The 66,582-nt window shown below is 54.0% G+C and overlaps 5 protein-coding genes and 1 non-coding gene across 12 annotated transcripts in view; 3 read left to right on the forward strand and 3 right to left on the reverse strand.

Annotated features, from left to right (window-relative positions):
* The window catches only part of CHD3 (chromodomain helicase DNA binding protein 3), a 20,695-nt gene extending 10,344 nt beyond the window's left edge, over positions 1-10,351 (forward strand). Inside the window, 20 exon segments of the mRNA XM_025863890.2 lie at positions 347-464; positions 617-741; positions 946-1,177; positions 1,500-1,666; positions 2,116-2,293; positions 2,728-2,793; positions 3,249-3,334; positions 3,468-3,601; positions 4,133-4,277; positions 4,436-4,598; positions 4,712-4,833; positions 4,927-5,062; positions 5,177-5,278; positions 5,428-5,556; positions 6,126-6,234; positions 6,417-6,549; positions 6,867-7,062; positions 8,172-8,335; positions 8,577-8,703; positions 9,080-10,351. Coding sequence (XP_025719675.1) covers positions 347-464; positions 617-741; positions 946-1,177; positions 1,500-1,666; positions 2,116-2,293; positions 2,728-2,793; positions 3,249-3,334; positions 3,468-3,601; positions 4,133-4,277; positions 4,436-4,598; positions 4,712-4,833; positions 4,927-5,062; positions 5,177-5,278; positions 5,428-5,556; positions 6,126-6,234; positions 6,417-6,549; positions 6,867-7,062; positions 8,172-8,335; positions 8,577-8,703; positions 9,080-9,201 — 2,754 coding nt within the window. The 3' untranslated portion in view covers positions 9,202-10,351.
* LOC112817340 (small Cajal body-specific RNA 21) lies at positions 3,729-3,872 on the forward strand. The gene has a single exon (XR_003206377.2).
* Positions 10,352-10,928: 577 nt separating the features above from the next.
* On the reverse strand, positions 10,929-13,286 carry RNF227 (ring finger protein 227). 4 transcript variants are annotated; one of them, XR_012375016.1, is made up of 4 exons: positions 12,710-13,286; positions 12,452-12,576; positions 11,954-12,047; positions 10,929-11,581 (listed from the first exon to the last, which is right to left on the reverse strand). XR_012375016.1 is itself a non-coding variant. In XM_025863889.2 (3 exons), exons 1-2 carry the CDS (start codon positions 13,212-13,214, stop codon positions 12,521-12,523), a joined length of 561 nt encoding a protein of 186 aa, XP_025719674.1. In that variant the 5' UTR covers positions 13,215-13,285; the 3' UTR covers positions 10,929-12,047; positions 12,490-12,520. The 4 variants fall into 4 exon arrangements, 1 of the variants encoding a protein (XP_025719674.1); XR_012375015.1 differs by having other exon boundaries at positions 12,490-12,576; positions 12,710-13,285; XR_003206295.2 differs by having other exon boundaries at positions 10,929-12,047.
* A 4,805-nt stretch (positions 13,287-18,091) lies between these two features.
* KCNAB3 (potassium voltage-gated channel subfamily A regulatory beta subunit 3) lies at positions 18,092-25,009 on the reverse strand. 2 transcript variants are annotated; one of them, XM_025864287.2, is made up of 14 exons: positions 24,403-25,009; positions 23,042-23,085; positions 22,900-22,937; positions 22,608-22,687; positions 21,288-21,332; positions 21,164-21,208; positions 20,919-20,962; positions 20,639-20,725; positions 20,270-20,355; positions 19,985-20,105; positions 19,807-19,901; positions 19,604-19,727; positions 19,335-19,423; positions 18,092-19,085 (listed from the first exon to the last, which is right to left on the reverse strand). In XM_025864287.2, the coding sequence occupies exons 1-14, from the start codon at positions 24,642-24,644 to the stop codon at positions 19,008-19,010; spliced, it is 1,218 nt and encodes a 405-aa protein (XP_025720072.2). In that variant the 5' UTR covers positions 24,645-25,009; the 3' UTR covers positions 18,092-19,007. The 2 variants fall into 2 exon arrangements, with proteins under 2 accessions (XP_025720072.2, XP_073737603.1); XM_073881502.1 differs by having other exon boundaries at positions 22,873-22,937.
* Positions 25,010-26,030: 1,021 nt separating this feature from the next.
* On the reverse strand, positions 26,031-28,003 carry TRAPPC1 (trafficking protein particle complex subunit 1). The gene is made up of 5 exons (XM_025864369.2): positions 27,864-28,003; positions 27,654-27,752; positions 27,432-27,502; positions 26,729-26,867; positions 26,031-26,430 (listed from the first exon to the last, which is right to left on the reverse strand). The coding sequence occupies exons 2-5, from the start codon at positions 27,750-27,752 to the stop codon at positions 26,302-26,304; spliced, it is 438 nt and encodes a 145-aa protein (XP_025720154.1). The 5' UTR covers positions 27,864-28,003; the 3' UTR covers positions 26,031-26,301.
* Positions 28,004-28,147: 144 nt separating this feature from the next.
* On the forward strand, positions 28,148-52,499 carry CNTROB (centrobin, centriole duplication and spindle assembly protein). Of its 3 annotated transcripts, none has more exons than XM_025864199.2 (20): positions 28,148-29,227; positions 29,900-29,984; positions 30,202-30,283; positions 30,763-30,919; positions 31,820-31,936; positions 32,153-32,269; positions 32,618-32,716; positions 33,847-34,083; positions 34,427-34,573; positions 44,750-44,883; positions 45,286-45,411; positions 45,590-45,752; positions 46,478-46,736; positions 47,596-47,732; positions 47,953-48,016; positions 48,192-48,365; positions 48,509-48,641; positions 49,110-49,182; positions 49,392-50,480; positions 50,785-52,499. In XM_025864199.2, exons 1-19 carry the CDS (start codon positions 28,955-28,957, stop codon positions 49,515-49,517), a joined length of 2,703 nt encoding a protein of 900 aa, XP_025719984.2. In that variant the 5' UTR covers positions 28,148-28,954; the 3' UTR covers positions 49,518-50,480; positions 50,785-52,499. The 3 variants fall into 3 exon arrangements, with proteins under 3 accessions (XP_025719984.2, XP_073737764.1, XP_025719986.2); XM_073881663.1 differs by having other exon boundaries at positions 28,149-29,227; positions 49,404-50,480; XM_025864201.2 differs by having other exon boundaries at positions 29,102-29,227; positions 29,900-29,988.
* Positions 52,500-66,582: the final 14,083 nt, after the last annotated feature.

Below are 66,582 nucleotides of genomic sequence, written 5' to 3' on the forward strand. Positions count from 1 at the left end.
CACGGAGCTCTTGGGAGTCTGGTGGAAGCTGTGGGTCTGCTCTCCAGGAAACCACACAGTTAGACGATTCTGTACAGACTTTTCAGGGCGTTCGTAGATGTCCCTCAAACCTTCTCGTGGGTCTCAGAGGAGAACCTCTGCCTTAGGAGAAGGCATCCTCAGTCAAGCGAGTGTGACGAGAATGCGGGGCGAGGAGGGGCTGGGGTGGGGGAGCAGCACCAGGGAGTGGGCTCCAGGGCCAGCGTGACGGCTGAGGGGGACGGCGGCGGTAAAGGGGTGGTCAGGACGCGCCGGGCCCGGCCCGCTGCCTCGTCGTTCCAGACTCTGTCTTTCTGTCCCGCCGTAGATGACCAAGATGTTGGACCTGCTAGAGGACTTTTTAGACTACGAAGGTTACAAGTACGAGCGTATCGATGGAGGTATCACGGGCGCCCTGAGGCAGGAGGCCATCGATCGGTTCAACGGTGAGGAGGAGATGCCGTGGTCCCCGCTGGGCGTGCAAGGCCCGAGCCACCGGCACGGGAGGGTATCTGCCGCCTGGCTGCTGTGTTGGCGGCATGGTGGTCTAGGAGTTGGCCCCCTAGCACGCCTGCCGAATCTCGCTCTCCCCTCCTAGCTCCCGGGGCCCAGCAGTTCTGCTTCCTGCTGTCCACCCGAGCCGGGGGCCTGGGCATCAATCTGGCCACTGCCGACACGGTCATCATCTTCGATTCTGACTGGAACCCCCATAACGACATCCAGGTGAGAGCTCGCCTCTCGGAGCCCCCGCACCCGTTAGCAGGGAGACGTGGGCTCACGGCAGAGGGGGTCGTGTCCCGGGTAAGAGAGGAAGCTCTGCGGGGGTAGAAGAGCCTTTCTAGCCGGCAGCCTTTTCGCCAGCACGTGGGCCCCGTCTCCCCCACCACTCCCCCGGTCCATCCCCGCTTCTGCTTCCGGCCCCCACAGGCCTTCAGCCGCGCTCACCGCATCGGCCAGGCCAACAAGGTGATGATTTACCGGTTTGTGACTCGCGCGTCCGTGGAAGAGCGAATCACGCAAGTGGCCAAGAGGAAGATGATGCTGACGCACCTGGTGGTCCGGCCCGGGCTGGGCTCCAAGGCGGGCTCCATGTCCAAGCAGGAGCTGGATGACATCCTCAAATTCGGCACCGAGGAGCTGTTCAAGGACGAGAACGAGGGTGAGAACCTTCCCTGTGGCTTCCTGAAGGCAGGCCCCTGCTCTCCCGGGTGCGCGCGCCTGCGGGAGCCCCCGAAGAAAATCTCTCCGGTGCGGCCCGTGGGGAGGAAGGGGGGCCCTCTCTGCCAGTAGTCGGGGCCCACGTCCCCGCGCGGGGGGCGGGGAGCCGGAGCAGGTCCCCGCCGACTTCCCCGGGGAAGGGCCTTCTCCCGCAGCGCTCCCGTGAGAAGGGGGCGAAGTAGAAGGCTTTCCTCGGACCTTCCTCAAGCTCCAGCGGAGGCTCTGGTGGACACTGAGCCCCCTCTCGTTCCCGTCTGCTCCAGGGGAGAACAAAGAGGAAGACAGCAGCGTGATTCACTACGACAACGAGGCCATCGCGCGGCTGTTGGACCGGAACCAGGACGCGACGGAGGACACGGACGTACAGAACATGAACGAGTACCTCAGCTCCTTCAAGGTGGCCCAGTACGTGGTGCGGGAGGAAGACAAGGTGAGAGGCCGGGGGCCGGACGCGGGCTGTCCCAGGCCACCTCCGCAGGGCAGCGCCCGTGGCCCTGAAGGGGAAGCATCCCCCTTCGCTCTCGTTTTTCACCGGAGCTCTTACCGGGGCGCCCAGCGAAAGGCGACCCAGCTCCTCGGTCCGAGGGGTGAGGCCAGACTCTGGGGAGAACCTAGGCGGAGGGAGTACTGACAAGCAGGGTGCCAGTGCGTCAGGGCGGGAGGGACACAGAGGGTGCTAGGGGACAGGTTTCGGGAGAGCTGCACGGAGCAGAGCGGAGAAGCTCGCTGCTGGTGAGAGGCAAGGGAGACATGCGGCTTCCAGACGGGTTCACGCGGAGTTGGGGGGCCCGGGGCGGCAGGAGGGTAGGGACGTGGTCGCGGTGTGAGCGCCGGGCGGCGGCGAGGGAGGCTGCGAGCTTGCGTTGTGCTGCCCCGCAGATCGAGGAGATCGAGCGGGAGATCATCAAGCAGGAGGAGAACGTGGACCCCGACTACTGGGAGAAGCTCCTGAGGCACCACTACGAGCAGCAGCAGGAAGACCTGGCCCGCAATCTGGGCAAGGGCAAGCGGGTTCGCAAGCAGGTCAACTACAACGATGCTGCTCAGGAGGACCAGGGTGAGGACTGCCCCAGGGGGAGGGGCTGGGGAGGGAGGCGTGCTGAAGAGGAGCCTGGAGGCCCCGGGGGGGGGGGGGGGGGGGCGCATTTTGAGGGAGAGAGGGAGGCGTCGGAGTCAGGGCCTCCCCTGCTGGAGGCGCAGGGGGTTAGGAAGGGTCTGCGCGAGCTGCCCCGGGGGCCAGGTGGGCTTGCGGGCGGTCTCAGCCAGCTGGTGGCCGCAGGGGCCCGCAGGACCCCCAGGGTCCCCGCCTGGCGCGGGATGCGCAGGGGTGGGGAGGTGCCCGGGGACCAGGGGCGTGGCACGTGGACCCCGTTCAGGATATGTGGCCCGAGAGTCTGACAGCATCCGGGGGGCGGGGGGCCTCCAGGCAGAAAGGGCCCAGCGTGGGCTCATCCCGGGAGCCGTCCCTGATCCGGTGCCCTCTCCCTGCAGACAACCAGTCTGAATACTCAGTGGGATCAGAGGAGGAAGACGAAGACTTTGATGAGCGTCCAGAAGGTGGCACCTGTTTCCCTGATTTCCTACCGTAGCTTTTCCCAGCTCACCCCCTGGCGTCCTTTAAATCTCGCTTTTCTACAAACGAGTGCTTTTCCGTTGACTAAGTAAAGGTCGCGCATAAAAAGGTCAAAACGCTCGTAATTTCTGCACTGTTAAAATCGGGGGTATAGGATCGTAGAGGCTGAGGTGCCTAGAAGGAAAATCGAGGCAGGTTACCGTTTACGTTCTCACCGGTGGTCCGGCTGCTAGTTCTTTAATGGGACCTGTTTCTTCTAGACCTGCTCGGTGGGTAGGTCGAAAAGCACTCGAAAGAAAATTAGATGATGTGCCTCAGACGTGACCCAGGCCTTCCCTGGGTTCTGCGTCTCGGGGGCTGGGGTGTAGAGAAGGCCTGTGGGGTGGAGGAGGTGGGCCCCCCCCCACCCCCGCCAACCAGACCACCCACCCACACCCAGGGCGTCGACAGTCAAAGAGGCAGCTCCGGAACGAGAAGGATAAGCCGCTGCCTCCGCTGCTGGCTCGAGTTGGAGGCAACATTGAGGTGGGAGCTGGCCCCAGGTCCCCATGTGTCCCCTCGGGGGTGGGGCCTCGGGGCTGAGTCACTGAGGGGGGTCCCAGCAGTGAGACCCCCCCCCCGGATGTTGATGGCCCCCTACCTCCCCTCCGGCCCCCAGGTGCTAGGATTCAACACCCGGCAGCGGAAGGCCTTCCTCAACGCCGTGATGCGCTGGGGGATGCCGCCGCAGGACGCCTTCACCACTCAGTGGCTGGTGCGCGACCTGAGGGGCAAGACAGAGAAGGAGTTCAAGTGAGCGCGGGTGGTGCCCCTGACCCAGCTGGCTGGAAGGGTGGGAGCTCCGGGGTGTTCACGTCCTCCGCTCGGCCGCCACATGATGTGACCTTACTCAACTGACCACCACGCTCCCGGCCTTTTCCGGCTTGGTTTCCTGGGGCGTGGGCTCAGCCTGCTCCACCTCCCCTCAGCCAAGCCTAGAGCACAGAGGCCTGGCTCCCCACCCCACCATGGGAGAGGCGCCTGAGACAGGCGCCTGGCCCCGGGCTGGCCTCGCCTCACATTTACTAGCAGGGGAGCTGGTGGAAGGGATGACGAGCTGACTGATGGGGCCAAGGAAGGAAGGACCAAGGCCAAGGAGACCGGGGAGAGACGGGGGGCAGAGGTGGGAGGGGGGATGTGGAGGGCTGGTCATGGTGAGACGGGGGGGGGGGGGCCTCCGGGCAGTATAGGGTTTCGGGACTTCAGTAAGCCCTGTGCGCCCACTCACCACCTTGCCTCCCCGCCAAGAGCCCCCTAACCTGCATCCCACCCCACGCTTCTCAGGGCCTATGTGTCTCTGTTCATGCGCCACCTCTGTGAGCCTGGGGCGGATGGCTCGGAAACCTTTGCTGACGGTGTCCCTCGGGAGGGCCTGAGTCGCCAGCAAGTGCTGACCCGAATTGGAGTGATGTCTCTCGTCAAGAAGAAGGTAGCGGCCTGTCCCTCACGCAGAGTCGAGCTGGTCACATAGGCCCCGTCCCCCCTGTGCCTGGCATCCCCGAGTTCCGGACTCACACTGGCAGGAGAACTTCCTGCGTGTCCAGCGCCTGCAGCTGACCCGTCCCTACCGCTCCTTGCTCCTCTCAGGTACAGGAATTTGAGCACATCAATGGGCGCTGGTCGATGCCCGAGCTGATGCCCGACCCCAGTGCCGACTCTAAGCGCTCCTCCAGAGCCTCCTCTCCTACCAAAACGTCTCCCACCACCCCGGAGGCTTCTGCTACGAATAGTCCTTGTACTTCTAAGCCTGGTAACGGGGGTCAGGACGCGAGGAGAGGTGGGGATGGGGGGCCGGTGCCCCGCAAGCAGGGATCGGAGTCAGGGAGGGGGTGTCCGCCTCCTCACTCTGCCTCCCCCCTGCAGCTACTCCAGCTCCAAGTGAGAAAGGAGATGGTGTGAGGACACCTCTTGAAAAGGATGAAGCGGAAAACCAGGAGGAGAAGCCTGAGAAGAACAGCAAAACCGGGGAGAAGGCGGAGACCGAGGTACGTGGCTGCCGGGCTCCCGCAGAGGGGAGCGCGTGAAGGCCGGGCGCCTGGGATCTCTCTGCTTCATCCTGACTCCATCCTGCCTCCTAGGCCGATGTCCCTAGCCCAGCCCCATCGCTTGGGGAGCGGCTGGAGCCAAGGAAGATTCCTCTAGAGGAGGAGGTGCCAGGAGTCCCTGGAGAAATGGACCCTGAACCTGGGTACCGGGGGGACAGAGAGAAGTCAGGTGGGTGCATGGGCTTAGGGGTGACAAGGGGGCTTAGACTCTGGGGGCTCCCTCTTCCGGGGTCAGGGGATGAGGGTGACATCCTCCCTTCCTGTCCCCTACCCCCTCCCACAGCCACAGAGTCGACGCCAGGAGAGAGGGGGGAGGAGAAGCCGTTGGATGGACAGGAGCACAGGGAGAGGCCGGAGGGGGAAACAGGGGATTTGGGCAAGAGAGGTAATGGGTGGACACACGGGGGCCCCGGGTCCGAGGGAATCGGGGGGTGGAGTCCGGGGACGCCAACGCCTGGGTCCTGGGGGGTCCTTGCTCCCGGCCAGGCCAGTGCAGGACATGGGGGTGACCTCTGCCCCATCTGCCCCTAGCAGAAGACACGAGAGGGGAGCGGGAGCTGCGGCCGGGGCCTCCTCGGGACGAGCCGCGGCCCAACGGGCGGCGCGAGGAGAAGGCGGAGAAGCCGCGGTTCATGTTCAATATCGCAGACGGAGGCTTCACAGGTGGGGGGCCCCCTCACTAGGATATGCTCAGCCTCCCGGGCCTTCTCGTGGTGTGGTGCCTTTCGTGCCAAGTCGCTCCCAGCGGGGCGGGCATGCGTCCCCGCCCACGGTCCTCCTTGGCTGCGCTCCTAATTCCAGAGCTCTATTTATCTATTTATTTCTAAGATTTCATTTATTTATTTGACAGAGACGCACAGAGAGGGAACACAAGCAGGGGGAGCAGCAGAGGGAGAGGGAGAAGCAGGCTCCCCGCTGAGCAGGGAGCCCGATGCGGGGCTCGATCCCAGGACCCTGGGATCATGACCCGAGCCCAAGGCAGACGCTTAACGACTGAGCCCCCCAGGCGCCCCTCCAGAGCCCTCTTTAATTCCCCTTTATTCCTGGTCCGAACTTGAGCCTTGTTTGTAACTGCTTTTGCTCCTCACTGCGAACCTACCTTTCTCTCTTCCTCCTAAAGAGCCCTTGGTCCTCTCCCCGCTCTCGGGTCCCTCGTCTCTGCCCCATCTGTTGAGTTGGCCACGGTTCCCAAACTCCTGATGCCCCATCTCTCTCTCCGGCCCGCTTTTCAGAGCTTCACACGCTGTGGCAGAATGAGGAACGGGCAGCCATTTCCTCGGGGAAACTCAATGAGATCTGGCACCGAAGACATGACTATTGGCTTCTGGCCGGGATTGTCCTGTATCCTTAGATACAAATGCAAGAAAAAAGTGGTTTTCTCAACCTGGAGAGGGGACGAGTCCACACCCAGGGAAGTGGGGGGGTCGTACCCCACTCTGGGGAGATGGGGCCAAGAGGAAGTGTGTGTGGGTAACGCAGCGCCTCCCCGTTAAATTCCTTGACGGCCCCTTCCTGCGTTGCAGCCATGGCTACGCCCGGTGGCAGGACATCCAGAATGACGCTCAGTTTGCCATCATCAATGAGCCGTTTAAAACTGAAGCCAATAAGGGGAACTTTCTGGAGATGAAAAATAAGTTCCTGGCCCGGAGATTCAAGGTGGGGATCCGAGAGAGAAGGGACAGCATTGAAGAGGGGCTTGGGTCAGAGAGGGGACCAGGTGCGGTCGGGATGTGGGGAAGGCTGACGCCTTGAGGGTGACAGCGGTGCTTGAGGCCAAGAGCAGGGGGCGGCCTTGTGTCCGGGACTGGTGTGCGTCGGGGGCCGGGCCGGGCCCACCCTCGGTAGGGTGTGAGGCTGGGGTGCTCTGGGCGGGCAGGGAGCGCGGTGCGGGTCTCCAGCGCTGCCCCCGGCCCCCCATCCGCTAGCCCCGCTGCTGGCAGATGCCCACACTCCCCCTCCGCCCGGGCCCTCAGCTCCTGGAGCAGGCGCTGGTGATCGAGGAGCAGCTTCGGCGGGCGGCCTACCTGAACCTATCGCAGGAGCCGGCGCACCCCGCCATGGCCCTCCACGCCCGCTTCGCCGAGGCCGAGTGCCTGGCCGAGAGCCACCAGCACCTCTCCAAGGAGTCGCTGGCGGGGAACAAGCCGGCCAACGCCGTCCTGCACAAGGGTAAGGGCCGCGGCGGCCCCGCGCGGGGGAGGGCCCACAACGCTGCGTAAGTCTTCACCCCGCACCCCTCAAAATCTTCCCACCCCTCTGACCCCTTTACCCTGTGAACCACCCCCCTCTGACCTCTGCCCCTACCCCGACCCTCCCGGCCGCCCCGTGGTTTTTAGCCTCTTGGGTTTGTGCAAGCCGGCCCTCGTCTGTGCCTGAGAGCGTTCACACCGGCGCCCAGTAGAGGGCCCTGCCCCCCTTGCCCAGACTCCGTGAGACTGTGCCGCGTCCCCTCCACAGGGCGGAACTTCTTCGTTGACCCACACGCCTGCCATACTGCTAATAGCACCCTCTCCGGGGCCGTGGCCTGCGTATAGTCCCCCAGAATCCCTACCCCCGATCCCACGAATCCCGTCCGCCGCCCCCCCCTCCCCGTCTCGCTTGCCCCACCAGGCAGAGACTACCCACCCCCATCCCACCCCGTGACCCTGCCCCCTGAGACTTCCCTTTGACCGCCAACCCTTTCTCCCAAACCCTCTTCGCCTGATGATGATAGATTCGACTCCAGAGCCCTCTAACCATCTAATCCTGTCTGACTGGTGACTGATTCCTGGCCCCTTGGATCCCTGTTCGAATTCCCTGAGTCTGTGTTGCTGACCCTCTAACCTCCCTCCCCCTCACATAGGCAAACCTTGACTCCTGAAATCTGTGACACCACTTACCGCCTCCCACGTCTCCTATTTCCTCCCCACCATCCCCACCCCCAAAACGTCCCCCTTGGAGTATGGGATGTTCTGACAACCCTCCGCCCCGTGTCTCCCAATGTCCCCCCGCCTCCCGTGTGCTGTTCTCTCCTTCCATCTGTCCTCTGCCCATCTGGTCTCTGACTCTTCTTCCTCTTCTTCCTCCCCCTCCCCGAGTCACTTTTTCTGTCTCCTTCTGTCGTTTTCTTGGCCTCTGGTTCTTTGACATCTCCCTCCCTCTCTCCCTCCCTCTCTCTCTCTCTCTCTCTCTCTCTTTCTGACTGTGTCTGGTCCTCTGTCTCCTCGTCGTTTCCTGGCTCCATCTCTCCCTTTCCCTGTCTTTCTCTTGCCCTTCTTTCTCCGTGGCCCGGGCCCCAGTTCTGAACCAGCTGGAGGAGTTGCTGAGCGACATGAAGGCGGACGTGACCCGCCTGCCGGCCACGCTGTCCCGAATACCCCCCATCGCAGCCCGCCTGCAGATGTCCGAGCGCAGCATCCTCAGCCGGCTGGCCAGCAAGGGCACGGAGCCTCACCCCACACCGGTAACCCTCTTTCCCGCTAACTCCAGTTGTCCCTGCTGGCCCTTCTCCGGCCCCCACACACACGCTTCCGGCAGCTCTAGACGGTGTGGAGAAACGACTTGCTGGGACGCACTCCTCACCCTCGAGTCTCCCTGCCTGTATGTGACCCCCCCTTGGGCGTTCTGGAGCGTGGCCGCCGTTGCCCCTACAGCTGCTGTCACAGACTGTGGGGCCGCTCACGGGGGCTCGCTCTCTCTTCCAGGCCTTCCCTCCGGGGCCCTACGCTACGCCTCCGGGGTACGGGGCGGCCTTCAGCGCCGCCCCCGCCGGGGCCCTGGCCGCCGCAGGCGCCAACTACAGCCAGATGCCAGCAGGCTCCTTCGTCACAGGTCAGCTGGTGACGGCCCGCCCCTGCTCTTCCGAGCTTCGGCCCTGCCCACCGCCACCCCCACCCCCACCCCCCTTTACCAAGGGCATTAGTGGCTCTGGGGCCAGGTAGCTCTTTCCCCAGCCTCCCCGATCTGGGTTACCTCCGGGAAAGAGAATCGGGAGATCAGAAGGGGGGGTATGGTGAGAGTTGGCACAGGGGGGTCTGTCGCGGGCACCAGGGTCTCTCGGGGACAGGGGTTCGCCCCGCTCCCACCCCTGCTGCCCTGGGAACTGACTAGCAGCGGCAGGAGGTAACCTAGCAGTAACACGCTCCAGTCAGGAGGCCACGTTTGGGAGTGAGGCCGGGGTTCACTTCCTCACTCCCTTCCCAAACAGCCACCACCAACGGCCCTCCAGTGCTGGTGAAGAAGGAGAAGGAAATGGTGGGGGCACTGGTGTCAGACGGGCTGGATCGGAAGGAGCCCCGAGCCGGGGAGGTGATCTGTATAGACGACTGACCGGATCGCAGGCCTGCGCATCACCCAGGTCCCGTGCCCGAGGCCGACCCCCAGCTCAGGCTCTGGGACCGGCTGCCAATCCTCCACCTTCCCCACCCCTTGGGCCGCCTCTGGGCTAGGAGCCACTCTGCCCCTCTCTGCGACTCCTCTCTTCAGGAAGGGCCCTTTGTCTGTCTCCACTCCCGTGCACCTTTCCCACCGCGCTTTGAAGACCGTGCTGGCGAGAAGAGGTCTGGGTGGGAGGCGGTGAAGCAGGGTCTTCCAAGTATCTTCATCCCCCACCGAACGTACACAGCTTCCCAAGAAGTGGTTGGGGGGGCGGAAAGAGGTGGAGCCTCCCCTGTCTTCACTCCTGCAATACAAGCTCCATCCACAGAAGTGGGGGGATTAGCCTCACCTGGCCTTTAGGAACTGTGGTGGGGAGAAGAGCTTGCAAGAGAGGAGGGGGACTTCAGAGAGGGAGGAAGGGAAGAGGAGGGGGGGCTGCATGTTTCTTTCCCCTACCTCTCCCCAAAAGGAGGGTGGAGCAGTTACAAGGGAGGGAGTCGATTGCTGTTCAGCCTCAGAATAAAGGCGCCGCTCACTGGCTCAGTTACCTCCTGCGTACCGGCATCTTGTGTTGGGGGGGGTCTTCTCCTCTCCCTAGGGACCAGGGACCCCCCCCCACACACACACACAAAGAGAGTGATGGTTGGGCGATACTCCCTCAAGCCAAAGAGGAGCTCCCCAATCTGTTCTAGGGACCCGGGTCACCTAGAAAGGGTGGGAGAAAATGCTACAGGCCAGAAGTGGGGGAGCCCCCAGACCCGGGGCTCAGGTTCTTGGAGTACTTCTACCCTCCCTCCTGAAGGCCTAGATACGGACTGAATTTGAGTGGATCAGGCAGGGGGTGTAGTCGGGGGGCTGCCTTGCCTTTGGGACCAGAACAAAAAAGTGGAGGGCAGCCTGGGGAGACACGGGCATGTCCTCCTCCCCAGGAAGGGCCGGGGAGAGTGGCAGTTTGCATGGCGAACCCCCCACTTCCTCTTCGCTGCCCCTTCACTTTCTTGCTGCCCCTTTCCCAGGCTCTTCACACCCACTCCTGGGCTGTCCCAACCCCCTCTTCTGTATCAGGTGTATTGGTTGTACATATAAATTATACTTTCCTTTCTGTGTGCTCTGTTATTTTTGAGTGGGAGTTCTCTGGTGGGGGGGAGGGGTAAGGCAAGGGGTATTGCTTTCTGACGTTCCACGTCATCCATCTTTCTCTTTTTTAAACTCGTGACTTCCTATTTTTTTTCTTGGATCATCAACTAAAACTCCCAGGCTCTTTCTCCAGCCCCAACCCCCACATGAGGAACCCAGTGTAGAGACGGAGGGTGAGCCACAGGATACCCACACAGTCCTCAGGTTGAGATCAGAGACCCGGTAGGGCTTCCTGGACAGAGGTGAAGCGGGAGGGTGCCCGGCAGGATTCTGAACTGCCTCCCGTTCATCCGTTTTGGATCATCTTTCCCACCTTCAAGTTGCCTAGTTCCCCCCAAGAGTCAGCCGAGGTCAGTACAGCTCCGCAGGTGCAGTCCCGAGTAGGCAGCGGAGCTCCGCCCCCCCCCCCGCTTTTTTTAAAGTTGGAGGGGGGAGGGGAGTCATGCTTGCTGACGATTTGAACTGCTCAATACTTCCTTGACACGTCAGGGGTTGGGACCAGACGCTTCGTTGTTGAGGCGATCGTAACAAAAAAGAAAAGCTAAATCCAACAAACGTTTATTGAGTACACAGTACATGTTAACCACTACTGTTCAGCCTGGACACACAACACGCACAAGGCAGTCGCTGTTCTTGCCTCCCTCACACTCACAAAACACATCCTCTCGGAAAACAAAGGCATTCTGGAACAGCACCTGTGGGGGAGGGGGCTACACTCAGAGGAACACTGAGAAAGGCCTCCCGCAAGAGGAAACATTTAAGCTGAGACAAGCACAGGAAAATGCCAAAATACGGTCATAAAAACAGGTTTCTATTTCATAAATTCACATTTGTAACTCAGGGAAACGTCACATAATAATTAAACCACACAAAGATTGCTTCAGCAACAGAATGTCCCTTTACAACTTCCAACAAAATGTATATCCTTTGTACCAACTTTTCAATATTCCCCCCACGGAAGGTGACATCCTAGCAAGTCTGGGACCTCCATCAGTGCTGCTTCGACGTTTACGTGCCTACGGATCACCTGGGGTTCTTGCTAAAACTCAAGAGTCTGAAGTGGGATCCTGAGATTTTGTAATTCCAGTGATGCTGCGGCTCCTGACTGTAACCGTATCCTCAGGTAGTCACAGGATTTTAAAACAATCCACGGCATACACCAGGCGATGTCCAATTAGGGGGCACGAGTTTAAAACTGCATGAGAAGGGGCGCCTGAGTGCGTTAAGCTTCTGACTCTTGGTTTCAGCCTCTGGTCATGATGTCAGTCAGGATCATGAGAGCGAGCCCCAAGTCAGGCTCCGGGCTCAGCAGAGAGCCTGCCTGAGCTCCTCCTCCTCCCTCTCCCGTCCCTCCCAACCCCTCAAGTGCTCGCTCTTAAAAAAGTAATTCTAATTGTATGATACGCATCTTTTTTTCAGTAGGGACGGTGTTCTCCCTGTGATTGTAAAGATGACAAATAATATCAAAAGGATTAAAAAGCGATGCCTTTACCAAATGGCTTTGCTAGCCCTGAGGGCCCTAAGTAGGTGGCTCAGAAGAATGCCCTCTGGACCCTGTGATACCTGCCCTCACGGGGAGACTGTGAAAGGAAGTAAGGCACGGAGGCATCTCAGTAATTTTAGGAACACACTACCGGTCTGGGGAGACGGGCATACCAGCACTGGAAAAAAAAAGAAAAACACGTTTATTTTTCTCAGCTCTCTTAAGACGCCGCAGAAGTGACAGTAACGTGACACCAAAATCAGCCTCTTCCCTTCCGCTCTAGCTTTTAAAGAAATTTCAAACCACTGACACAGAATTGCTAGAATGGGCCCTATTGTTCCCACTGGCCAGAGCTGCCCTGGACAAAAGCCAAAGTCACAGCTAAGGACACACTCTCTGTCCTTCCCACGGGAATGCGGACCCGTCGCCACCATCCCGGGGCCTCTCCCCCGAGGACGCGAGGTTGGCCCAGGCGGTACACGGGGTGCGGGGGCCATTCGCTAGGGCGGCCCCTCCTGCCCTAGGCTCAACTCCCGCAGCAGCGCCAATCCCCGAACGGGTGCGGGGTGTCCTGGGCCTCACCCCTGCACTCCAGCGCGCCCCGAGAATGCAGCGCCCACCTTCCTTCCGCCGCGGCTTTGGCCTCCGCGGTCACAGCGTGCAGCGGCTCATGCGGGCCAGGTCCTTTATCTCCGGACAGTACAGCACTGGGCGAAACCGGGAGGATCAGTGTCAGCGGGAGGGTGCGGCCGGGCCGGGCCGGCGCCCCCGGGCCGCCCCCCCCCGCCACGATCCCGGGCACCCTTCCCCACCCCGCCGCCTCCCCCCGCGGCCCCTCACCGTTGCTAGGCAGCGGCCGCCGCCAGCGGTGCGCGGGCGCCAGCACCCGCTCCCACAGCCGCCGGAGCGCGCGCCAGCCCGCGCTCCTGGGTCCCGCCCCCTCCTCTCTCTCCTCTTCGTCGTCGGCATCGCCGCCTCCCGCCACCGGGCCGCCGGCCTCCTCCGGCTTGCGCTCGGCCCGCGCCCTCTCCTCCAGCCGCGACCACAAGTCCGGGTCCACGGAGACCTCCATGACCCCGCCGCGCGGGAGCGGCGTGAGCGCGCGGCAGAAGGGGCACGTGACGACGCGGCGCAGGCGCACCACGCGCGCGGCCGCCCCGCCGCCGTCGCCGCGCGCCGCCAGCTCGCGCAGGCACTTGGTGCAGAGCGTGTGGCCGCAGCGGGCGCGCGCCGTCCCGGGCAGGCGGCGGGGCGCGCGGCCCGCGAGGTTGAAGGGCCGGTAGCAGATGCTGCAGTCCAGCTCGCCCCGCTCCGGGACAGACGGCACCCTCACCAGGAGCTGCATGGTTCCCGCCGCGGACTCGGTGGATGCAACGGGCCGGCCCTCCTCGTGCCTGGCTCGGCTCCTGGGGCGGGCGCCGCGGCCTCTGGCCCCTTTTAATAGCGAGGGCCCGCCCCTCGAGGCGTCACGCCGCCGTCAGGCCGCTCCCCGCCGCGGCACGCGTGGGGGCGGTGGAGGCGCGAAGCCGGGGATGCCAGCGCCGGCCGGGCGGGGTGGGCGGCCCCGGGGCCGCGCGGCCGAGGCCGGTGGGAGGCGCGCCGCCGCTCGCGCTCTCCGCGCCTTCCTTCATCCCCCCTCCCCGAACACCGAGCTGGCGCTCCTTGCGTCTGTGTGCAAATCTCCAGGCCCGTGCAGCGCCCCAGCCCTCGGCCGCCCGCTGACCCGGGACTGCGCAGCCCGCCGGGGCTGTTGGTTTAATTGTGCACCCTCCGTTCACAGCCGCACCCAGACAGACCGCCTAAGCCGATGGCACTGCCCGTTCTGCCCAATCTTCAGTGGCCTTCTGGACACTGGCGCGGATGCAGCCCTTAACTCGCATTATTATACCCTCCCTCCCCGGGTTCTGGTAAGGCCAGCTTCCCAAACTCATTCTCAAACTGCTCACCTCCCAGCTGACATCTCAGCCTTATGGAGACCCCTAGATGCCAGGGCCATGGATGGCCCTCCTCCCAGGAATGCTGGGAATCCTTTTCTTCCGGAGTAGCCAGGCCTGGACACCCACACACCATGATGGTTTCAGCAAATCATGCCCAGCTTGAGCTCTGACTCAGGGGTCTGATTTGCCCCACAGGTAAACAGGACATAACACACAGCCCACGTGGTACCACCTCGTGGTACCACACCCACCTCCAGCTGCCTCCTCACCCTCCGCTCCTGGACCTGTCGCCCAGGTTCTGCGCAGACTCGACCACCAGATCCTAGCCTCCAGCACTCAGGAGTTGTGACACCCCGAGCAAGTTACCTAACCTCACGGGGCCGGTTGGTTTCCTCATTTATACAATGTGGGTAATATAGTACTGAATGAGCTTATATATGCAAGGGGTTTAGCATAGGGCCTGGCCCGCAGAAAACAGGCCGTGTTAGCTGCTTTTATCCTGTGCCCCCAGCCTATGTTCTGTTGACTTCCCAATACCCAACATTTGCAACACCCGTCTCTTTTGATCAATACAAGGTGGGCTTCTCTACTCACGTGGCGTTTGCTGGCTTTCACAGGCAATGTAGAGCTGGTTTTGTTTTTTAACTAGATTGCTACAACCCTTAAGGATAATCTTTAGTGAGGAGGTATACCGTTGTTCGGAAACAGATAGTTCAGAACTTCTGAGTTGTTTTGTCTTCACGGTCCCGTGGGGGAAGTTATCCACTTATGCCAACGATGCTGTCATAATTCAAAACTTTTTGGCAACTTCTCTTTGGAATGTTGCTCCGAGGTCTCCTCAAATCTTCTTTTATTTACTTACTTTAAGATTATTTATTTATTTATTTATTTGAGAGAGAGAATGAGCAGAGGGAGGGGCAGAGGGAGAGGGAGAAGCAGACTCCCCGCTGAGCAGGGAGCCTGACTCAGGGCTCAATCCCACGACCCTGAGACACTGAGACCATGAGACCGTGACACGAGCCGAAGGCAGACACTTAACGGACGGAGCCACCCAGGCGCCCTATCCTCACATCTTTTAATATCTTCGGTTGGTGATTACATCTTAAACTTTTAGGGTAGATATGATTATATAAATGCTTCCAAAGTGTTTGACAGCCAAAGCCTCTCTGAGCTCCAGACCTTCCTCTCTTGTTCGTCTTCAGGAACCCAAACTGATGATCTCCCTTGTCCCAAGTCTGCACCTCCTCCAGCGTTTCCCACCCCTTTCTTTCCTTCTTTTTTTTTTTTTTTTTTAAGATTTTATTTATTTACTTGACAGAGAGAGACACAGCGAGAGAGGGAACACCAGCAGGGGGAGTGGGAGAGGGAGAAGCAGGCTCCCCGCGGAGCAGGGAGCCCGATGCGGGGCTCCATCCCAGGACCCTGGGACCATGACCTGAGCCGAAGGCAGACACATAACAACTGAGCCCCCCAGGCGCCCCTCCCACCTCTTTCTTTACCCACCTCCAGAAACCAAAGCAGTCATCCTTGACCCCCTCTTCCCCCGCCATTGTTACCTTCCTTTACCAACTTCTCAGCAAGCCCTGTTCATTTTGCCTCCTAAATAAATGTCTCCCTGATCCACCTACTTTTCTCCATCTTCAGTACACCACCCCAGTCTAGGCTGCCACCATCTCTTGCTTAGACCCTGGTAGGAGCCTTTTCACCAGATCACCAGTGATCTTTCCAGATCTCAAGCCCAGCCACGTCCTACCACAACCATTTCCATTCCTGTTTAAAATCATTTAATGCGAGGGGCGCCTGGGTGGCTCAGTCGTTGGGTGTCTGCCTTCGGCTCAGGCCATGGTTCCAGGGTCCTGGGATCGAGCCCCGCATCAGGCTCCCTGCTCGGCGGGAAGCCTGCTTCTCTCTCTCCCATTCCCCCTGCTTGTGTTCCCTCTCTCGCTGTGTATCTCTCTGTCAAATAAATAAATAAAATCTTAAAAAAATAAAATCTTTTTTTAAATTTTTTGAAAGACTTTATTTATTTGAGACAGAGAGAATGAGAGATAGAGAGCACGAGAGGGAAGAGGGTCAGAGGGAGAAGCAGACTCCCCGCTGAGCAGGGAGCCCGATGCGGGACTCGATCCTGGGACTCCAGGATCGTGACCTGAGCCGAAGGCAGTCGCTTAACCAACTGAGCCACCCAGGCGCCCCCCCCAAAAATAAAATCTTTTAATGTGGTGATAGTTTAGTTTAGTAGCCCCGAATTCCTATGCCATGGGACTTTGCTGCTTCTCCCGTCAAAAATTGGGGTCTGTTTCCCTATTCCTGGAATCTGGGCTCACCTCGTGACTTCCTGTGACTAATAGAAAGTGGCAGAAGTGACATTGTGTGAGTTCTGGGGCACAGTCTGTCAGAGGCCTTGCAGCTTCTGCCTTCATCCCTTGGGATCCCTGCCCTGAGTCTATTATGTAAGGGAACTTACCAGGAGATGAGGCTACATGGAGAACTGAGGAGTCCCAGCCAATGGCCAAATGTAGCAGTGAGGCCGCTGATGCTCCCGCTCAGCTGACCTGCCCGCTCAGTCCAGCCACACGTGTGAGCCCAGGTGGAAAGAGCAGGGGAACCAGCCAAACCACAGAATAATGGGGGTAAAAATAAAATTTTAAAAAGTTGTTTCGAGCCACCAAATTTGGGGGGGGGGTTGTAACAACAGATATGGACGGTTTCCTATTGCCCTTAGGATAAAGATAATATTCCGAAGTGCCCGATAAGGTCTTGTGTGTTCTGAACTACTCATGTCTCCCATTCTGCTTCCATGCTCTCTTTGGACCCTCTAGCTTTGGAGAACTTGGGTGGCGCGCATGTTCCCTTCTGCACGCTTCCCCTAGCCCTCTTGCTTTCACCTTATTAACACCTGCTGATCCTTCACCGCAGAGTGCAGCCTCACCTTTCAGGTACCACTGTGGACTCTGGTAGCAGCCCGTGCTTGTCTCTGGACTTTGGACACCTGCAACTTGTGTTTGTTTGCTGGTTGTTTGTTTCTTTTTTTCATCCGGAAACTCCACAAAGGTTGTTCTGAGTCTGGTTTTGTTCACCACTGTATCCCCGTACCATAGTGGGACTCGATAAATAAATACTTGTTAAGTTAATGAATGAGGTGGGTGATAAATACGGTAAACGAGGTGTGGCAATGAACGAAGGTTTCTTACGAGGGCTTTACAAACAGCCTCTGAAGGTAATTCCTAAGAGGACTTTTTTCTTTTTAGCGTTTTGAGCAAGGGGGGAGACATTTCTATTAAAATAAAGGAGGAGTCTTCCAAAAGAACCATTTAAAGAGAATACTATTTTGAATTTATGAATTCGTGTATGTTTGTTGCAGACTAACTAACCACCGTTTAGTCATATATTTTACCTCCTTGTTTCCTCCGCAGTCTTGCAAAACGAGTGGGAGATGTTAGGAGTGGATGTAACTATTCATTAGTTGATCCGGGTTGGTTGCTAGCCAGCAAATGGCAGGCTGCTGGCTTTTCTCTTTTTGGAAATTGGTTTTTCGCTGCTTTCTCGGCTTCAGGATCGAGGAAGGGCGAGGATGAGTCGAAGGGAGATGGGGGGGTTGTATTTTAAGGAAGGCAGCGTGCATCCTCCCCTGTCTTGTGATCTTTAGAGGTTGTAACTTTCCATCCACTTTGTGTCTCAGGGAAATCAGAGTCCTTTGGGGGAAGGTTAGGGATCGTATCCGACATAATCACATTTGAGTCGGCTTTTCTGCTTCCCTTTTTTCCTTTATGATAACCCCTTTCCCTCCCCCCCCACCCCTGCATCATCTCCACCATAGGCCAGTTTTCATCTTACCTCTCCTTCCCCAAATCCCAACGCCTCAACCTCGCATCAGCCCCTCCCACGCAGCCACAACAAAACCACCCGGAGAGTGCCTTGGTCTACATGTGGGTATCAGGAAAAGGGAAATGAGAAGCACAGGAACGAGAACTGTGGCTAGTGTAACTTTAAGCAAAACAAAGGCAAGAGGGTCAGAGGGAGGAATAACAAAACTATGAAGCCAGATCTCTGGGCTCTGAGGGAATGCCGTGACGGAAGGAAGGAAGAAAACCGGGGACTGGGGTATCCGGGGACCTGGGTCCTCAGTGAGGGCGGTGACTGGCAGTGATTGGCAGCACGATGCCTTGGTCAGTGGAGAGAGAGCTAGCGCTGGAGTTTTCTAATGGCAGGGAGCTAGACGAGGGCCAGGTATCTGAGACTGAGGTCCTACCCTCCCAACCCCTGCAATTTCAGACACCGGGAGTGAGGATCAAGCTGAGATTTTATTTACAGTTCCCTGGGAGAAGTCTTACAGATGAGGGGCCGGCATTATTGCTTTAAGATTATTGCCAGGAGGAAGACTGCAGCCCTCCACTGCTAGGTAGGAAATCCTGCTCCAGGCTCAAAAGTCTATCCCCAGACATTTTCAGTCCAGCCCCAGGTCTCCACCATGACCTAAAGGCTGTCACCGTGTCCTGCAAAGCACAGCCCAGCTTTTCCCCAAGCCCGCCCCAATCGCTTTGCCAGCACACTTCCCTTTACCTGCGTCAGTGCTGTGTCACTGCATTCCCCGCCCCCCACCCCCTTCTCTGCAAGAACAAAGTATTGACACTTTTTAATTTAAGCGCCCCTCCACCTTCTGCTGGGAGGCAGGGTCCTCAAAGGGTACCGTTTACTTCCTGCCAGGACCAGCCTGGCTTCCTTTGTACAGAATAAGAGCCCCCGTGCCTTTGTCCCAGATGACGTCACTACTCCCTTATTAGGTTATTATCCCTTGATGACATCTCAAGGGCCACTTTTGAGGTAATGTGCAAGTTTCCTGTATCTGCCCTGTTTTTTGTTTTTGTTTTTTGTCTTCCTCTGGGCCTCGGCGATTAGGGGAAGAAGAGAAGGGAGGGAGCCCAAGGGGCAGAGGGGAGCCGGCCCGGTGGTTCATGCCCGGGATTAGCAAGAAGGCCTGGAGGAGCGAGCGCAGGGAGGCGGACGGCGCACTACTTTCCCTCTCGAGCCCCACTGCGGGGAATATGGCTTTGTTCATGCGCATCGCTACTCGAAGCCGGGACTCGTTAGGGGGCGGGGCCCCCCTGGCTGCGGCCGCGGCGTGGAGGGATCCGGGGCGGGAGGGAGGCGGCGGCGGCGGCGGCGGCGGCCCGGGTGTGGGTGCCTGCGCTCCCGACGGACTATTTCTTGGAAGGCGGCTTGTTCCCCAGAAGCCCGTCTATCTCCATCACCGTCTGCGGCGTCAGCTGGCTCAGCACCTGGAGGGGAAGGCGGTGGTGGAGGGGACAGTACGTGCTGGCTCGCCGAAGAAGGGCATGGGGTTCGGGGGCCAGGGAGGGGAGCAGCGCAGCGGGGCCAGGTGGCGGGAAAAGAGCCTCCCCCTGTCGCCCCGGGACCTCTCTGCGGAGTGAGCGGACTTTGTAGTGGCTGACCTCCCAAGCCCATTCCGGGTCGGACAGCTGGGGAAGGGGGCAGAGATGGGCTCTGCCTCTGAGTCCCCAGCTCACCTGCAGGGCTCCCAGATGTTCCAGCAGCTGCGCTGCACTTGACACCCCCAGCAAGACCGAGCTGACACCCTCGCTGCGGAGACACCACGCTGGGGCCAGAGGAGAGAAGAATGAGAACTGAGGGGAACACCCACAGTTCAGCACCCACACTTGAGGAGTGTCTCTGAGGAAGAGGGTCCTCCCTAGGGACAAACCAGTCTTGGGTTTGGGGGTGTCTGGGCAGGAGGTGAGCCCCACCCCCGCAGGGTCCAGGGCTGGCGGTGTCTCACCAATAGCAAGCTGCGCCACAGTGCAGCCCAGCTGGTGAGCCATGGGAAGAAGGTCCATGACTTTGGCTTGTGGCTGCTTCTTGCCACCCTCACTCTGCACTTTGTCCTTGAGCCACTGGTAGCCCTGGAGGCCAAGGAGAATCAGCACCACCCGGATCTGCCCAGATGGCCCAGTGCTGCCATCCTGAGCCCCCAGATCTCACCTTGATGGTGGCCCTGCAGGTCTCTGGGACTCGCCCCTCATACTTGCTAGTGATGAGGCCACAGGCCAGAGGGGACCAGGTGACCGAGCCAACACCTAAGGGCAAGAGGATTGGATGTGGGGATGGGGATCTAGGTGACGGACTGGCCAAGGGAAAGGTAGGGATGGGGGCTGCGAACCAATCTTGTGGTAGAGCTCTGGCAGCTGCATCTCCCCCTTCTCTCTCTGAAACAGATGGTGCTCGGCTTGCTCACACACTGGAGGAATCAGATTGAACTGTCTGGCCATGGAGTAGGCCTCCTGGGTTGGGGCGGGGAGAGACGGGGGGGGGGGGGGCGGAAATCAGAGCACTCTTCCCACTTTCTTCCACTCCCCCTCCTCCAGTAGAGTGGGTTTTGGGGTGGCCATGTGAAAAGGGGGGACCGGTCGTGGGACAGCGGGAGGAAGTGGGGTGGCACACTCACCATGATTTCTGCAGCTCCCCACCGGGATGTCCCCCAGTAGAGGGCCAGGCCCTGGTTAATGACATAGGTCATGGCTCGCACAATCTCTAGGCACACGGGAGAGAGAGAGAACCTCCCTGTCAGACCCCTGACATCCAGGGCTCTAGATCTGTGGGCCTCGGCCTGCCCCACCAAGAACCCCGGGCATCATCTCTGTGTAATCAGAGAGATTGGTATCTGCTCTTCACCTCCCCCCCCCCCCATCCAGGACCTGGGATCTGAGCCTCCACTGTGGAGGTTGGGAGGCCTCATGAGCAGGGACTGGCTTCCTGCTGAGATTTGAGGAAGTGCCGTTTTGAAGGATGGCCAGGGTGGGGGTGCTGCTTTTACCCTCCATGGGACTATTGGGGTCGGAGCGATTGGCGAAGACGATGTCCACGTATCCCAACTGGAGGCGCTCCAGGGATCCTTGCAAGCCTGGGGGAGGGGTGGGGGAGAGGAAGGTAAGTATTTCAGCTTCCCTTTGCTCAGGATTCAGACATTACCCCCTTGCCATGGCCGCCTAACTCCCAGCTCCCCTATGCAGAGCCTCCAACTCAAAGGTTCAGAGGACGTTCCCAACTCTTCTGGCTTCTCTACCCAGCCACTGTTCCCAGCCCCTAACTCTCACCCTCGATGATGTGTTTGCGGCTCAGGCCTCGCTCGGTTTCTGCCCTGCAGGAAAAGGGAAGTCAAAGATGAGGTGTGACAAAGACAGGGGAACAGGGCTGGCCTGGCGCCACGAGGGACTGGGATTGCACGGGTCCTCAGGGGCAGGCTGCAGACCCGGGGTGGCAGCCGTACCCACACCTCTCCCTCATGCACCTTCACACGCTCTCTGTAGCTCTCCCCAAATAGAGTGTGGCAGCCACTTACTGTCCTCCCCCAAAAATCTTGGTGGTGATGACATAGCTTGATCTCCTGGAAAAAAAGAGAGAGAAGCAAGAAAAGGGATTTGGGATGACCATTTCCCCAGCAACCCCTCCAAACACAGTCTCACCTCCATCCTTTGCTCTTGAGTATGTTGCCTAGGGTTCTTTCAGCCCTGGGAAGAAAGATGATGTCGGAAACACTGGCCCTTCCAAGGTGGATCAGTTCCTTCCCCTCCTCCCCACCTTTCCCTTCAACCCATTCCCTCTCTAGTAAAGCAGACCATAGACCAGGAGCCCATTAGGCTGTCAGCCTCATCCTGGACAAAATTAAGAAAGACTCCCAGAACTTGGGGTGTGATCATACACTTTTCATTCATCGGGCAAATATCAATTGTACATCAACTGCGTACCAAGCTTTGTTCAGGGTGTCAAAGGGATAGAATATGAGGGGACAGGGACAGACTAGTGAGGTTGGGAGGACACCCGTTGTCTGCTCTGGTTCCAACCATCTGCATAACCGTCCCCCTTCGTTGAGTCTCTGCAAAATCCCACCCATCTTCCAAAGCTTCACTTGGATTCTGCTTCATTTTATTGAAAATGTTCTCTGGTTGCCACAGTCTGTGGTCAGCCCTTCTTGTCACCTTCCTTAGCTCCTGCTGGCTCAATTCTTTGGCACTTAATTACGCGCTAACCTGTGACAGGTCTTAAATTGTTATGGCGGATGGTTACCGAAGTTTCCCTGTTCCTTTTCATATCTCCCTGTGTTTTCGGTTTAACCGCTTTGACCGTGAGCTGTGGGGGGGGGGGGGGCGTGTTGTCATCCTACGAGCAGTGTCTGCTCTGGGCTAGGCTCTGTGTAGGTACTTAGGTGACATGGACAAGTTCCGTGGAAGGAGGAGCCTCCCAGTTGAGCAGCAAACATGGCTATATAAACCCGTAATTGACAGATGGTGGGTCGGAGGGCGGTACAAAGTGCTTTGGGAGCTGAGGTGGGTGATGACCAACTTGGGGAGCTGGGCAAAGTCTTCTTGGAGGAGCTGACATTGGGCCAAGTCTTGAAGATGAGTGGGAGAGTTTGCCAGATGGGAGAAGAGGTGGGGGAAGGTCATCCTAGGTTTTGGCTAGGTTTGGGAAGACCCAGCGTGAAGCCATGGGTATGCGATCTGTGAAAATTCAGCCTTGTAATCCCCACATTGCGACACATAACTGATGCCCAGGATAGATTTGTTGGCTTTATTTTATTTGGACTGCCTAGAATGCCCTTTGGGCTCTACACTGAAGAGGGACTGATGTTGGGACTTCAATTCCCCTAGTGCGTCGGGGGCCCATTGGCTGAAAGGTTGGAACTTCGTGTTCACAGAGTTCCCGGGGTTCTCTAGAGGGAAAATAAGCCCCGATGTTCTCTTAGCCTTCCAGATGAAACTTGGTTCTTTCACCCCAGTCCTTACTTCCCCGCTGCGTAGACTTCAGCCGTGTCAAATAGGTTTACACCGTGCTCATAGGCCACTGTCAGCACGTCCTCTGCTGTCTAGGGAGGTGACAGAGATGAAGATCAAGCACTGGCCCCCAGCGACCTCCGTCTGCACTGCAGCCCCCCTGCACCTTGGCCCCGGCCCCACCCTCCAGCCTCAGGCCCGCCATTCCCCGTGCTTGTTGTCCAAACCCCTCGCCGTGTCTACTCCCCTCTTCTCTGGTTCCCTCACACCCCCTCACCCTGCTTCTAGGGCCCATCACGTATACCTCGTCCGAGATTTGAGAACCAAACGTGACCCAGGTGCCTGCGAGAGAGAAGCCAGGCATGTGACCACCATGGGGCGGGGGGGGGGGGGGGGCGGCAAGCCGCGAATGCCCCCTCCCTTAAGTCCTCTGCTTTCTAACTCACCTAGGCCAAGACAGGAGACCCGAAGGCCAGACTTTCCTAGGTTCCTGCAGGATACAGAAGCAGCAGGAAAGGGTGGAGCCTCCATTAAGGACAGAGATTATCAGCCCCCAGCTCCTCTCCTTCCAGAATCGGAAGCCCTCGGGTAGTTCAGTCCAAAGGAACTAGATCCAGTGGGCCTACTGAGTTGGGCAGTACTACGCCCCGAGCCTAAGTGACTCTGGAGACAACATCCAGAGCCTCTGTGGCTGGCTGCCTGGTTTGTGTTTCTCCTGGTGGGGTCTCATCTGTGTTTGAGTCATCGCTGGGATGCGTGGAGTTTGGGGTAGGGAGGAATGTGACAGGTCGATGGTGATGAGTTTGTGGAAACAGACCCGCAGATAAAGAATGCTCTACTGAAGGGCAGACACCGCGGTGGGAGTGGGTAAACCAAGTCAGGTTTAGGCACTCAGGCAGGCAGGGGTCCTTGGACAGGGGAGGCAGATGGGCCCTCAAAACGCAGGTAGGACACCTGAGTGGGGAGTATGACAGGAAAGGCCAGTTTTCCCTCTTCCCCCGTAGGCTCCCTCCACTTCTGTGGGCTTGTGGAGTCTGTCTCTGACCCAGAGAGCCCCCTCCTCCCGAAGTCTCCTCACCCAGGTAGTTGGCTCTGCTTCTCAATCAGGCGCAACACATGGAGAGATCAAATTTCTCAAGTGACAAGAGTCAGGTCCAATCAGTAACCTCGGCTCACTCCCAAGTAGGAGCCCCTCCCTCCCTCTCTTATGCAAGTTCTGAGAGCCCAGCACTTCTCTGAGAAAGTCGGTTACAATTCAGTCTACTTTCTCCACCAGGCCCCTGTCTGTCCCTCAGCATGGGGTTGAGAGATGTGGTCCATGCTTCCAAGAGCCCCACTCCCCTCCCCACCAAGAAAGGTTGCAGGGGACCTGGCCCTTGGGGCAGGTGAGGGCAGTATCTGGGTCAGGCATCCTGAGTTGGCCAGAGTGAGAAGCCGTTTCCTTCCCACCTGCCCCTCCCCCCCTTCCCAGGACACAGACCCAAGGACACTCCATCCCAGAGGGGGCCCCCAGCCTGGAGATCCGTGCATCCCTGTCCCCCCTGGGGATAAGGAGGGAAGCTCAGGAGCACCACCTGGCTCTGACCCGACCGGTCAACCTTGGTAAAGTTGATTTTCCCCTAGTCAGGGGTATGGACGGAGACAAAGAGAGGGACCAAGTAAGAGAGTACCCCGGTGATGGGAAGAAGAGATGGGATGAGCTAGGACCTTCTTAGCGAAGATTGAGGGGGTCCTGGCGGCATCCCAGGAAGCCTCAGGGGTCAGGAAAGGGGAGCCGATGGGGTGGGCTGCCTGGCCACCCCCATACCTGTATTTCATGCCAGTGCCTCTGCCGGTGCTCTCTCGGAGGGACCCAGCGGGCGCTGGGGGTCGGGGGACCAGTGCGGCCCGGGCCTTGGGGCCGGACCCTCCTTCCCTCGGAGGATTTCCATGCCCCCCGCCGACCGGCCCGCCATTACCGCCCCCGGGGCCCGGCCGGGGTCCACACAGACGGTCCTCACTGCTCCGGCTGCGAAGGTTCTGCTCGGTACACGCGATAGACACCTGCATGCCAACTGGCCAGGGCGGGAGAGGGGGCTTCGAGGGGGCGGGAGGAGTTGGGAACAGGGAAGCCCCGGCGCGGACGGCGGGGGTGGGGGGGGTGTAGTGGCGCGAGCCCTGGGAGAGCGGGAAGGCTGAGCAGGCTGCGGCGGGAGCCGCCAGGCAGGATCGGGCCCGCGGGGGCGGGCTGCTGGAGGTCGCGGGGTTTGCGGCGGGAGGGGAGAAATGCGGGGGGCGGCACGAGGGCAGATATTCGGAGACGGGGTCCCTGGCGCGGGGAGGAGGAGGGGGAAATGGGTGAGGGCAAAGGTCGAGGGCGGTCCTCGGAGGATAGGGACCTAGGGACGAGGGCTGGTGGTGAAAGAGAGATGCCACCTCAGCCCAAACCGCAGCGGGACAGCTAGGCTCCCAGCAGCGTCGGCAGCGGGCCCAGATCATCAACATGCAAGCACCGCCCCCTCATCTGCATAAAACCGCCCGCCTCCCAGCCAAACACGCCGCTCATCTGCATAAGCCCCGCCTCCGAAGGCTCCGCAGCTTGAATAGTCTGTGCGTTTGGAGAAGCCGGGAGGGCAGAACCTGGGAGGGTGATTATCATACCCCCTGGGACCCGCAGCACTTCGGCCTTCTTCCAGCAACGTGGTTTTCAATGGGGGATTATTTTGTCCCCTGGGGGGTCATGTGGCAAGGTCTGGCGACATTTTTGACTGTCACAACCGGGATTGGGGATGCAGATGTGCTATCAGCAGCTCGTGAGTGGCCGCCAGGACAAAATGCAGGACAGCTCCCCCTGCCCCCAAAATGTCATTGCAGACGGTCCCTAGTTATGGTTTGACTTACAATTTTTTTTTCATCTTTTTGATGGTGCAAAAGCAATAGACATTCAGTAGAAACCGTACTTTGAATTTTGTCCTGGTCTAGCAATATACTGTATGATACCTCCTGATGTTGGGCAGTGGCAGGGAGTCTCAGCCCCCAGTAAGCCCCTGGATCCGGAGTGTAAACCACCGATACACTTATTTTTTTTACTCTCAGTACAGTATTCACATGACATATTCAACACTTTATTATAAAATAGGCTTCGTGTTAGATGACTTTGCCCAACCATGGACTAATATAGTATTCTGAGCACATTTAAGGTAGGCTAGGCTAAGCTATGACGGTTGGTAGATCAGGTGAATTAAATGCATTTTCGACTTATATTTTCAACTCACGATGGGTTTATCTGGACGTAACCCCATTGTGAGTGGAGTAAGATCTGTCACTGTTGAGAAGCCAATGGACAAAGCCTCTTTACAGGCTCACGGGACGTGGCCACCCTGGTTCATGCCTTTGTGAGTGGGGTAGGACCCCGACGGACCACCCAAACTGACAAACTAACACGCTTAGGCTGCAGAGGGTGACAAAAAGTTTATTCTGTACTTTTGCAGCATCAGGTAGGGTATAAAACTGCAAACGGCCTGGTTTGGAGGTGTACAGATTCCTGGAGGCTTCCTTCCTCGGACAGGGAGGGCACCAGGGTGGGCTTTAGGCTGCTGCCCTGGGAGGGCTGCTGGGCAACAGGAGGGGGCAGAGGGGCATGCAGCGGGGGCCTTCATATGAAACAGGTTAGGAAGGGCCCCAGGCAGACAGGGATTCTGCTGAGGAGTGAGGTAGGGTGCTTCCTTCAGCCAGCCCGGGCAGAGAAGAAAGGCAGAGAGCGGACGTAGGAGTCCAGCCGGGAGCGGAAGAGCTCACTTTGCACAGTTTGGCCCAGTGGGCACAAGGGATTCTTCACCACCAGCTCCACATACAGCTATGGAGGGGAAGGGTGTTAGAGCCAGGCTTTGGACACTTCTTGTTTTCAACCCCAAACCTAGTGCGACCTCAGGGGTGTGCGAATGCACAAGGATCAAGGGCTGGGAGGCAAGCCTCCCTGAGGAGAAAGTGGTGGTGTTTCAGGACCTAAAGAGTCCTGAGAAAACTCCTGACTTCAACAGGGCTACGGTACAGTACAATTAGGGCAGGGAAGCTCAAGGAGTCTTGAGGCTCTAAGTGGCCATGGCTGTGGAGGAGCTTTTGGGGAGGGAAGGGTCCCGGGAGCTGGCACTGACCGCACTGTAGATATGATGCAGCACGTCTCGGATGGGTCCGACGCCCAAGTCGGTGTTCATGACAACCTTGATCCCAGTGGGCGTCTCGTAGTAATGGAGTTTGTAACGGCTAGTTTGGAAGGCCAGGAAGCCGTCCTTCCTGCAGAGATGAGGAGGACATTAAGGAATGGGAGCATAGGGGCACCTGGGTGGCTCAGTCGTTAAGCGTCTGCCTTCGGCTCACGTCATGATCCCCGGGTCCTGAGATCGAGCCCCGCATCGGGCTCCCTGCTCCATGGGAAGCCTGCTTCTCCCTCTCTCACTCCCCCTGCTTGTGTTCCCTCTCTCGCTGTGTCTCTCTCTCTGTTAAATAAATAAATTAAAATCTTAAAAAAGTAATGGGAGCATAATCTCTTCCATTGAGATACTTCTGATCCTGTCTAGGTCGACTCCCTAAACATCGTTCACAGGAGCCTGATTTAGTAAGACACCTCCCACCTCCACTCCTCAGTTTAGCCCCTGCACCCAACCTCTCCCCCTTCAGATCTTCCCCTTCGCCGCTCAGGCCAGCTCCAGCACTCTCCCTCCAGACTCAGCCTCTCTTTGTCTGTCTCCTTCCCCTCTGTTGGGGGCAATGTCTCTTCCACTCCACAAAGTCTCCCCCGCCCCCCAAATTCCCAAGGCCAGCCCTCCTTCCCTCGGCATCCCCTCTGACTCAGCGTACATGTCTAGCGGGGACATCTTGCTGACAAAGGAGCGGATAGAGAAGAGCATCCCGTACATCAGCTTGTACTCCTGGAGGGAGAGGGACAGAGTTAGCTCTTGGTTGTTGAAGGAGACGGGATAGGGGTGGGAACCAGACGGGGTTTGGCTAGGAAGGGCTGGGCTGGGACCATGTGCGTTTGAGATGCGAGGTCACCCGGACTGCGCGGGGCCCTCTCGTCACCTCTTCTTTGGGGATCCCCGCTTGCTTCTTGCGGTGCCACTCGCTGTAATGAAGGCACACTCCATTCCGGTCAAACAGGTACAGGTTGTGAACAGTCATCTGCAGGGCAGAGAGCGTTAAGCCTCGCTCCCCGACCGCCCACACTCCGGGGGCTCCAGTTCCCGGTCCCTGACTCCCCAAGCCCGGCAGGAACCCCTCCCCCGGACTCACCGGAACTGCTCCTGGTGCCCGTCACTAGATACTTCCGGTTTCCTCGGAGCCCCGCCCCACCGGCTCCTCAAACTGCGGCGGTGGGACAATAACTCCGCCCCCTGCCTCCCTCAGCCAGTCCGTGCCGCCGGCGCCGCGCACGCGCGTCTAGGGCTCCCGGGCTCCAGAAGCTGCCTGGGCGCCTGCGAGGGAGAGCGCTGGGCTGGTGACGTCATCCAGGCGAGCGAGGCGGGGCTGCGGACGGGGGGCGGGAGGCTGCCAACGGTTTTTGAGTGTGGGGAAGGCGGCGAGGGTGGGTGGGCACGGGTCCTTGGTCTCCCGGACCGGGGCTCGGGGGAGGGGGACAATCCCTGGGCCACACCTTGGCAAACTGAGCGGGGCGGAGGTCTGGCGGTGTGGCGAGGAGTTGCCAGGGGTGGTCCGGGTAGAGGATCTCGGGCTAGGCTGGAGGGCGGCCGACTTTGAGGGGGTGGCCGAGGGTTCACAGAGTTTCTCTTGGGATAGCACGGAGCGGGGGGGGGGGGGGATCCTGAGGAGCCTTGCGATGGCTTTCTTGCCAGGAGCGGTCGGAGGGGATACCCAGGAGGGTTGACGGTGGGTGGAACAGGTGCATGGCGACGGGCGTGAGGAGGTGGGGAGCGTGAGGGTCCTGAGACCCGGGCCCCGTGAGGGCCAAATAAGGCTGCTGGAGGGAAACCAGGCCGCTCTTGGATTGGGTACGATTCAGTTTGCAGGTTCTGGGTGCGAGAATTTAAAAGCCTGTGCCAGAAGTTGGTCTTCAGCACTCCAGGGAAACTGTCGCCCCTCGGTCTTCTGTCCCCACCCCCTCCTTGCTGTACCCTCCTTTTCCACCGGTCGCAGGCGCCGTGGAAGGAAATGCTTTTGCCCTCTCCCATGGCCTCTGGGACCACTGGAAACCTTTCCTCTAACCGGAAAGCCTCCCTACCGTCACTCACCAAGGATCCTTGGCTTGGAGTCTTCCTCCTTTCCCCCAAATCTTCTTTCTCGGTGCACCTCCCCCCCTGGAATCTCCTAAAGCAGGACCAGGAGTTCCCACTTCTGCTGTCTGCAGTTGTCTGGTGCTTGTACTCATGGCGACATCAGCTACCAGCCCCAGTTCACCTCTCCGGACTGAGGATCTCCTGAGTGAAACATCAGAAGCCCCTGGGCTGAACCAAGTATCCTCTGAGGTGACCTCCCAGCTCTATGCTTCTTTGCATCTCAGTCGTCAGGCGGAGGCCACCGCCCGAGCCCAGCTGTATCTGCCCACCACCTCCCTCCCTCCCCACGAGATGTTAGATGGCTTGGCCCAAGAGCTGAGTCACAGCTTGTCGGTTGGCTTGGAGAACAACTTGAAGAAAAAGGTGAGAGAGGAGTGTCTTGGGTACCTCTAGGGTCTTGGAATGGGAGGTCGTAAAAAATAAAGAGAGATTGCTGAGATTTGAACTCCTGTTGTTGGACTGAACTCCTAATGTGGCGATACCTGCACCAAGGGACAGGTTGCTGTGCTTTGACTGGGACTTGGGCACTAAGCGAGGATAAGGTTTCTTCAGTTCAAGAGAGAACTAGGCACTTAAGGATAGCAAAATTTGCTAAGCTCCTTCCAGCCCAAAGCTAGTTTGATTGTATGGTTTACACTTTGCCATGTCAATCATTCAGACGCGGTCTAAGCGATTACACATGTCACAGAGAGGTTGGTTATTAGCGTTGCAGACTGGTTAGGTCTTCCAGAGTTTGAAAAACTGATAGCCACGGACTCTACAGTCTTTAGCTGAGGTATTTCCTCTCTAGCTGGCAAAGGATCCTCACCAGCCTTGTCTTAATGTGCCCAATTAATTTATTTACACTATGTGCCTGGCTTCTGTAGACGTTTGAGTTTCAACCCTCATTGGGTCAGTTCCAGTTTTCTTGGCTGTCCCAGGTGCTGGAGTAAAAACTCTTGGGTTTTAGGGGGTACCAGATGCCACATACCCTGGCAGTGTGTAGAACATAAGATCATTCAGGTTGCATCTGATTTCCATGCTGCTTTTTTCTAGGATGGTTCCAAGCATATCTTTGAGATGGAAAGTGTTCGGGGTCAACTCCAGAGCATGCTCCAAAACTCCCGGGATACGGCCTATCGTGAGTTAAACCCAGATTTAAGGGGTGGGAGAAGGCGGAGAAAGGAAGGCGTCCAAGATAAGAGAGTTCAGGAGGAAAGGCTCCAGTTCTTTGGGAGAGGGGCTGGAGGAGTGGGTGAAGTTGAAAGGAAAGGCCCTCTCCTCTCTTCGTCTTCAAAGAGACAGGGTTCCTATCCTTACCTGACCCTGGCTGTGGGGGTCCCTCTGGCTGCCTGCAGGGGATCCCCTCACTCCGGGTCCTGGCTCAGAGAGACGAGAAGACGACTCCTTTGACAGTGACAGCACAGCCACCTTGCTTCAGTGAGTTCCCCTTGGGGTTCTTCTAGCTGGCTGGCTTGTCTTCTCGGAGAGGCAGTGTTCTCTGACTGAGCTCTGTCTTTCCTGCTTTTCTGTCTCCCAGGGACCTAAGGTGCTTGTTCCTTAGCTTTCAGTTTTCATCCTTATTCCCTGGCTTCTGTCCCCTTTACTCCTTCAGGACCGTGGGCATCTGCTGGCTAGTACCTGGCTTTCTCCCCACCTCTTCCTTGAGAAGAGGAAGTCCTTCTTCCCCCAGAAGAGTTGGCTTGTTTCTGCTAAGACTTTTACTGCTGGGAGTGTGGTAGACAAGAAGGAGCACTGTGGAGTGAATCACAGAACCTGAGTGCTGTCTAGCTCTGTGACTTTGGCCAAGTCTCTTGCTCCTTCTGAGTTCCTGTTTCCTCGTTTGTAGAATGTCACAGTTGGACTAGGGGCTCTCGAAAGCTTTCCGCACCCTGATATTCTCTGCCTGCTTTGTTCAGCACCCGGCCCCTGCAAGGCTTATCTCCATCTAGCTCAGCCCAAGCCCTGGAGGAGTTGTTTCCCCGCTATGCCAGTCTTCGGCCGGGGCCCCCCCTCAATCCCCCGGATTTCCAGGGCCTGAGAGATGCACTGGATTCCGAACACACCCGTCGCAAGGTGAGTCACCAAGGCTTCCTTTTGAAAGCAGCAAAGATTAGAAATAGGCTGGGTACTGGGAAGGGCTGAGGGTTGAGGGCCTGTAAGCTGAGACTTTGCTCAGATGGCTCTTCAGGGAGGTCGACTTTGACCATCCTGTCTGCGATGCACACCTCTCCTCCGGGTGGGCATTCAGGTCCCTCGGGTAATAGCTTATCATAGTCTGATATATCTTGTCTGCTTCTCCCCTCTAAAATCTAAGCTCTATGAGGGTCAGACCTTATCTTGTTCAGCACTGTCTGGAATGTGCCTGGCACACGGAAACGTTCCAGAAGCGTGCGGTGAATGAACAGCACACCTTGCTGGCTTGTGTGAAGGCTTTATAGCTACTGGTGATACGACGGACTTTATTTCTGCAAACCTCAGCTTATCTGAAAGGGGCAGAGAGGCGGACTAGGCAGGGGAGAGGTTACAGTCATTGGTTGTGTTGTCGTTTTCGGAACCACCTCTTCGTCTGTTTGAAGCTGCCTGGGCCTGAATGAAAGGCTTTCTCCTTTCTCCTTGCCGTGTTCTCCTTGCCAACCTTCACTGTGCCCAGTGAGCTGCTTAGGCACGAGTCACCTCCCACTCTGTGAAGTGTGGGCTGTTGGTCTCCTGCCAGAAGGTTCCGTGGAAATTTCTCCCCAGAGATCCAGGAAATGGAATAGCCTGGAAGCTAAGCCCGTGTCTCCTGAGCTGGTAGAGGTCTTGGGCCTCAAGATTCCTGCTCCCGAGTTCCTGATCCTTCTTCTCCAAACCTCTTCTGTTCCTGGGACCTGCACACCCTGTCTCCAGCCCATTTTCGCCAAGAGGTGCTGGGAAGTTTGATGCTTTGGTCAAATTAGGGATAGTAACACCCAGACTTCTTCTCCTCCTTCCCAGCATTGTGAGCGCCATATTCAGACCCTACAGACCCGGGTGCTAGAGCTTCAGCAGCAGTTAGTTGTGGCTGTGACTGCTGACCGCAAGAAAGATACCATGATCGAACAGTTGGACAAGGTGCCAGGGTAGCAGAATGCGGGTGGGTCCCTTGTGGGGGGCACCAAGGAATAGTAAAAATGAGATGGCTTACCAGCGTTTCTTTGTTCACGCTAGGAGCTTGCGGGGGGGGGGGTTCCTGACTCCTGGGAGAAGGTGGCTGTTGACCCCACCCCTGCGGGCAGAAAGAGGGCAAAAAAATTACTTTGAAATTCCATTTGACTTTCCTCTCCTGAGACCCTGGCCCGAGTGGTGGAGGGCTGGAACCGTCACGAGGCCGAGCGGGCAGAGGTGCTTCGGGGGCTCCAGGAGGAACGCCAGGCAGCCGAGCTCACCAGAAGCAAGCAGCAGGAGGTGGGCAACCTGAATCGGACGGCATGAGCGCCTAGGGCACGCAGATCAATAGAGGGAAGGGAGTCCAGATAGCTCCGAATCCGGGTCCCTAACAGATTGAGCTCAGTCTCGAGGAGTCACCGGCCTGGCTGTTCTTCTCCGCATTTCCCCCCCACTTCACTGTTTTTGCTGCCAGACTTGCATCATCCATGTTTTCCCAGATTTCCCCACACCACGTAGTCTTCTCTTAGGCCCCCAAGTCACTGAGTTAGGTTTCACTTTTAGTCTATTATCGCTGAAGCTTTCTGAAGTATAACCTGCAGGGATTCCCCTCTGTTTCTCTGTCCCGTGTTCCCCTGTCCCTGAAAGACAGTGACCCACCTGGAGCAAAGCCTTTCCGAGGCCATGGAGGCCCTGAATCGTGAGCAGGAAAGTGCCAGACTGCAGCAACGGGAAAGAGAGACGCTGGTGAGAATGCCGGGCTCGGTCCATTCCGTTAGAGGCTGCTAACTAATTCAGGGGCTGTGGGCCATCGGTGCGTTGTGGGAGCCGCCCTAGGGGAGTGTTTCCCCAAATGTGTCCCTTAGAACACTCGTTCTACTAGATCCTCTGCAGACCAGGCTCAGCCGCCAAGTTGGCTCGAGAGACTCTGCAAATCATTGCCTCATTAGAATCATGGGTCATGGGGGGGGGGGGGGGCAGGGGCGCCTGCGTGGCTCAGTCATTAAGGTCATGATCCAGAGTCCTGGGATCGAGCCCCGCATCGGGCCAGGTTTGGGATCTCTGGTCTAGGGCAGAGCCAGAAAAGGTATATGGGGTGAGACTTAATCGGGTTTCTTATTGCTGAAATGGTAAGATGATTACTCATATGAATTAGCAGCCAGGCCTGGAACTCAGTTGTGTGCATGATGCATGCTTGCGACATGCACGCTGTTACTTGTCATCTTCACAGGCTTTTTTTTTTTTTTTTAATTTTATTTATTTATTTGACACAGAAGAGAGAGAGAGAGAGAGAGCACAAGCAGGGGGAGCGGCAGGCAGGCAGAGGGAGAGGGAGAAGCAGGCTCCCTGCCGAGCAAGGAGCCCGATGCGGGACTTGATCCCAAGACCCCGGGATCACGACCCAAGCCGAAGGCAGCCGCTTAACCGACTGAGCCACCCAGGCGCCCCTTCACAGACTTGATCCAACAGCGCCGGTCATGGTTGCTGGCCGGCTGGTTCATGATCAGAGGCTGGATTTTCTACTCTTTGAAGCTTCTTTTGAGGATGATAGTGACAGGTGTTGTGTATTGAGTGCTTACTATGTGCTAGACACTGTGCTAGTTGCTTTCTGTGCGCTTTTTACTGGAATCCTCACAAGGTAGGCCCTAGACATGAACACATAGTGAGTGACAGCTGGGATGCAAACCGATTTGAGCCCCGATGTACCGAATTCTGGAACAGACGCTCCTGTTTACCATGTCACAGTCCTGTGGGCTTGTCGACTCTTGTTTTTTAGCGGGCAGAATTCTCAGCGGGTGCAGCGTATGGGGGTAAGGGGGCAGCTTGCTGCTCTCTTGAGGGCTTGCTCAGGATCTTGGCTTTCCCTGGGGCTCCAGGAGGAGGAGAGGCAGGCTCTGACCCTGAGCCTGGAGCTGGAGCAGCAGCGGTGCCGGGCCCTACAGGAAGAGCGGGATGACGCTCGGGCCGGGCAGCTGAGTGAACATCGACAGCTGGAGGCGCTGAAGCTGGCCCTGGAGGAAGAGCGGCAGGCCTGGGCCCAGCAAGAGCGCGAGCTGCAGGAGCGCCACGGGGCCCTGCAGGAGGAGGTGCACGCTCAGCTGGAAAAGGAGAAGGTGAGAGCGGCTGTCCCGTTGGGGAATGGGCAACAGCTGAAGGGCAGAATGACGGAATGAGATGGGAGGTCAGAATATGGGGTGGCGGGGGGTGGCGCTGGGCTGCAGAGTGAAGACCCGTCTGGGGGGGACAAGGTGGAGGCTGTGGGGCCAGCAGGCAGGGCCGGGGGCAGCCAGTACCCGGAAGGCAGAAAGAGAGATTCCCCAGAGCCGAGCAGATAGTCAGCTGTGAAGAGGGAGAGTAACGGCTTGGGTTTCCGGGTGCGGGACGATGGCTTGGGGGACGGAGGTGACCAGGAGGCAGGAACGGAGGCACACACTTGAGTTTGGTTTCCTTTCCCAGGGGAACACCCAGAGGGAGGCGCAGGTGGCGCGGGAGGCCCAGCAGCAGCTCACGCTGGTGCAGTCGGAGGTGCGGCGGCTGGAAGGGGAGCTGGACACGGCTCGGAGAGAGCGAGACGCCCTGCAGCTGGAGATGAGCTTGGTGCAGGTCAGGTGGCGGCAGGTGCCCGAGGCTGCCCTCCTCGTTAGGACAAGTAGGTCTGAGACCCGGGGACCTTTTGGGAGTCATGCCAACACTGCCATTTTTTCCCAGAATTTTTACCCCTAAAGGCTTCTGCCTCATCCACGGGGGATACAGTGCCCAAAACCGCGCGTAGTACTAAACCCTGTATGTATTGCGTGTTTTCTGTACGTCTGCGCCTACAGTGAAGGTGAATTTATGAAATAGCCACAGTAGGAGATGAACAATAACTCGTATTAAACTTGAACACTTCGAGCAACAGACTGTCATAAAAGTTACGTGAATGCGGTCTCTCGCACAGCACATCTTACTGTCATGTGCCCACCCGTCTTCTGGTGAGGATGAGAGATGGGGCGGTGCCCGCGGGGGGCGATGAAGGAGGTGAGCACACGGCGTTAGGCTGCCGACCCTCCACCAGCACATCAGAAGGGGGCTCGCCTGCCTCCGGGCCGCGGTTGACCACGGATAGCTGAACCTGCGCAAAGCAAAACCGTGGAGGGGGGACTACTGTGTGTGTGAATTGTGTGTTAAGCGCACGTTGTTGAGGTTCCCAGAGCAAGTCAGCCCGAGAGACTTTCCTTATTAATGATGGACGTGAGGAGACGCACCCCGTTTCTGGTTTAGCGAGGCCAGTGTTGGGAAGAACACCCTCCTTTTTCTTTTCACCTCACCCGCGGAATCGGCGGACTGTCCACATGGAAACTAACTTCTTGCGGAGGACCGAGGGTAGAGATGTTAGTACAGTTCCGTATCGGCACGTAAGCTGCCTTAGCCCCCCGGACTGGTGCTTGCTGGGTGTGCGTTGGTTCACGGAGTCTACTCAGCAGCCCCACTGTGGGAGCTCCGTGCTGGGAGCGGGGAATTGTCCTGGCCAACGAGGAGCCACCAGCTAGAGGGGAGTTTGTCTAGCGCACACATTCTTCAAGTAGTGTGATGGGTGGTAGTTGAGGGACAGAACTACTCTTGACTCAGTGAGGTCTTTCCCAACCCCACTGAGTGAGATCTGCAACCTCTGACAATCCCCGCTCCCCTTCCCTGTTTGAATTTTTCTCCCGATATACTACATTCTGCACCTTTTAAAAATCTTGTGCGTTTTTTGAAGGCAAGGATTTTTGTCTGTTCATTTCGTTGTTGGAGCCAGTGCCTGACTTTAGTGTTATTCAGGTCGTCGATTTCCTTATTGTTCTATCCATTATTGAAAGGGAGGCGTTGATGTTTCCAGCTATTACTGTTTCCAGCTATTACTGTAGGACTGTCCATGCCTCCCTTCAAGAAGTCTGTCCATTTTGTCTTCATATATTTTGGGGCTCTGTTAGGTACACAGATGTTTATATTGTTATGTCTTCTTGATATAACCTTTTTTTGGCTTAAAGTCTATTTTGTCTAATGATAATCTAGCCCCCACCCTAGCTCTCCTGGGTGCTATTTGCATGGGCTCTTTTCATCCTTTCACTTAAGAGGCTTTTGTGTCTTTGTCTCTGAAGTGAGTTTCTTGTCGACCACATATAGTGGATCATGTTTTGTTTCGTTGTTTAATCCATTCTGCCAATTCTTGCCTCTTAACTGGAGAGTTTAATCCATTTACATTTAAAGTAATTACTGGCGAAGGACTGATTTCTGCCATTTAACTATTTGTTTTCCATACATCTTACTTGTTTCTGGTTTTCAGTTGCTCCATTACTGCCTTTTGGGGGGTATTTCATCAATATTTTATGCACCATTTTTGATTCTCTTCATTTTTCCTTTTCTGTACATGTTTAAAGGTATTTTCTGAAGGATTCCCCTTGAGATTACAATTAATGTCTTAAAGTAATGGTCACCTAGTTTGAATAATACTAACTTTAGTTTCAATAGCGTGTAGCCCCTGTCCCTGTACATCTGTGTGTCTCCACTTTCATGGTGTTATTGACGCAGATTTATTGGTACTGTTTTGTGCATCTGCCTTTTATATCCTACAGGAAAAAAGGAGTTACAAACTGAAAGTACGGTAACACAGGCTTCTGTATTTACCTACAGAGGAACCTTTGTTGGGGTTCTTTATTTCTTCATATGGCTTCAGGTTACTGTCTCATCTCATTTCATTTCGGCCTACAGGACTCCCTTCAGCATTTTTTGGTAGGTCAGGTCTACTAGAAATGAATGCTCTTAGCTTTTGTTTTTCTGAGAATGGCTTAATTTCTTTTTCATTCTTTTTTTTTTTTAAAGATTTTTTTTATTTATTTGAGAGAGAGAGCACATGAGAGGGGGGAAGGTCAGAGAGAGAAGCAGACTCCCCACCGAGCAGGGAGCCCGATGCAGGACTTGATCCAGGGACTCCAGGATCATGACCCGAGCCGAAGGCAGCCGCCTAACCAACTGAGCCACCCAGGCGCCCTCTTTTTCATTCTTGAGGGTTTTTGTTTTTTGTTTCACTTGACAGGTGATTTTCTTTCAGCACTTGAAATATGTCATTCCACCACCTTCTGGCCTCTCTGACTTCTGATGAGAAATTGGCAGTTATTCTTACGTAGGCGCTCTAAGTGACCAGGTGCTTCTCTCTTGCTCCTTTCTCTGTGTTTGGCTTTTTTTTTTTTTTAAGATTTTATTTATTCATTTGAGAGAGAGAGAGAGAGAGAGTGTGCACATGAGCCAGGGGAGGAGCAGGTGAAGAGAGACAAGCAGACTCTGTGCTGAGCATGGAGCTGACGCAGAGCTGGAGCCCAGTGCAAGCTCAATCCCATGACCCCTGAGATCATGACCTGAGCCAAAATCAAAGTAGGCCGCTTAACCAACTGAACCACCGAGGCACCCCACTCTGTGTTTGGCTTTTGACAATATGACTATGATGTGTCGTAGTGTAGATCTCCTTGAGTTTATTCTGTTTAGAGATTCTTGAGTTTTGGGGATGGGTAGATTTATGTCTTTTATCAAATTTGGGAAGTTTTTGGCTGTTTTTTGGGATTTTTTTTTTTCCCTGTTATTTCTCTCTTGTCATTCTGGGACTTTGCTAATGCATCCGTTGGTATGATGTCCCACAGGCCCCTCAGGTTCTGTTCATTTTTCTTTTTTTCTTTTTTTTTTTTTTAAAGATTTTATTTATTTATTTGACAGAGAGATAGAGAGCACAAGTAGGCAGAGTGGCAGGCAGAGGGAGAGGGAGAAGCAGGCTCTCCGCTGAGCAGGGAGCCGGACCTGGGGCTCGATCCCAGGACCCTGGGATCATGACCTGAGCTGAAGGCAGCCGCTTAACCGACTGAGCCACCCAGGCGCCCCCTGTTCATTTTTCTTGATTGTTTTTTCCTGTTGCTCATTGGATTGGATAATTTCTGTTGCTTGTTGCCAAGTTCATTGGCCCTTTCTTCTTCCTGCCGAACTCTGCCATTGAGCCCCTTTGGTGAAACTTTTAGAATAGTCTTTATTATTTAGAGCAGTCTTATGTTCAGAGCAAAAGTGAGCAGAAGGTACAGAGATTTCCCATATACCCCCTACCTCCACAGATACGTAGCTGCCCCCATTACCAACATCTCCCACCAGAGTAGAACGTTCATTGCAATTGATGAACCTATATCGACACGTCATTATCACCTAGAGTCCATAGATTACATTAGGGTTCCCTCTTGCTGTTGTACATTTTATGGGTTTGGACAAATTTATGATGACATGTATCCACCTTTATAGTGTCACACTCAGTTTTACTGCCTTAAAAATCCTTTGTGCACGGCCTGTTCATCCCTTCCCCCCTCTAACCCCTGGCAACCACTGATCTTTTTACTGTCTCCACAGTTTTGCCTTTTCCAGAATGTCATATAGTTGGAATCCTACAATATGTAGCCTTTTTAGACTCACTTCTTTCACTTGGTAATATGCATTTAAGTTTCTCTGCGTCTTTTCTTGGCTTGTTAGCTGGTTTCTTTTTAGTGCTGAATAATATTCCACTGTCTGGAGTGCCACAGTTTATATATCTGTGTGCCGACTGAAGGACATCTTGGTTGCTTCTAATTTCTGGCGGTTGAGAATAAAGCTTGTAAACAGCCATGTGCAGGTTTTGGTATGGACCTGAGTTTTTAACTCCTTCCGGTAAACACCCAAGGAGTGTGGTTGCTACATTGTATGGGAAGAGTACATTTTGTTTTGTCAGAAACCACCACAGTGTCTTCCAGAGTCGTAGCACCATTTTGCCTTCCCATCAGCAATGAATGAGCATTTCTGTCGCTCCACATTCTCTCCAACACTTGTTGTGGTCAATGTTCTGGATTTTGGTTATTTCAATAGGGGTATATAGTGAAATAGGGGTATGTAGTGGTATCTAGTGAAATTTTCATATCATCGATTGTACTTTATAGCTTCAGAATTTCTATTTGGTTCTTTTTTATAATTTATGTCTCTCTTGTCTCTATTGATGTTTTCTATTTGTTCATACATTATTCTGATTTCATTTAGTTTATTGTCCAAATAGTTCATTGAGCATATTTAAGACTGTTGATTTAAGGTCTTTGATTAGGAATCCCAATGTCTGGGTTTCCACAGGAAATATTTCTGTCAAATCTTTTTCCTTTTTTTGTTTTGTTTTAAAGATTTTATTTTTCAGTACTCTCCACACCCAACGTGGGTCTTGAACTCATAACCTTGAGATCAAGAGTTGCATGCTGTACCAACTGAGCAAGCCAGGCGCCTCTAATTCTCTTTTTCCTTTGAATGAGTCATATTTTCCTGTTTCTGTGTTTTGTAATTTGTCGTTGAGAACTAGACGTCTTAACTATTATAATGTAGTAATTCTGGAAATCATATTCTCTCTCTCCTTAGATTTTTTTTTTTTGCTGGAGTGGTGGGGGGTGGGAGGGATGGGGTGGCTGGGTGATAGACACTGGGGAGGGTATGTGCTATGATTTTTTTTTTTTTTGATACCTGCAGCCATCCATTTGTATAGTGACTTTTTCAAACTGTTTTTGCAAAGTCTCTGTTTCTTGTTGTGTGTGGTGACTGACATTTCTGTTCTGTTATCTCTTTGATTAGCCTGTGAGTTGACAGAGATTTTCTTAAGTGTCTGAATTCTTCTCTCAAATGAGTATATATGTCTCTTTAAATCTTTTTTTTTAAGATTTTATTTATTTATTTGAGAGAGAGAGAATGGGAGAGAGCACATGAGAGGGGTTAGGGTCAGAGGGAGAAGCAGACTCCCCGCTGAGCAGGGAGCCCGATGCGGGACTCGATCCAGAGACTCCAGGATCATGACCTGAGCCGAAGGCAGTTGCTCAACCAACTGAGCCACCCAGGCACCCTGTCTTTAAATCTTATGATTGATGCTACCAGGGAAGCATCTGCAGGGGCCCAAAACAAAGGTGGTTGTTTGCTCTGGTTCCTCAGGGAATTGCCAAACTCCAAAACGCCCAGTCCCATGTTTTTGGAGGATAAGGTCCTTACTGCCCACGCTCACTTCAGCCAGTCTCTCTAGTTTCCCGGGCTACCATTCCTGTGGCTGCAGAGGGCCAAGGGCTGGGGGATGGAAGCAGGCTCACATCCCCAGCTCTTGTACCAAAGTCCAGCAGCCTCCGCCTTCATCAAGCGCTCTCCTGCTCGCTTAAGTATCTGCTCAGGTTCCAGAGTTCCCAAATAGTGGCTTTTGATATTTTTCCCCCATCTCAATGGATGTTTTGGCAGAAGGACTGACTCTTGCAGTTTTCTACCCTGCCATTTTCCATGACATCAGTTTTTAAATTCTGTTTTAAATAAAAAACCACCATAGGACCTTATTAATATTGTTCTGTAAAGCCAATATTCATTTAGAGGTATCCACATAATTTACTATTTTCTTTGTTGTTCTAGCTTTCTTTGAACTCAGACCTCCCATGTGAGATCTTTTTCTTGGTGGAAAAATCTCTCATGTGTGTGTATGTATGTATATATATGTATGTGTTTGGTTATTTAATTAGTTTAGTTTGAAACGACCCTGAGACTATGACCTGAGCCAAAATCAAGAGTCAGCCACTTAACCAACTGAGCCACCCAGGTGCCCCTCTACTTATTTTTTTTTTAAGATTTTAGATATTAGAAGAGATTTTAGAGATTTAAGAGAGTACGAGAGAGAGAGAGAGAGAGAGAGAGAGAGAGAGAAAGCCGGGGGAGGGGCAAAGAGAGAAGCCGACTCCCGCTGAGCAGGGAGCCCAGTGCGGGCCTTGATCACAGGATCCTGGGATCATGACCTGAACTGAAGGCAGATGCTTCACTGCTGAGCCACCCATGCGCCCCTCTACTTCTGTTTTTATTATTATTGATTTACAGCTTAATTTTGTGATTAGAGAGCATGGTCTTTTAAAAAATTGCTTATGTGTATTCCACACAACTTTTTGTTTTGAAATATTTCTATCTTAACAAAGCGTTGCTTGAATAGTGTAATGAATGATGCTTGGATTCACCAGCTGACATTTTGTCTGTTGGACTGGACCTCCCTGCTCCTCTCTCCCTGCCCCTGCCCCCATCACTCCTGAGTTTCTGGTAAATATGAGAGAATATAGTATTTTTGTTACTTAAATTCTTTGAAATTCTTTTTTTAAGATTTTATTTATTTATTTGAGAGAGAGAGAATGAGAGACAAAGAGCACGAGAGGGCAGAGGGTCAGAGGGAGAAGCAGACTCCCTGCCGAGCAGGGAGCCCGATGTGGGACTCGATCCCGGGACTCCAGGATCATGACCTGAGCCGAAGGCAGTCGCTTAACCAACTGAGCCACCCACGTGCCCGAAATTTTTTGATACTTAGTTTCTGTTCTAATATATGGTCCATTTTTCTAAGTGTCTCATGTGTGCTTGAAAATATGTGTCTTATAGTTGTTGGGTGAATTGGGTGAGTTGTTGGGTGAATTGTTGTTTTTCATGTGTCTGTTTGTATGTGTGTCTAGTTTGGTAATTGTGCTATTTAAATCATTGTTTCCTTAATGATTTTTTTTCTGTTAAAATCTCACTGACTGGATTTTTCTATTTCTCCTGTAGTCTGTCAATTTTTGCTTTACACATTTTAAGGCCGTTGTTAAGAGCATATAAATTTAAAAATTGATAACATCTTTCCTGGTAAATTGGATGTTTTATCCATATGAGGTGACTCTCTTTATCTCTTCAGGCTTTTTACCTTAGAATCTCTTGTTGCTTAGTAATATAATGTTACTGCATTTACACCAACCTTTTTAAAAATATTCTTTTAAGCTTTTTCCTTAAAGTAGAGCTTGCCTGGCAAATATTTTTGTAATCTTTACTTTCAGCCTTTATATATTTGTCTCTTAATTGGAGCATCAAATTCTTTTATATTCAGTTTATTTATTTATGGTTGGATCTATGTTTCAACTTTAGATTTTATTTTGTCTTACCTACTTAATCTTTATTTTTCTCTCCTTTCTTGTCATCTTTTAGATTCATTACTTTTTTCTCATTTTCTTTTGTCAGCTAGTTTTAAAGTTTCTGTTTGTTTTGGGGTTACTTCAGAAATTATAACATGCATATTTCAATCAAAGTGAATTTATTGGAGGTAAATATCATGGACAAAGAAGGGAGCCAACATCAACATGGTTGGGTGGTTCCCAAAGAAGTTTAAAAATACTTTATAAAAGTTATCTGTAAGGCAAGTTTGAATAATACAGAAGTAGAAAGTCTTGGTTACCTTTCCTTACCACACCCCTTTGTGTATGTCCTTTCAGGATCTTTTCATTTGAGTTTGTGGGTTACTGCTTTATTATTTAAGATGTATTTGTTTCCGGGGCACCTGGGTGGCTCAGTCGTTAAGCGTCTGCCTTCGGCTCAGGTCAGGATCCCAGGGTCCTGGGATCAAGCCCCGCGTCGGGCTCCCTGCTCAGCGGGAAGCCTGCTTCTCCCTCTCCCACTCCCCCTGCTTGTGTTCCCTCTCTCACTGTCTCTCTGTCAAATAAATAAATAAAATCTTAAAAAAAAAAAAGATGTATTTGTTTCCTTGAGAGAGAGGGTGAACGAGCTGGTGGGAGCAGTGGGAAAGGCAGAGGGAGAGAAAATCTCAAGCAGACTCCTGGCTGAGCATGGAGCCAGTCGTGGGACTCGATCCCAGGACCCTGAGATCATGACCTGAGGTGAAACCAAGAGTCGGACACTCAACCGACTGAGCCGCCCAGGTGCCCCCGTGGGTGGCTGCTTTAAAAAAAACATACACACTTGCTGCAACTTGTTACTGTTACCTCTTAATATAAATACCTTTCCACGTCCCGTATTCCCACTACGTGTAGACAGATGTACGCCGTGATTTTGAAGAATTGTATAATGTCGCAGTGAATGGGTGAATCGTAGTTTTCTTAAGCATTTTCCTTCTGATGAGCAATGTGCACTGATGCCAGTTTTTTCACTATTAAAAGTAGCGCTGCAGTGAGCATCATTATACATAAATCTATAGGATAGATTCCTTAAAGTGCTGTCGCCGGCTCAGAGGGAGTATATATTAACTTTCACACTAGAAGAATTTAAGTAATGAGCTATCTAGAGTAGTCAATGTCAGGAAGCAGAAGTTAGAATGGGGCCGGAGTGGGAGGAAATGGGGAGCGACTGTTCAGTGGGTATAGAGTTTTAATTTTATAAGATGAAAAGTCCTAGAGACCTGCACAGGAATGTGAATAGGGTTAACAACTATTCAACTGTACTCTTAAAAGTAGTTAAGGAGGTAAATTTTACATTATGTGGTCTCTTTTACCGCAATTTTTAAAAATTAAAAAACAAAAGCATTGGTGTAATAACGAAGAGTTTAGTATGATGGGAGAGAGGGGTGGGTGGGTAGCCGTGTAGGCCATTTCAAGCAGCCAGAACTTCGTTCTTCAGGCAATGGGGGCATTCAGATGGTTTCAAACAAGGGAAAAAATTGAGCACATTTGTATTTTAGAATACTCACTCAGGCACAAAGTGGAGGATCTACTGTGGCCAACGTGAGAGAGGGTGGCGGGTAGAATAGGGACCAGGGGATCAGGTAGACGTGAGATAATACTGAAGTACCCTAGTCGTGAGTAGGAGGAGTAAGATCGGGAGGTGTTAAGGAAGTAGAAGGAAGGACCCCAAGGAAGGTGGTGGAAGGAGGCAGGAGGGGTCAGGGGTGACTCAGGGTTTCAGGTAGCGTGGGCGTTCCAGTGGGGACTGGTGCCATTAGCTAAGGCAAGAAACAGAACAGGAGAACGTTCGAGCGTAAAACACCAAATGAGCTCAGTTTTGAATGTGTTTTATTTGAGGGGTAGCCAAGTGCACTTACTCAGGAGGCTTCTGGGTGTGTGGGCTTAAAGTCCAGCTAAAGAGAGAGATTTGGAAAGTGCTTTAAGGGGCGCCTGGGTGGCTCAGTTGGTTAAGAGTCATGATCCTGGAGTCCCGGGATCGAGGCCCACGTCGGGCTCCCTGCTCAGCAGGGAGTCTGCTTCTCCCTCGGACCCTTCCCCCCTCATGCTCTCTATCTCATTCTCTCTCTCAAATAAATAAATAAAATATTTTTTAAAAAAGTGCTTTAAGGTATAAACGGTAAGAAAAAATATAGCCTAAATGCTCCGTGTTTATTAAACACGTGTCAAAGCACCCGTTCCCCGGACCTGGAATGCTAGTTAGTACGCGGTCAGAGAGTAGAATGAGGACAGAACCCAGGAAAGCGTTCAGCCCCTCCGGGCACTTGGAGCAGGAGCAGTGGCTGCGGCCAGGGAGCAGGGGGCACGAGGTCACGGGGCTGGCGGCTGGCGAGGCAGGGGTGAGGGAGGCGCGCTTTTCCGGAGGAGATCGACGCGGGCGGCAGGTGTTGCAGGGGGCCTCAGAAGACAAAGAGAAATCACCACTGTGGGACTTGGAAGTTCAGCTCTTTGTCTTGGAGGCCTAGGAGGGGGAAATCAGGTTTCGGTGAGCTGCAGAAGGCCTGTGAGGTGAGAAAGAAGAGGCCGGACGCAGCCCCATCCTGCTTTGGGAGGAGGGGACAGGGGACGCCCGCTGCGTGTCCTAGAGATGGGCTCCTCCTGTCTACCACTGCTGTTGGCTAAATGTATTTCTTTGGTTCAGCGCCACCTTTCCTTTCGTGCGCCTGTGAAGCGCCGAGTCGCGCCGAGTCCCGCCGAGTCCCGCATGGGAGCCTCCGTCTGTCCTTGGGGCAGGCATCAGGCGCAGACGGAGCTGTTAGCTCTCGCCCTCCTTCACCCCCAGGCGCGGTGTGAGAGCCAGCGGATCCAGCTGCAGTCAGAGATGGCCCTGCAGCTGGAGCAGCGGGTGAGCGAGCGCCTGGCGCAGGCCCAGGAGAGCAGCCTGCAGCAGGCGGCCTCCCTGCGGGAGCATCACAGGTACCCGGCACTTTCCGGATCCTCTCGGGTCCCTCCAGCCCACGGGCTCCCTCCTGGCTGCCCTCAGGTCCAAGTCCCCAGCGCCCTTGCCTTGATGGGGACGGCACAGAGCTGCCCCTCTCCTGCCCCTCCCAGGCCCACTGCCCGCAACCCCTCTTCCCTACCAGTAGTTTTCTGGAAATGCTGCTTCAGTGAACCACGATCCCATACGTCCTCACCTCGGTCTCCGCCCCTGGGGACCCGGTTCCGAGACACCCGCTCTGTGCCCTCCCTGCTTCCCGAACCCCGCTGTGCCTTGGCCGGGCGCTCTCGCCCCGCTGCCAGGGGCACCTTCTGGCCCTTCACCATTTGATGACTTTGGTCTCCAGACTCAGCCCTCCTTCCTCACCCCTCTCCTCCTAGGAAGCAGCTGCAGGACCTGAATGGACAACACCAGCAGGAACTGTCCACTCAGCTGGCTCAGTTCAAGGTGGAACTGGCAGAGCGAGAGGAAAGGCAGCAGCAGGTGGCTCAGGACTACGAGCTCAGGTGCAGCTCCCTGCGGCGGCCCTTTCAGGCCTCCGTCCGTTTCCCGCGCGTGGAGCCCAACCCGGGCCTGGGGGCCTGTCCGCGTCCGCAGTGGCCCCCGCCCCTTGCATAGTCGCAGAGGCCTGCTGCCTCAGAGGCCGCCCTCCCCTCTGCTGTCTCCCCCTCCCGCCCTCCGCAGACTGGCCCGGGAGCAGGCGCGCGTGCGTGACCTGCAGAGCGGCCACCAGCAGCTGGAGGAGCAGCGGGCCGAGCTGGTGGAGCGACTCCAGGCCATGCTGCACGCCCACTGGGAGGAGGCCAACCGGCTGCTCAGCGCCCCCACCTTGCCTCCGAACCCCCCGGTAGGCATCACCCCTCGAACGCGGCTGGTCCTGAGGTCGGTCCTAGCACCCGCGTTAGGGGGACGCAACCCCGTGTGCTTCCTTGAAGAACCGCCTCATCGAAGGAAGTCTTTCTGCCGTGGTCACCGTGCTCACCCAGGCCGGCCCCGGCCGCGGGGCCCAGCTCTCCTCCCCCAGCCCTAGAGGAGTCTCACCCTTGCCTTATTCTGGTGGCACCTTCCACTTCCTCCTCGTGATTCTTCAGTTTTTATTTTAAGCTAAAATCTTTTTTGGAAAAGACAATAACGTGCACGTGGTAAAAAAGGAAATCCCAACGGTTCGAAAAGGGGTGCAGTGGGAAGTGCTCACCGTCCTCCCCTGCCCCGCTTGCTCTGGGCCCCAGGGGTGGCCTCCCGTGCGTGGCCGCACAGCTTCTCGTTTGGCCCCGTGTTTATTCGTGGACATCAGAGTCGTCCTCTGTGTCCGGCTTCCACGCACAGAGCCGACGTAAACATCATTCACAGATGTTCTTGTGCAAGCCTATCTGTCAAGCTTCTGGAGATGGAATCGTGAGGTCAAAAATAAGCATTATAAAGTGGGATGGAAGATGGTAGATGTTACCAGATCCCCTCCTTGGGACTTTCTACTCACTTGTCACCTTAAACTTGGCATCAAGGCGTCTGCGTCCTGTCTCGGGTCTTTACGTGCACAGAGCATGATCCTCTCTCTGCCTCTCGTGTGCCCAGGTTCCTACCTCCAGGCCCTCCAGCCCTGGGCCTCAGGAGCCAGAGAAGGGGGAGCGGAGGCTGTGGACTCTGCCTCCCATGGCCGTGGCCCTGAAGCCCGTCCTGCAGCAGAGCCGGGAAGCGGGGGATGAGGCGCTTGGAGCCCCACCTGTCCTCTGCAGCCCCTCCCCAGACCTCAGCCTCCTGCTGGGGCCCCCTTTCCAGAGCCAGCACTCCTTCCAGCCCCTGGAGCCGAAGCTGGGCCTCACCTCATCCTCGGGTAACCGGGGACGCACGTCACTGGGGTTCCCCGCGTACGCGCTCCTGGGCTCCCTGTTACCTCCTCTCTGTGTGGGGCTCAAGCAGTTAGTTTCCCAGACGTGTCAGTGACCAGAAGGTCCAAGGAGCAGGGTTCAAATAAAGGGAGTGGGAGCTCATGGGAGTCTGATGTCACTGGGGTGATGAGAACCGGCCTCGGGGCCGTGCGGGCTCTTACCACCGCCCCTCCCTGCGCAGCTCCTTTCCCTGGTAGCCCAGCGCGCGCTCTCAGGTGCTTGCTGTCCTCACCTCGGCTGGCACGTGGGTTTGGCCAGCTGGGACACTGGCTCCAGCCGGTGGTGTGGACAGCCCTAGAGAGACATTGGTGTCCGGTTCGAGGAGAGGCGCTCTGATGGGTCGGTGAGCGCTCCTTGGGTGCAGGGCTGTTTCCTGGCTCGGTCAGCGGGGACTTGGGTGGACGGCGGCGCTCTGTGTGGTGCAGACCTCACAGCCCGGGGCCAGGGAAGAATGAGGGACGGATTACATCACGACTCTCACTGTAAAAATCATGTAGTTACAGTTAAAGAGAACGAGGGCCCGAACATGTCTCTTAGTCCCAAGCCATTCTGAACGTTGCTTTCTGTTCTTTAGGGAGTTTGTGGTGGGATTTCTTTGCTTAGAGTCCCAGTAGCACAGCCTTCCCCTCCTGCGCAGACTTCTCAAGACTCAGCTGTGCCTTCTCTCTCCAGCTGCTGTAAACTTCTCCCAGCTGGGATGCCCCTGCTGTATTTAATAGGCCTCTTTCCCTGGCATCTGGGGGCTTGATTTGGGGAGAACTCCCCTCCCCTACGACACACACGCGGCCCCGTTTCACTTTCCAGCCGGGGACTTCCACCCTGACCACAGGCCGGAGCGGCCGTTCCCTGAGGAAGATCCTGGGTCCGACGGGGACAGCTTCCTCAAGCAGGGGCTGCCGGCCCCCTCCCAGCTCGAGGGCCTCAAGCATTTTTTGCACCAGGTAAGAGAGGGCCCACCCGTCCCTCCTCACCTCCTTCTCCCCGTCTTCATTTTCTCCTCCTGCGGCTGCACCCCCTCTCAGGACTGGAGTTTCTGTCCCAGTCTGTCTGATTCCTGTCTCGTAAGCCCCTTCTGGAACTTCCCCGGCCTCTGCCTCCCTCCCAGACCCAGGTCTCTTTCCTGACCGGTCCTCCGGGAACCTTACTGTCTTGTCCCCGCAGCTGCTGGAGACGGCACCCCAGAACAGCGAGGCCCCCTCTGTTGATCTGTTGCCCCCGAAGTCTGGTGAGGGCCAACTCTGAAGAAGGTTGGGGCCGGGCGTGGGGAAGGTGGGAGCTGGTTGTCCAGAGCAGACCTCGGGGAGCTGGCAAAGGTCGTAAAGCCTAACAAGGGCTGGGTGATGGGGTGTCCTTGGCTCTGGCCCTGTTTCCTGATTCTCGCACCTCTTTCCTCTTGCTAGGTCCGCTGGTTGGCCCGTCTTGGGAGGAAGCAGCCCCGCACGTGCCACACCTCCCACCCCCCGTTCATAAAACCAAAGTGCCCCTAGCCATGGCGTCCAGTCTTTTCCGGGTGCACGAGCCTCTCTCAAGCCACTCCCAGAGCAGTGCTCCCAGCGGTGGCTCCCCAGAGAGGGGTACGTGGGCCCTGGCTTCCCAGAATGTAGACAGGGGAGGTCTTGGGTGTGGAGCCGGTACCTGGGACTGAAGGCCCTTCTGGGTTCCCAGCGAGGTGGCGCCGGGGCCCCAGGGTGACCGGCATTCCCGACGCGCCTCTCAGGTGGAGACGGGCTGGCTCCCGCGGGGCAGCTGATGGATGTGTCTCAGCTCTTAAAACTGTACCAGGCTCGGGGCTGGGGGGCGCTGCCTGCCGAGGACCTGCTGCTCTACCTGAAGAGGCAGGAACAGGGCAGGTACCAGCCTGGAGGGCAGGGAGGATGGGCGGAAGGGCGGGGGTCGGGCGGCCCGGCTCAGGCAGGGAGGAGCGGGCTGGGTGTGGCCCACGGGTCCGCCGGGAAGCACCCGTTGTTCTTGCCCCGGGACGGAAGCACGGGGAGCAGTGGGCCCATGGTCTCCACTTCCTCGGTCCCTCGCTGCTCCCGCCTCTCTGGTCTCTTCCTTTCTAGTGTCCATCTCACCTGTAAACCCCAGCCCCGTGTCTTCATGTCCTCCTGCCTTAGTTTTCTCCTCTTTACCCTGCGGCTCAGGCCTCCGAATCTAGGACTGTGACCTCCTGGTATAACTCACTAGCGAGTCTGCCAGTGTCTCTTCCTGTTTGATCCCCAGGTCCGTCTCGTTTGTTCGTCCTCCCAAGAGACGGATTGGGGAGTGGGGCGGGGCGGGGGCAGCTCCCCATCCTCATCCCTCCATTGGTGTGGCAGGACGGACAGCCGAGGGGATACTGTCCCCAGAAGGAACACAGACTCCCGCTCGGGTGAGATCCCCCGGAAAGAGGTGAGGGATAGCAGGGCAGGGGTGGGGCGTGGAAGGGCCCCTGCTGACTGGCCCCCGGCCGGCTCTGTTCTCTGCTGCCCGACCCCTGCTTCCTGTGCGTCTTTGGCGGCGCGGTCTCTCCCCTCTGCTGGCTGCCTGTGGCCCCCTCGTGCTCGGTGCCTTTCTGCGGTGGCCGGGAGGCCAACTCTCCCTCCTCCTCCTCACCCCAGATCCCCTCCCAGGTGCTCCCTCGCCGCCTCGCTCCAGCCCCGAAGACTGAAAAACCTCCAGTTCGCAGGAAAGGCGGGCACCCTGCCCCCAGCAGCACGAGGAGCCGGGGGGGCATCTGGAGATGAGCCCCTTGCCCTTTCTACTCTTCTTCTTTTACTAAATGCTCGAGGGTCTGTATTCAAGTCTCTGACTCCTAGGTATCTGAGAAAATGGAGATTTTATAGGAAACGACTTTGTAAAGAAACCTCATTCGGGTTGAGTATGTTTTTTATGTTATATGTTCCCATTTTCTATTCTGTGGAAAAGACGCGAAGGCTTTGAAGAAAGACCGCCTCTGGCTAGGTTTGAGAAGTTCCAGTGCGCTAAGGTTCAGTGTTTCAAGAGTAGAACGTGCAGAGCAATTAGCCGTGGTTGGCGGTGGAATTATGGGAGATTCTAATTTTCTTTATACGTTTCTGTATTTCTGCATTTTCCAAAACAAGCATGTATTAGTTAATAATCAGAAAAAACAAACTTGTAATAAAAGTAAATTATCGTATAAAGAGTTTGAGTAAAAATTTGGTTGTTGGGGAGATTATTGGTTCTTTTTTTTTGAGAGAGAGAGGGAGAGTGAGCGAGAGAGAAAACACAAGCCAGGGGGAGAGGCGGAGGGAGAAGCCGACTCCCCGCTGAGCAGGGAGCCCGATGCGGGACCCCGGGATCGTGACCTGAGCCGAAGGCAGACGCTTAACCGACTGAGCCGCCCAGGCGCCCCGAGATTATCGGTTCTTAAGGGCAAGTAAAGCTTGCGGATTGCATCGGCAGGGCGCTGAGTGCCCGGCAGACACGCGGCGGTGGTGAGACACAGGTTAAAGACCAGACTGCTGGCCGGAGGGAAGAAAAACAGCCATCATTACAAAACCTGCCATCCTCCTACTCACCAGAATGAACAAGAAAGAACCGGCCCGTGTGCGAAGCTGAGGACGGCGCCAGTGTCCCTGCACAAACACGGAGAGCCAGGAGTCCTGCTGAGGTCCAGCTACAGGACGACACCCTGGGCCCCGCGTCCGCTCCAGCTCGGAGCCCAGCGCAGGTGGCGAGGACACCAGGTACGGCTCTGAGGGGCCTGGCCGTCCCAGGGTGTCTTCTGTGACAGGGGCCCGTCTCTCTGCCCCCCCGTTACTTGGTTAGGCCCAGCATAGACGCGGTAGCACATACTTCAGTGTTTCATTTTAGCAAACGCATGGGTGTTGTGTGCTGCCACCACAGAGAAACTTTGGAGCCCCCAGGGGCGGGAAAGGGAGAGGAGATGAACGCCTGGGACCAGCTCTGGCCCTCGGTGCCCACGCTCAGGGCTACGCTCTCTGGCGGAGAGACACTCTCCAAGCCCTGTCTGTCTCTCTGCCCACCTAGGAACACGTTCACCTTGCTCTTTTTTACCTCAAGTGCATAAAACCAATTTGACCAAACTCTGTGATTTGGTGGCATGCGGTCACCAGTGCTACGAGATCGTTTTATGCCATTTTTACAAAGCCAGCCGGATGAACAGCGAGTCCTACCTTGTCATCTCCTGGGTTCCAACCTGCCACCGTCCGTCAACATGGCCTACATTTTTCTTGATGTGAAGGACGGTCTGGAGAGCGTTGCCCAACTCTCCAGAACGAAATCAGAAGGGGGCGCAGTGTTGGTTTAACCATTTGGTGAGCTAATTATAGAAAGGCAGTGTCAGTTTTTTTAGAAAATATAGTGTACATGAAAAGCAAGGAGGGGCTGGGGAGAAGGAGAAAGGCCACAAAGAAACAGCCCCCCCCTTTTTCCTTCCATAATCATCTTGGGAATATTCCAAGGGGGAAAAATGAAAGAATTTGTGAGTTCTAGAAATGCCCACACAGGGAGGATGTGGGTGCAGGCTTTCACGTTTCACTTGGTGTGGACAGGGTGACACGTGGGACTTTGTCCCCCGAGAATTCCCACAGCCCCTTGGGGGTGGGGGTCGGGGGTTCGGGCGGTGGAAAATATTGGGGTGAAGACTACACTCCACATCCAAAAAACCCAGAGGTGCACTGGCTCTGGGGTAAAGTGTGCTTCCCTGGTAACAGTCCAGAGCAGCGGGTGGCCCTGCTCCTTACAGTCACCTAGGGTCTCGGGCTCTTCGGTCCCGCTGCTCGGCTCCCTGCAGATCGGCGGCATTATTTGTGTGGCTTTAGAAGCCAGATCGTGGTCACGTGGGACTCTGGGCTGGCAAGAAGGGGGAAGAGCCAGGCCCGATGTTTTGAGACCCATACTTGGAAATGCCACACATCAGCATTGCTTATGTTTCGTTGCCAAGACCTGAGTCACAGGAGAGTCGGAAGCGGGGCCGGGCTGGCTGCCGTGCTTGCAGCCCTAACCTCTGTTACGATGCAGGAACCGGGGAAGAAGGAAAGATGGATTCGGGGTGGGCCACTAGCAGTCCACCCTGTGGCGAGGGGCGCCCGCCTCGGAGGCGGTGGGGACAGTGGCTGAGACGGCCCATGCCAGTCATCAGCCCGGAGTGTGCAGACAGTGAAACCACTCGGCAGGCACACGTAAATGGTCAAGTGCCCCAGGGTCACCGAGGAGGTGAAGCAGCAGAAACTCCACTCGCACTCCGCTGGTGGGGTCCCAGGAGAGAACCAGCAGGCCCCTTTGGGAAACGTTTTGGCTTTATCTAGTGAAGGGGATGATGCCCACGCTCTAGGACGAGACGACTCCATCCCTAAAGATGGGCTCTAGAAACACCCCTGCCGGGGCGCACGCCAGGAGACCAGGACGAGAAGGTCCTAGCAGAAGCCTGCGAACGACCAAGGCCTGTAAACGGAGGCGGGCTCACCTACGAAACGCCGTACAGCGGCGCCGGTGCAGGACCTAAAGGGAAATGCGTCAGTAGGAATCTTGCACACATAATGTCTAGCGGAAAGAGCAGATTGCAGAAGAAGAGACACAGCACACTATTTATGCAAAGTTTGAAAACAAGCAGTCCGATCCCGCGTGGGTTGCTGTTGGAGCCCAACGGGCTGAGAAGGGGCCCCGACGGGGCGGCCTGGCTTGGCGCTGCAGGCGAGGGGCTGGCCGGACAGCCGGGCGGGTGTCCGAGCAGGGCTGGCAGACGCAGGGCGAGGGAGGATGGGGGGGCGGACTGTCACATACGGGGGGTGGGGGGATCGAGTGTGGGGTGGCATCGTGGATAGTGGGAGCTGGCATTTTCACTCTTGGAGAAAGGGTTTACAAACACGGAAAGGGAGGCAATTAGAATTCTGTGGTGTTGGATTGAAACTGAATGTGTCAGTGTGGACTCCCAGTCTGCCATACATACAGATCTTACGGAAATACGAGTAGACGTCCAGTTGGTGTGTGCTGCGTGTTCACCTGGCCTTACAAGGACACGGATTGTTGGTTTGGGACCCACCCTGATCCCGCACGACCTCGTTGTAACTGATCACATCTGCAAAGGCCCTACCTCCAAATAAGGTCACATTCAGAGGTATTGGGGCCTAGGATGTAAACATATCTTTTGGGAGGGATACAGATCAACCCATAATAACCCCGTTAACAACACTCCTAGCATCTGGCTCTTGCCTTTTAAATGCCATGCTGTACGAAAAAGGAAGGAGGGCTCCCTGGGGAAGTGGCTGATTCCAGGATTTCCCCAGGATCGAGGTAAATCCGACACGATCTGTCTGGAGACACTGTCAGAGCCCACAGGTTAAGGACCCGGTCCCACCAGACTGCCCCCGACTCCAGAACCCATGGCAAGTGAGTGGGTCCCCAGGTCACCCACAGCTGCTATCTGATACAGCAAACGGGAGGTTCCCACCGCCCCCTTCCTCGGCTGCGATTAATCTGCTAGAGCAGCTCAGAGAAACACGTACCCTTACCCTTTTATTAAAGGATATCATAAAGGATGGATGCAGATGACTTGCCAGTGAAGATGTATGGGATCTTCTGCCCTGGGGGACGGGGGCGTGTGTCATGTGTCACCCAGCTAGGAGCTCCCCAAACCCCATACTACTGGGATTTTGATGGGGGCCCCATCATGTCCACATGGTAGATCCCTAAGTCTGTTTTCAGACTTTCTCGAGAGAGAATGGGGGGGAAGGAGGGGTGGGCTGCAAACTCCAAGCTTCCAATCACGGCTCAGTCCCCACCAGGAGTGACCCGGGAGCCCACCCAGAGCCACCTCAGTTGAAGGAAAGCTACTCGTGCCCCCTGGGGAGATGGCGAGGGTTTCAAGACCCCTGTGTCAGGACCTGGGGGGCCGAGACCAACCAAAAAAAAAAAAGAAAAGAAAAGAAAAAGGAGGTGTCCTGGGCACCCCCTTGTCTTCTGAACTGCTCTCATTAGGAGACTTTTTCATTCGGTATCACTTGTTACCGTTTGAATTTTGTTTTTACCGCGTATGTGGGTTCTCTTTTAAAATTCTAATATAATGTCTCATAGTCAGGAATTAGTGAACAAAACGTCTCCTTGTATCTGCGCAGACATGATTTAAGGCTGGCTCCGGGCTCTAAAGCCAGGATTGCTAACCGCGCGGTTTAACCACACGGCGTGGACCCAGTGCCCAGGGCTCCGCCACATCGGGGCGGGAAGTCGGTGCTGCTGATGCTGATAATAATTTATCACCCCTGCCTTCTGGTTGACTGAGGAAGAACGACCAACAGCCACAAATTAAGTGTTTGTGTGCAGCATGATATTAAGGCTTTCTTTTTCTTTTTTTTTTTTTTGCACTGGGAAGTCTTTGATGAGGGTAAATATGGCACATGAATATTTATAGGTTGTATTAGGGCTCTCAAGAGAAATAGAGCCCACAGGATGAGTGTGTATATATAAATAAATATGTACATATATTGAGAGAGAGAGAGATTTATTTTAAGGAATTGGCTCATCAATTGCAGGGGCTTGGCAGGCCCCAAATCTGCAGGGTAGGGCCGCAGGCTGGGGACTGGGGCAAGAGTTGCTATGTCAGAGCTAAGGCTGCGGGCCACGGCCAGAGCTCCTGGGTGCATGGGGGGAGGCCAGCCTCCCTGTTCAGGCCTCCAGCTGTTGGGATGAGCCCACCTCCTGTGTGCAGAGCCGTCTGCTTTACTCAAAGGCCACACAGACTTAGGTGCCTGGCTGGCTCAGTTGGTGAAGCATCTACCTTCGGCTCAGGTCATGGTCTCAGGGTCCTGGGATGGAGCCCCGCATCGGGCTCCCTGCTCCACGGGGAGTCTGCTTCTCCCTCTGCCACTCCCCCTGCTTGTGCTCTATCGCTCTCTCTCTCAAATAAATAAAATCTTAAAAAAAAGTCTACAGACTTAAATATTAATCTCAAAAATGCCTTCACAGCAACATCTAGAAGAATGTTTGACCAACTACCTCCGTACTATGGTCTAGCCAGGCTGATCCATGAAATTAACCATACAGAGATTCTGGACTAAAAGATGCATTCCTTTTATTTATTTGAGAGAGAGAGAGAGCAGGGGGAGGGGGCAGAGGGAAAGGGAGAATCTTAAGCAGACTCCCTGCTGAGTGCAGAGCCTGATGTGGGGCTCAATGCCAGGACCCTGAGATCATGACCTGAGCCAAAATCAAGAGCTGCTTAACTGACTGAGCCAGCCAGGTGCCCCTTATCTGGGATTTCTGATTCTGTCCCCCCACCTTGGGGTTGAGCCCCGTGTCGGGGTGAGAGTGAAGTGCATTCAGCACACATTCCCTCCTCTTTCCCCTCTCAGCCTTCCTTTCTTGGGAGAGAAGAATCTAACTGTACCCCGTTCGCCAGAATCCTCCCTGTTTCCCACAGGGCCCTTCCATGTTCAGAGAGTGCCACCCTTTCTCTGAGGCAGTAAAATGCAGAATAATTACTCGGAAGAGTGAGGGAGGAAAGGGTGAGAGTTTAACAGGAAAAATGGGGAAAAGGTGAATAATATTTCAAAATGTTATCCTTCTGTGCAAGTGAAGGGGTCCCAATTATATCACAGTGGCGTAACAATTATCTTGAGCCAAAGACATCTGAGATTTAACAGATGCAAGAAGAAGCTTTGTCTGAACCCTCCCTTATCTGACTAAAAGTAGAAGTTCTGGGAGTGAGACTGCCATAAATCCCCTTTGGGGTGGCTTCCTTCCTGAGAAAGAGATCAAGGATGAAACTATCAGAAATCCCCTCTCTGGAGGAGTTTCCTGGCCTTGAAGAAGATAAAGAAGACCAGAAGCATTATCACAAACCATTTTATCTCCCGCTTTATTCCCAAAAAAGCCCATTCATCTTTCCTAAAGAAACCCATTTGTTCTTCCCATGGAAGCTTTTTCCTTCCCACTCCCTTTCCCCTACTAGTAGGTATATATAAACCCCTGTCCTTAGTTATTGAGCCAAATTACTTTGTGTGTGAATTCCTGCATGCACACGTGAATGAACTTTGTCTTTTGTCTTGCAAATTTATCTCTTGTCAATTTAATTCACAGGACTCCAACACTGAACCTAAGAGGGTAGAGGAAAGGTGTTTTTTTTTTTCCCCCCCTCAACACAAGTAATTTTAGAGTTTTAGGTAGAATTTAGGGACTCCAGCTTCCACAGAGAGATTCTAGTCTTAGACAACCCACCACAGTGGAGTGGTTTCTATCAAACCCCTTAATAATTTTCACTTGCTTTAGGAGATGAGAAGAGTCACAAAGGAGGACTGCAGTTTTGGGGACCACTGAGGCCACCTCAGTGCAGGTCTCAATCCTAGAAAAAGGGGTCACTAGTGGGAAACATTTGCACGCATACCTGTATTTCCAGGCACTGAAGACAATGCAGTAATATGTCTGCTTTTCCCAGTTTTTTCCTATGCTTATCTACTTTTGTTTTCTACACAATTGGACTCATACTTGTGCATACTGTTTTGCACGTTTAACTTATTTATTAGTTAAATATAAGTTCATACTGTGAATATGAACTTTTTTTTTCAGACCATGAAACATTCTCATACATCCTAAATTCTGATGACTGCAGACTATTACATCACTTAGATGTCCTTTTTATTTTATTTTTTTTTAAAGATTTTATTTATTTATTTGACAGAGAGAGACACAGCGAGAGAGGGAACACAAGCTGGGAGAGGGAGAAGCAGACCTCCCGCGGAGCGGAGAGCCCGAAGTGGGACTCGATCCCAGGACCCCGGGACCACGCCCCGAGCCGAAGGCAGTCGCCCAAAGACTGAGTCACCCAGGCGCCCTTTTTTTTTTTTTTTAAAGATTTTATGTCCTGTAACTGTGGGTCATCGATCCCCTGGTGTTGGACAGTAAGGGTTCCTCTGCAGGCTTTGAAGTGATACATTGTTGCTTTGAACATCTCTGTATAGAAATCTTTGTGCTAGGACCCCAGGTTATTTCTTTTTATCATTTTTTTTTAATATTTATTTCAGAGAGAGAGAGAGCATGAGTGTGGGGAGGGGCAGAGGCAGAGGGAGAAGCAGACTCCCCGCTGAGCACGGTGCCCCATATGGGGCTCCATCCCAGGACCCTGCGATCTTGACATGAGCCAAAGGCAGACGCTTCACTGACTGAGCCACTCAGGCACCCCCCCAGTTTATTTCTTTAGGGTGATTTCCCAGAATCAGGATTAAAGTAGGTTAAAGGGTATACATGCACCTTTTTCTCTTTTCTTTTTATTGAGATGTAACTTACAAATAAGATACATACATCTCAAGCTTGATGAAATCTTACATTTATAAACACCCAGGTAGATGCTGTCCAGACCGAAATAGGGCGTTTCCATGTCCCGCACCCAGAAAGCCTCCCGAGCCCCGCCCAGTCAATGCCCACCCACTCCCCAGCAATGGCCCACTATGCCCCATCACCGGTGAATATTCTTGCCTCTCCTTGAACTTCATATTAATCATCAATACTCACTCTCTGGCATCTGACTTCTTTGTCCCAGCACAATGTCTGTAAGATCCATCCTTATTATCAACACCTGCCAGTTGTTTCCAGTTTGGGAACATGAGAAATAAAGCTGTGGTGAACGTTCTTGTGCGCTTTTTCAGTGGGCATGCACACTTATTTCTGTTGAATATACACCCAGGGATAGAATTGCTGGCAGGTCTGTTGAGCTCTGGTAGATGAGTGTCAGGTGGTTTCCCAAAGCAGCTGAAACAACTTCTACACCTACTAGTAATGTATGAGAGTCCCATTTACTACCTATCCTTATCAGCACTTGGTACCCAGGCACCGCATAAATGCCTTCTTTAAAATATTTGCAGAGCGGGCACCTGGGTGGCTCAGTTGGTTAAGCGACTGCCTTTGGCTCAGGTCACGATCCAGGGATCGGCAGGGAGCCTGTTTCTCCCTCTGCCTCTGCCTGCCACTCCCCCTGCTTGTGCTCTCTCTCTCTCTCTCTCTCTCTCTCTGTCAAATAAACAAACAAATAAATAAAATCTTTAAAAAATCAAATATTCACGGAGAAAGTAAATGCAGTGGTGAGAAAAGATGCCAGTCACAATAGCGATGGAAACTAACCTACCTGTGAAAAATTAATAAAATGTGCAGGACCTATAGGAATAAAATTGTAAAGCTTTACTGAAGACTAAACAAAGAAACAGATAAATGGGAAAAATCACAAAGATAAGAGATGCACTGTGGTAAAGATGGAAATTCTCCTAAATTAATTTGTGTTAAATCTTGTTGCTTTGATGCCCTTCAAGTATTAGCTCTCATAATTCTGAAGAGCTTTTCATTTCATTTACAAAACATGATAGTTTTATTCCCCCTTTCTTTATGTGTATCTTTTTTTCTCTCCTCAAAGAGCTTTGTCAGATTTTTTAGAGCTAAGTTAAATAGTGCTGATAATTTGCCCTTGTCTTGTTCCTGTTTCAAAGAGGAATAATTCTTGTTTCTCCATTAAGTGTAATTTTGATTTTTGATTTTCAATAGAGCCTTTTGTCATGCTAAAGAGGCAACCTTTTATTGCTTTCAGGAAGAGTTTCAGTGAAGAATTCCCTTTTGGCATTTATAGAAATCATTATATGTATTCTTACAATTTTTTTCCAATAATATTATTGATTATATTGACGACTTGAGCTTTAGTGAGAGAAAAATAACCCAGAAATGGGTAAAGTGTTCTTTTTAAAGTTATATTATATTCTGATTGCTAAAATTTTATCTATCTCCATTAATTCATGAGATTACCATCTAAGCTTTTTTTACATTATTCTTTAGATGTGTGTGATGATCAAAAATCTCTTTCATCAAAGGAAATAAGACAATGTACAAAAAAGTGAAATAGCAATAAAATTTTTTTAGGGGTGCCTGGATGGCTCAGTGGGTTAAGCGTCTGCCTTCGGCTCAGGTCATGATCCTGGAGTCTGGGAATCAAGCCCTGCATAGGGCTCCCTGCTCTGCAGGGGTCTGCTTCTCCCTTTGCCCCTCACCCCACTCGTGCTCTCTCGCTCTCTCTGTCTCAAATAAATAAAATCTTTTTAAAAAGGTGTTTATGGGGGTGCCTGGGTGGCTCAGTTGGTTAAGCGACTGCCTTCGGCTCAGGTCATGATCCTGGAGTCCCGGGATCGAGTCCCGCATCGGGCTCCCTGCTCAGCGGGGAGTCTGCTTCTCCCTCTGACCCTCTTCCCTCTCATGCTCTCTGTCTCTCATTCTCTCTCTCAAATAAATAAATAAAATCTTTAAAAAAAAAGGCGTTTATGATATGTGCTTACTGTAACATACCATTTGAACTTTTTAAAAAAGATTTTGAGAGAGAGAGAGCGCGCATAGAGTAGGGGGAGGGGCAGAGGGAGAGGGAGAAGAAGGCTCCTCCCTGAGCAGGGAGCCCCATGTGGGGCTGGATCCCAGGACCCTGAAATCATGACCTGAGCCAAACCAACGGAGCCACCCAAGCACCCCTCATTTGAACTTACTTGGAATTGTCTTCCATTTCTGCCTTTCTGTCATTTCCACACATCAGTTCACAATCACACATGCCAGACATGTGTCACATGGATATCGTGATAAAGTCTTGTTTAAGAAAGGTTAGAAGCTTTAAAAATAAGAATAAATAAAAATAATAAAAATTAAATAAAAATAAAAACAATAAGATAAATAATAAAATAACAAAAAAGAAAAGTTAGACATTCATTTTTCTGGCTCTCCTGTTGTTAAGCTGCTCCCAATTTTCTAAGGTTCTTTCCCACTCCTCATTTTCTTTTGTGCTCTTTTGAACCAGGGAACCGCCTGAAGGGCCCATGAAGGAGTTTGAAATGTAGGTCATAAAGCCAATCACTGGTCCCTGGTCCGCAGTACTAGACCAGTTACGATCTGGTGACAGAATGTTTGCTACCGTGACCCCCACAGTTCCAGGCAGTTGTCAGGTGCCTAGTATCTGGGTCGTACATCGTCCCGGTTATATATGGCTATGGAACAAACCACAACGTCCCTGTCCCTCGTGGTGTTGTGCTGGGGGCTGACGGGACTTCCCGAGTGGTGCGGTTCCTGCCCAGGACCTGCAGAAGAGTGGCAGCAAATCTCCAGCCGCCCAGACCCTGGGGGGCCAGGCACCCCTACATGGCGGCTGGCTGGGCGCAAGGCGGGGCTCCAGCTCCCCTCTGTGCCTGGCTTCTGGGAGGGAGCCTGCCAAGAGCAAGCGAATCCAAGAGACCCGTGTGTCTTTTGCATGAAAGTTCAAGCTAGAGGAAGGTAGAAGACAAATGTTCTGCTCCCTCCCCCGTGTGTTTCTCAACCAACAAGATTTTGGGGGTTTAGGGAGGTTTGTATTTTTGTTTTTAGAGCTGGGGACACTCTGCCTCGAGAGGGTCCCTTCCTGGAGCTAACTTCTTTTTCCTCACAGTCTTACTGAGATATTCATATGCCATATGATTTACCCATTTGAAGTATACAATTCAAGGGTTTTTTTTTTTTTCTGTTCTATTCACAAACACAGCCACAATCAATTTGAGGACATTTTCATCACCCCAGAAAGACACTATCACCCCCCAACCTCCCCAGCCCTCTCTGCTCTAAAAGCACTCATCTGCTTTCTCTGTTCTGGACACTTCATACAAATGGAGTTATACACCCTGCGCTCTTTTGTGACTAGCTTCTTTCATTGAGTGTAATGTGTTCAAGGCTCATCCATGTTGAAGCAGGTATCCATGCTTTGTTCCTTTTTTTTTTTTTTTAAGATTTTATTTATTTCAGGGCGCCTGGGTGGCTCAGTTGGTTAAGCAACTGCCTTCGGCTCAGGTCATGATCCTGGAGTCCTGGGATCGAGTTCCACATGGGGCTCCCTGCTCAGCAGGGAGTCTGCTTCTCCCTCTGACCCTCCCCCCTCTCATGTGCTCTCTTTCTCTCTCTCTCATTCTCTCTCTCACATAAATAAATAAAATCTTAAAAAAATTTTTTTTATTTATTTCAGAGATCGAGAGGAGCCGAGTTGGGGGGGAGAGGCAGAGGGAGAAGCAGACTCCCCGCTGAGCGGGGAGCCCAATGCGGGACTCAATCCCAAGACCCTGGGACCATGACCTGAGCCGAAGGCAGACACTTAACTGACTGAGCCACTCAGGCGCCCCTACTTCTTTTCTGTTTATGGCCAAGTAATACTCCTCTGCATGGACACATCACATTCTGTTTATCCACTCAACAGTAACGGTGAATGATACGGATTGGATACTTATGTATACGTTTTTCCCTAGACCTGTGTTTTCCATTTCTCCGGGATATCCTTAGAGTTGAAATTGCTGGGTCATAGAGTAAGGCTGTGGTTAACCTTTTGATGGATTGCTAGACTGTTTCCAGAGCAGTTGCAACATTGACATTCCCCACCCCCCCCCGCAGCCCGGTGAGGGGTCCAGTTGCCCAAAAACCTCACCAACACTGTCCTCTCTCTGATTCCAGCCATCCTGGTGGGTGTGAAGTGATTGCTCGCTGGGGTTTTGACTTTCGGTTCCCTGATGACCAGTGATGTTACGCATCCTTCCACGTGCTTGTTGGTCATTTGTGTATCTTCTTTAGAGAAATGTCTATTCAGATCCTTTACCCATCTTCTTTTTTTTAAAGATTTTATTTTATTTATTTGACAGAGAGATAGAGAGAGAGCACAAGTAAAAGCAGAGAGGCAGGCAGAGAGGGAGAAGCAGACTCTCTGCTGAGCAGGGAGCCCGACGCAGGGCTCGATCCCAGGACCCCAGGATCATGACCTGAGCCGAAGGCAGCCGCTTAACCGACTGAGCCACCCAGGCGCCCTGATCCTTTACCCATCTTAATATGGGGCGATTTTTCTTTTTATCATTGAGTCCTATCACGAGAATTTAGAAAGGACAAATTGCTAATTTCCTCAATTGTCCAGACGCTGACTCCTTACACATTTCCCGACCTGCTTTTGAGCCAGACCAGACCTTTTTTTCCCTTAAAGTTGCATTTTAGCATTCATGGGAAGGGAACACAAGCAAGTTTAAAAATAGGTTTCCTCTGCTCTCGGCTAGCCAAGACAGGGGAAGGCAAAGAATGGTAACATCCCCTAGGATCATTTGAAAGGATGGTACTTAAAAGGTTATCAGTTTGTTTTTGACTTTTAAGACCAAGGCTGTGCGAGTCATAGAGCCTCGGTGGCGAGAGCCCCAGGCAAAGACAGGGACTAGATGAATGGCATGGAGAGTTGATCTTTGACTCAATTAGGCTGAATCAATCTTGTCATTGAGTTCCCAAGGAAATTCAATTATAGGTCAAGTGTAGGAAGCGTGGTAATTGTGGCTTAAGCAGCAGAAATGACAGGTGATCGATAGCAGCCTGGGGATGAGTTTGACTTCAAAGCCCCTGAATCTCTACTGGGCAGGAAAGGCAGGAGAGTGGAGAGCCGAAGAGCCTCCGCAGTTGAAAAACCAGCCATGGAGAGGTTTGCTCCAAGCCCAGGGGCCACCGGACAGAGGGGGTCCTGACAATGCCCTGCTCCTTGTGCGTGCCCCCCCCAGCTGCTGACCTGAGTGCGGAGACTCATGGGGCTGCAGGGTGCGCTCACAGGTGGTCAGAACCCAACGGCCCAGGCTGGGGTCAGAGGAGGAGGCTGTGGGAAGTGGGCTTTTCGGGGCGAGCAGAAAAGCAGCTCTCTAGGAACCCCTTTACCCTGCCCAAGGAAGTAGGATATTCACGGAGGCTCTTGCTTCCTCTAGTGGTGACACAAGGATTGCTAAGAGGAGATTCGTGGCTCCAGCAAAACCCAGGAGCCGTAAATAGGTGGATAGATTCCATCACGTCGAAGCCCAATAAACAAAACAAAACAAAACAGAAAACACAAAAACCCCGCAAACTTTGTGCAGCAAACAACAACAACAAAAAAATCAGAACTATACTGCACTGTAATTTTGCAGGAGTATTTACCACTGGGAGAGCTAGGGACAGTGTATACAAGATGTCTCTGTATTATTTTTTACTACTGTATGTGAATCTACACGTGCCTCAAAATAAAAAGTGTAACTAAAAAATGGTAGATAAAGTCAAAAGGCCCACAACAAGCCATGGTAAATATTTGCAGTTATATCACAGACTGAGGGCTAACTCGAATATCCAAAGAGCTTCTACAAATTGAGAGAAAAAAGGCCACCAGTCCGATAGGAAAAAAAAAAATGAGCAAAGGACAAGAAGAGGTAGTTCACCCAAAAGGGTAAAATAAGTGTTTAAGTCCATGAAAAGAAGCTCCAACTTCCTCATAAGAGAAATTCAAATTAGAACTGTAGCGAGACAACCATTTTTTTCTACCTCATAGATTGACAAAAATCCGCATATCGAAAGGTGGGCAAACTCTTTGTTGGCTGGAAACAGGACTCTGCATTTGCTCTTTGACCCAGCAATGGTACATCTGGGACACATATAAAAGGTGTGCACAAGATAGAGATCCCTGCATAAAAATGTGATGCCATGAGCGCAGGATATTCAATGGGACACTCTCATAGCAAAAGACTGGAAACAAAGTGTCCAGTAATGGTAATTGGTGGATAAATTACTAGCCAGCTACATAACAGCATATGAGCGGTCAGAAAGAAGAGGAAGGTCTTGTCTGGTTTATTGAAGTGAAGAAAACAAGGTTCAATAGAAAATGACCCTGAGGGCCACCTGGGTGGCTCAGTCATTAAGCGTCTGCCTTCAGCTCAGGTCATGGTCCCAGGGTCCTGGGATGGAGCCCCGCATCGGGCTCCCTGCTCGGCGGGAAGCCTGCTTCTCCCTCTCCCGCTCCCCCTGCTTGTGTTCCCTCTCTCGCTGTGTCTCTCTCCGTCAAATAAATAAAAATCTTAAAAAAGAAAAAAAAAGAAAAGAAAATGACCCTGAATTGCGGTGACACAAGACGGCCCCCGGGGACTCTGGCAGGCCGAGTATGGGTCACCCATGGTTTGACACTGCAGCTGCATGGTAATTCATTAAGGGAGATCAAACTCACCCGTGAGATTTAGAAACGGTGGCTCTAACTCCCGAGGAGCTGGCTCACTGGATGCATAAGGAAGTGCAAAGTTCCAAGAAACATTCTCTTGGGTATTGTTTTCCACAACAGCCGAAGTGAAAGGGAGAGTGTTGGGGTGGATCTCACTGGGTCACCTTGCACTCCAGCCAGGCCGAGTTGTAGCCGCCAGCCTCAGGGTCACTGCCAAAGGTCAACCTTATGCGGAAGGGACCCAGAGCAAAGACAGTTGGCCTGGTTTGTAAGGGAATGGGGAAAAGAGTGGAGAGTTCAAGGATTCATCCCAGCAAGGTGGAGATCCTTTTTTTTTTTTTTTTAAGATTTTATTTATTTATTTGACAGGGAGATAGAGAGAGAGCACAAGTGGGCAGAGGGACAGGGAGGAGCAGGCTCTCCGCGGAGCAGGGAGCCCGATGTGGGGCTCCATCCCAGGACCCCGGGATCACGACCTGAGCCGAAGGCAGCCGCTTAAGTGACTGAGCCCCCCAGGCGCCCCTCGGCAAGGTGGAGATCTTTAAAGGACAATTAAGGACTGGGACGGGGGCGCCTGGGTGGCTCAGTTGGTTAAGCTTCTGACTCTTGGTTTCAGCTCAGGTCGTGATCTTGAGGTCGTGAGATCAAGCCCCGAGTCTGACTCCGCAATCGGCGAGGAGTCGGCTGGAGATTTTCTCCCTGTCCCTCCCCCCGATCGCTCTCTTTCTTTCTCAAATAAATAAATACATACATAAATATATTCTTTAAAAGAAAAGAAATGGGATGACTGAGGAGGACATTCATTGGTGAGGTCAATACAGAGGTCTTCATGCAGGAAGTCCTCATGCATCGGTAGGCGCACGGGGACTCCTGCTGGTCCATCAGCACCTGGGGACCCTAAACAAATCTGCTTGATTTGCCATGGTTTGGAGAAAGATGAAAAACCTCCCTTCAAACTGCCTGAGACTGGGGTCCCACAGTCTAATCCAATAAGGACCTTCGAAAGGGCCTGTGTCCCTGGGCCCCATCCCTGGCTGGGGACTCAAGGCCATCCGCTCAAGAGTGGGTAAACCTGTCAGAGGACCGAGGAGGGACGTTTCTGGGACTTGTCGGCATCGAAGCCCCCAAACACCATGGTTCCTGATCCGTGGTGAGGCCTCATGGGGGCTACGGTTAGCTTGCGAGGATTTGGGAACGCAGCTCGTGGGATGAAAGTGGAACTTCAGATGCAAATCGTAATGTGTGAACAGACTTGGTGGGCAGTGGTCTGGACTCCCTTTACCTGAGCGGGCTCCGGGGAAGGTTCCTGTGTCAGCCTAGAGACAGCCTCCCCTGTCTAGCGCGCTCACACCCAACGCGCGGAAATCTTCCCTTCTGCCAACCCTGATTGGTCACGCTAAATCGGAAGCCATATGCTTGCCTGTGCCCACACAGGTGTTTCATTCGTCAGAGCATGGACGAGCCGGTGCACAGGAGATTACGTCCCGAAGTCGTGCCCTATTAGCAGTTAGAGCGTCGGTGTCCACGGGTTGTCTGTATGACAACCGTGTGGGCTTGGGGTGTGGCAAAAGCGCCACCCAACTGTGACCACTGGGATCCGGGGCCACAGAATTTCCATCTGAGAGACAATTACTAGCTTGCTATTGGGTGTTCACAAAAACTGCCTCCGTGGCTGAAGGATAGAGAAGGATCTTGAACCTGAATGCCCGCGATGCCTTGAGAGATGTTGGAGAAACTGCCCAATGGGGAGGGCAGTAACTGAAACAGTTCCGTGACAAAACAGAAATGGTTTATGCAGGAACATGCTGCCAGGGGGATGGCAGGAGCTCTTCAGGAGACAGCAACGTCTTTTCCCCCAGGACCAACTCCAGAACCACCCGAAGAACTGCTGGTCCTATGGTGGTGCCCTATGAACAGCTCTTTATAGACCAACTAAGAGCTTCTTGGTTTATGGATGGGAGTTCCAAGATGAACAGGCAGCATCTTGTTTAGAAGACCACCACCACTCTGACTGAAGAAGGTAACGTCAATTCAGCTCAGTAGGCTGAGTGGCATGCAGTTGGACCCACTGTTTGAGTTCTTACCCCCTCGAGGGTGCTGGCTGATGGCCAGCCGTGGGGTCCCTCAGAGGGGCAAGAGAAGACCAGACTATTAAAAGGATGCCCCTGTGCAGCACGGCTCCGTGGAAATCACTGAGGATTTAAGGGGTGCATTAAAGTAGGATGTGCCAATGCCCACCCCAAGAAATCCCTTCCAGGGCTGGAAGGTGACTGCAAGGTGCCCGTGCATATCCTGGTGTGCTTGCTTGAAGAGGCCCCCCTGCTTCCATAAAGCGAGTGGACACAGATGGGTGTCCTGCGGCAAAGCAGAGATGGGCTGAATCATATTGCCCTTGCACCCTTCATGACCTGAGGGGTGCCGAGTACCAGCCAGAAGCTTTCTATCTGGCAGCAAGTGACAGGGACTGTAGGTGGCTGCCGGTGGGCCCTAAAAGGCTTCCTGTGGGCGGGGCTTTACACATTCAGTGGCAGGTGCCAATGCCCAAAACTCTACAGAAGGGTGAAAACAGAAAACACTATACTGCTCCGTGGTTCTGAGTCATATTTTCAGCCCAAGGAAAACATTTTCATCTTCAGAGTAATGGTTGGATAGGAATCAGAGCACACAATGGGAACGTTTGTCGTCCCAAACAGGGGGACACAAAGGCATGAAGAACTGGCTTACCACCTTCCCGAGTGTGGGGCCACATCCATCTGAGGGCGGCCACTATGCATTTTCCTCCACGTTTCCGGGCGATCCGGGGAAAAGAAGCTGACACAGTCATATGA

Source organism: Callorhinus ursinus, unplaced genomic scaffold, assembly GCF_003265705.2.
Source record: "Callorhinus ursinus isolate GAN/ISIS: 27379988/994484 unplaced genomic scaffold, GSC_fseal_2.0 scaffold43, whole genome shotgun sequence".
Classification (NCBI taxonomy): domain Eukaryota; kingdom Metazoa; phylum Chordata; class Mammalia; order Carnivora; family Otariidae; genus Callorhinus; species Callorhinus ursinus.

What these genes read in the sequence shown, in the direction of transcription:
- TRAPPC1 (XM_025864369.2), bottom strand. Translation starts at nt 27,752, where the DNA reads ATGACTGTTCACAACCTGTACCTGTTTGACCGGAATGGAGTGTGCCTT. An exon ending in AAGATGTCCCCGCTAGACAT is followed by an intron (nt 26,868 to 27,431) that starts GTACGCTGAGTC and finishes TCATCTCTGCAG; the next exon opens with GAAGGACGGCTTCCTGGCCT. An exon ending in TGCATCATATCTACAGTGCG is followed by an intron (nt 26,431 to 26,728) that starts GTCAGTGCCAGC and finishes TCCCCTCCATAG; the next exon opens with CTGTATGTGGAGCTGGTGGT.
- RNF227 (XM_025863889.2), bottom strand. Translation starts at nt 13,214, where the DNA reads ATGCAGCTCCTGGTGAGGGTGCCGTCTGTCCCGGAGCGGGGCGAGCTG. An exon ending in GCGGCCGCTGCCTAGCAACG is followed by an intron (nt 12,577 to 12,709) that starts GTGAGGGGCCGC and finishes GGTTTCGCCCAG; the next exon opens with TGCTGTACTGTCCGGAGATA.
- KCNAB3 (XM_073881502.1), bottom strand. Translation starts at nt 24,644, where the DNA reads ATGCAGGTGTCTATCGCGTGTACCGAGCAGAACCTTCGCAGCCGGAGC. An exon ending in GGCACTGGCATGAAATACAG is followed by an intron (nt 23,086 to 24,402) that starts GTATGGGGGTGG and finishes TGTATCCTGCAG; the next exon opens with GAACCTAGGAAAGTCTGGCC. An exon ending in GGTCTCCTGTCTTGGCCTAG is followed by an intron (nt 22,938 to 23,041) that starts GTGAGTTAGAAA and finishes TCTCTCTCGCAG; the next exon opens with GCACCTGGGTCACGTTTGGT.
- CNTROB (XM_025864199.2), top strand. Translation starts at nt 28,955, where the DNA reads ATGGCGACATCAGCTACCAGCCCCAGTTCACCTCTCCGGACTGAGGAT. An exon ending in AACGGGAAAGAGAGACGCTG is followed by an intron (nt 32,717 to 33,846) that starts GTGAGAATGCCG and finishes CTGGGGCTCCAG; the next exon opens with GAGGAGGAGAGGCAGGCTCT. An exon ending in TGGAGATGAGCTTGGTGCAG is followed by an intron (nt 34,574 to 44,749) that starts GTCAGGTGGCGG and finishes CTTCACCCCCAG; the next exon opens with GCGCGGTGTGAGAGCCAGCG.